This window comes from Henckelia pumila, chromosome 2 (genome assembly GCF_033568475.1).
Source record: "Henckelia pumila isolate YLH828 chromosome 2, ASM3356847v2, whole genome shotgun sequence".
In the NCBI taxonomy this organism is placed as follows: Eukaryota; Viridiplantae; Streptophyta; class Magnoliopsida; order Lamiales; family Gesneriaceae; genus Henckelia; species Henckelia pumila.
Genome location: NC_133121.1, coordinates 130,684,024 through 130,756,112, shown reverse-complemented (window position 1 = coordinate 130,756,112; position 72,089 = coordinate 130,684,024). Strand labels below are relative to the sequence as shown.

Genomic DNA, 72,089 nt, shown 5'->3' with positions numbered 1-72,089 from the left:
GAAACACAAACGTGCATTTGGAGGAATATTGAATTTAAAGTTAGAGATTTCAAATTCATAATAACAAATATACTAATACGAATATGATTGTCAAAGTTTAATTACACAGATAATGAATTCAAATCCTAAGTAATTAATTTTTACGGCCTAAGATTTTTTTACATAAATATCTTACTATAAAATTAATGATGACATATTTGACTACAAAAAATAAATTGTTCTCAATTAATTAGATGAAGGTGGGGGGGTTGGTCCCTTTGTTCTCTATTGTCTTAATCCCTCTTTCAAGTTGTCACATGCACATGTAAATTAAATAAAATAAAAACAAAAACTAATAGAGTCCCATGATCGCACATGTATAGTGTTCCCTTTCCCAGAATCAATTGCACCTGTCAAGTTGCTTGAATATTGTCTTCTCTTCTAAAAATGTCCACAATACACCGCAACACATTTTTGTTCTAACCCATATAATAATAATAATAATAATAATTAAAAAAAATTTACGCTCGATCATAAGAAATTATAATCGAATTCAAAAATATATAAAACCCTGCGGGGGGTTTATCAATTCGACAGTACTAAATCTTGTGGAGAAATGTATGGTATAATATTTCCATTTATGGCCACATTTCAAGAAATTAAATTAATGGTACAATTGTATAAAATTAAAATAACAATACAAGTCAAACAGGCTGTAAACAAGAAAACCAAATGTATGTACATCCCAACGCAGCTAGTACGTACTTAATTCCGAATTATAGAAATATATTCCCCACAACATTCATACCAATTTTTTTCTTAAAAAAAGACCAAGAAATTACAGCACATAACCAAACAATTTGCCCATCTATCCCGCGGAAAAAAAAAATCCTAATTCTACCCTGGCTAAAAAAAAAAAAGGTAAAAATTACAATGTGCTTAAACAGCGAGCTGCTGATGTTGCTGCTGTTGTTGTTGATGGGATGATTCATCTTCGTAGTCGAAAGTCGAAAAATATTTGGAAGACTTTGCGTCGATGTGTGGATGAAGCATCATTTCCTTTTGGAGGTAAGAATAATATGTGTGAAAAGTGGAGGGAGTCACATTCAAATGGAACCCTAGTCCAAACAAGAAATCCACCTCAAGAAAGTTCATTTCTCTTGTGCTGATTCCTCCAACTTTAGCATAGTATGCATTGTTGTAGTACCTGCAGCGCCCATATATATCATACCAATAATATAATTATTAGCATTTAGCACTATATATACATATATACTATACATAATTTCTACGAACCCACGTCTCATAAGATGATCTGTCGAGCACAAGATGTATCATAATTATCCCACGTCAAAATTTCGTAAAGAAAAGTTCATAATTAACTTTTTTATGAGTTTCAAATTTTTTGGGAATTTTCGAATTAATGATTTTCTTGGAAGCTAAGTTTAGAATTTTGAATTAATACAAAATCATGTGTATGTGAAAATGCGGCAGGATCATGTGATATGAGTGATGGTAAAAGCGAACCTTTTGTTGGAGTGTTGCTTTCAGATACGAATGTTAGATCGAGACACTTAAATACCCTCTTCCCCACATTGCATGAGTGGCCACAGTTATTTCAACGATAATTTTTTAAAATTTAAAATTTTGAAACAACAAAAAATTCTAAAAGATATTCATCAAGTGAAAGCTAGCTGGGCAAATTAAATTTAATCAAATTTATACATGGTTGCATCGATCACTGTCATATTCAAGAACATATATATATGTACTTACTACATTTAGCCTTGATTAAATATAATGTCGCTTGTTAAAATTTCATTAATTGAAATACACACTTAAGTTAAACCAAAAGCTTAATTAACTAGTATTAATTATAATTAATCATTAGTTCCATCCAATAATTAATATTAATTAAAGATGATTAACGAGTTCAAGAAAAACTAATTAACCAACTTATAAGCAATCAATCTAAAAATCTTTGAACGGAACTCGAAAATCAGTATGTATATATGTTCTTGCACAAAACTTGAAAATTAATCCAACAAGCTAGCTAGCTAGATTCTTGAAGAGATAATAATAATAATAATAATAATAATGAAATGAATGAATTAACTGACATGTCATCCATGAACTTAGCGGACACCATGACACTGGCGATAAGGAGGCGATGGAGGTTGAAGGAATTGATCTGCAAAGTGGGCTGGCGCTGCGTGAATCGATCGAGATAGACGTAGGCGACAATGTAGCAAGAAGGGCTGCAATTGGCATACTTGAAGATTCTTTCGAGGTAGCTTTGAATGGAGATCGTTGGCCTGGTGAGGCCATGGAAGACAGAGATATTCTTCTGGGGCTGGGATGGACGGCCCAGATCGTTCGACTCCGCCACTTGTTGCAGAAGAGATGAGAGGAAGGTGATGAGTCCAGGCATCCCATCTAGTTCCGCCATTCTTGTGTACTGTGGGATTTTGAATCTTGGATCGACATGTTGAAATATATTTTGTATTTGTATATATAATAATATAAGGGCCTGTTTCATTTCACTTTTATTTATTTATTTTTTACATATTATCTACCAACAACCTGTAGGAAGGTCGTTAATTTGGCAGGTAATGTGAAACTACCAAAACGTCCTTCCAAGTTTGTTTTGAAAAATTTAACTGAAAAACTTCTCAAAAAAAAAAATATTATTATTATTATTATTATTATTGAAAAGAGTAAAAAGAATAAATAAATATAGCATTAAATTTGCCTAGCTATGCTACACTACGATGCTTTTGTCGGCATCAATCATGATGATGTGTTTATGTTATACACACATATATAGTATATATATCTTTTTCAAGATTCAAATTTTAGAGCATCGATTTATTGATGACAGAAATAAATTTAATAGCTGTAATGATATGATGACTTTTCATGCATTTTTTTTTTAAAAAAAACAATAGATGTGATAATAATTCTTTAATTTGAACTTAACTTGCAAGAGAGGGAAATATTCATTAATTAGTTATCGATGAGAAGACTTTTATAAAAGTAAATTAAAGGGAAATGCAATATGGATCTTGATCATATATATGCCTTTACTTTTTTTTTTCTTTTTTTTTTTTTCTATTTTCTATTTTTGTTTTTTTTGGGAATATATAGGATAGATGAGCATGTGATTTTATGCTGGATTAATGGGTATTTTGAGTTGTGGGCAGCAGAGATATAGATGCGGTTCCAGAGTAGCTACTATTTAATTTGCCTTCTTGATATTTAAAGTTTTGCAATTTATTTAATTACCATAGAGATATTAATTTTGCCACCTTTCATATCTTTTATTTTAGAATACTACTTGTTCATTTTTTTCCACTTCTCCACGATCATAGCATTAATTAGTTCATGATTTTGATCTTTTACTAAGAATAAAACACAGTAGTGTACTCAGTAGTCATCATTTGTCTAAATGTGGTAAGTCCATATATGCTCGACTTACATAGGCAGAAAATTTAAGAAAATGGTATTGCTCGATATTGGATCTATCGTGAGATTGAACTGTCATCGGAAAAATACCAAATTTTTGGTATGATATGGCAACAATATTGAAATTTTCGATAAGCGATTTGAAAATTTCGATATATATTGGAATATCGAAATATCGAAATAATATATAAAAAATATAATTGTAAACAATAAATTTAAAATTTTTAAAACTATAAGATTTTTTTTCGCTACAAAACGATATATAAATACCGTACCGAAATCTTGATATATCGTAAAATTTCGATCGATATGTTAGTTATATGTACCGAAAATTTCGGTATGCCGAATGTTTCAGGAGTATTAATTGGTATAAAATTTTTTCGTACCATAATATTCGGTATGATATATGGTTTTTGGTACGATACCATATACTCTCCACCCACTTAAAAATGGATTAGAATTTTCTTGTAAAAAAAATGGATTAGAATATTGCCAAGAAAAATAAGAAGGGTATAATGGGTAGTTCCGAAAAGAGTCGAACAGTAGAGATGTGGATCGAGAAATTGACTTTACAACCAGATGCCAATTTGCTTGTGTCTTTTCTGAGTAATAACATGCTGGCAAAGCACAGTGGTACCTTCTGTCTGTCTACGTACAACCACAAATAATTAGATAATTAAATACTGTCATTGTATATTAATTTCTTGAATAGATTGCAATCTTTCTTGGATTATTTCTAATTGCTAGCTAATTCATGACACGCACTGCTTCTTCATTTATTTACCATCAGAGGGTTTAAATTATATGATTTATATTGTGAATTAAACTGTAATTTGATAGATTAACTAATTTATGACCAAAATTGATTGTGGTACGTACTTCGCGAGAAACTTTTAATTAGAAAATACATCAAAATCTGTATATAAGATGATAGAAATGATCACCTAAATTTGATTTTATCTGAAATTTATATATCGTGCACACCCAACATGCATTGACCTTAATTATATGAGAGAAAACATAAACTTTTGCATTTTACGCACCGAATTCCAATTCCATGTGTTAGTCCATGTGATTATCCTCATCCCACCACCTTTCCATTACATAGCTCCTCTCCCCACCACACAAAATATTACTGATATTTTGTCTCAAAAGAATTTTTATTTTTATTTTTTTTAAAAAAACAAAACAAAATGCATGTGTGTTGAATTTTTAAATTTATAATTAATTAATTTTATAAAAAAGAATACTTGTTATTTTGTTGGCATATAATCAATACACAGACACTTCATTTCAGACCTATATTTTTTTAGTGAACCTCATACAATAACAACTTAACGTATCTTTAGGACAAATGCCCCGAGAATAACACCGAATTTCCCTTTCAATCCATGCTGGAAATCATTTGACTTAAAAAATTTTAGCTGTAAATATATGCATGACACCATACGGCATACATTGTGGTGTAAAAACATGTGTTTACTCCAAGTGCTATGAGATGGTCAGTTTCAGTTTTAGGTACTTTCTATGAATATTATAAATTTTAGTCGCACTTGCACATGAATAACCCGAGCCACATAAATTAGATATCGCCAGCCAAGTGTTTATATATTATTTATCTCACGTTACATGTTATGGAACATGGTACTTGTCTGATAATTGGGTGGACCTATCACACCCTACATTTTGTGCTTCTTTTAGTGGCCAGTTTGGCTCGAAAACAATATGGTCATATACCCTGATTTGAAGGGGTCACATTCTTTCAAAAAAAAAAAAAAAGATTTGAAGGGGTCACATGGAATGGTTTTCACCTGAAAACTATAAAAAAAAATTTCGATCTTATTTTGTAATGTCTGATTAAAATTTTGAAGCTTCACTTTCGATTTCTTCTTACTTTTCATTGTCCAGTCAATATTTGTAGACTCTCAGCAAGAAAATGCATAACAAGGTAATACAGGCTCAAAAAGGTTACCTTGATGATAATAATCAATACACACAAGAGTCACTATTAACTTTGGGTAAATTATCAAGCATGTCAAGAAAGAAAATTTTGTTCACAAGCTCTCCTGGAGTTGGCCAAAGGGAAAAGCAACTTGGTCACTGTCACCGACCATATCGTCGGCTACTTCTGGGAAGTTGCCATTAACCGTCCCGCCGCCGGAAATGGGAATGTAAGACATGTAATTTACGTCATCGAGACAACCCATTTGCCCAAGGATCCCAAACAAGATGTCTTTATTTGGCTGATCAGATTCTTGCTGTAAGAACTTGAGAATGGAAGCTACATTTGCTGGTCTTGGCCTCCAGCTCTTTGAGCCTTCAGCTGATGCGGCGTTCTGTAAACAAGATAAAGCCTCCGGAATCTTGGTGTTTCTGATATGATCTTCCGCAAGAATCTCCCAAGTCATTGCATTTGGCTTTCCTCCCGCCTCTATCATTTGATCAAATAACGTCCTTGCCTTGTCAGAAAGCCCTTTCTTCACATAGAAAGTCAATAGAAGGTTCGCTATCCGAGCGTCGTAGGCTGATTTCACAGAAAGCCATTCATCGTACCTCTTCTCAGCTTCATCGATGTCCTCTAATCGGACTAGAGCAGAGATTAAAGTGTGGTGGCCCGAATTTGGAATATTGGAAAAGGTAGATTTGTAGACGTTCCACATTCGATCAACCTCATCTTTCTTGCCAGTACTGCCATATAAACTAATAAGATAATGATAAGGAATTCGATCGCGGCCGGTGATTATGCTTTCAACTTTCTTCAAACAGTTGTCGGCCTTTTCGATTTGGTTCAACTTGATATACGCCGTAGCCATTGTGCTGAAGGTTGTCCAGTTGGGATTGATGGACGAATCAAGTTGCATCTGTTCAAACACTTGTTCCATTTCCTCCAGAGACCCTTGAGACCCACGCATTGTCAACCATATATTATAGGAATAAATATCTAATGCTATTTTCCTCTCAAGCATTTCCGATACAAGAGACTCAATCTTTTCGTGATCTTTTAAGTTCATATAGAGAGTCATCATCACATTGAATGGAAGTGCATGATTCGCATAACCTCGTTTTCTCAATGTATCCATTTGTGCTTCAGCTTTTTCCTTCATCCTAGCACGTGCATAAGCATTCAAAAGCGACCCGTATATTCTTTTGTCTTTCAAGGCTTCGGGCAACTTCAAGAAATATTGTTCGGCACTTGAAATTCCATGCACTTTTGCAATCAAATCCAACTGAATAGCAGTGTCACTGGTGGTTATTCTATAGTACTCTCTTCGATTATTCATCCACTCGTATATCTGTAGCGCATATAAGAATATTTTTACTGAGGAAGCATATAAGAATATTACGGAAACTAGAATAGCAAGTTTTGAAATATGCTTCAATAAGACGGCTAAATTAGTTCAACGACATGACATCCATTCATGATGGGAGCTATATAATTCAGCATTTAAATGAAGATTTGAAATTTTGAGAAATCATGGTCGAGGACCATACAGATATTCTGTTCCCAACAAGTGAGCAAAGTTCAATACACTGCACATAAGAACAGAAACCAAAACTGAAAAATAAGTTTCCAAATTTGAGACGTGTCTGCACATAGAGGAGCATGCGAAATAAGAAACCACAACTAAAAATTATTCTGCTGTGTATCCTCCCCACAACAAGACGTAGCAGGATACTCAAATTAGATCAATTATTGTCTTTCATAAAAGAAGAGCTGATGAACCCAGTTTTAGAGGAACTGATTGAATCCTAAGTCGCATAGGTACCAAAACCTTGCAGATTGAGGAAATGGTATAGAAATGGTATAGTGTCTTGCTCGCTTCCTATTCCTGATGTAATAGAGAGAAGTGAATAATGTTAAACAAAGCTGTGACAATAGTTATTTAATTTGACATCAAGAGACTGGAAGAGGTTCCCGTATGCTCTTCTAATCCTTTCTTAAACCCCTTTAACATGGATTCTCCCAGGGTCAATTCATTTATTTCGCCCTTGGAGACCAAACAGAAAATTCACCCCTCGCCCCCTAACAAAGGGAGAAAAAGATAAAAGAAAAATTGTGTATGAAAGAGAGGAGTTGGAATTGAATAAAAACTAAAGTAAAACAATTCCTTTAACATTTTAGATAATATCCCGGTTGCATAAGAAAATTTCAAGTGTGCTACACAACTGTAGTTTGTGTGGAAAATAGCAGGGCACAAAAGGTTCTAAAAGCACCAATAGTCCAGATAATGTAAACAAAGAAGCTTAGATACATGCAAAATATAGTTATCAATTTAAAAAGACAACATTCATATGAAACCGGATCCATAGTCCATGCGTAATTTGGTGCTCCACCTTATTGGGGCCATTCATAGAATCACCAAATTTCCCTCGGGTACTAGAAAAGATACAAACTCGTTGAAACATAAATCAGTTAGGCGACTTCTCCACTTGGAACAGAAGGATTTCTAACCAGAGAAGGTACAGAATTCTCATGAACTTGTTCTTGCTTCAAAACAAGCAAATAAGTACCAGCGATAGAAAAATGAGCTTTTACCTTCCAGTTTCAATTACCTTGAAATTTAATGTCAAGAAGGCACGAATTTATAATAAGCAATGTCATAAGGCAACCCCTCTACGCATACGTAATAAGTGTTGAAACGGAACATTCCCGCATAATTTACTAACAGTCCAAGAAAATTATTCCATCCTAAAGCCCACAATGTAAGCTCAAGAATCAAGAATAATATCAACAAAGCTCCAAACAAAAAGCCCTAATCACCCTCGCAAGTCGAGTTGCAACTTTAACATTAAATCACTAGATAGCTCAAATATCAACACTGCATCAATTGCAGAAGAAAAACAGTACCACATATAAGTCATGAATAAACCAAAATTCTGAAAAACAACAAAAGAAAAGGTAAAATATCGAACAGACAAACATCCATGAAACATAGAATAACCAATATTGAGGTGAATTATAAAAAATTGAAACCCTTAAACATCAGACAAGTTCATTTTACTACTCAGACACCCATCAAATAGAATCATAATGGCATTTTAAATTCTTTTCTTCACCTGAAGAGCGAATTTAAAACGCCTAAACTTCCTGAGCTCCTTCACCATCCTGCAAAGCTCCCATTTCGAAATCCTTTTCCCCTCATTTTCCACCTGATTCAACACGGAAGCAGCGCCCAGTTCGGGATTCTCCATCATAGATATTTTCTTGTACATATCATTCCAGTTCAGCATTGGCCTCTTCTCAAAATCGACTGTTCCATAACTATGAACTTGTGACAGTGACGAACATGTTATCAAGCCTGAATTTTTATGGGTTTCGCGGATAGTTACAGTTACAACGGGTTGTTTGATAGAAAAGGTCCGATTTTGCAGGAGCCCAGATGAAAACGAAAGTGAATTGAAGTTGGTGGGGCTGTGGTTCTGGTTATGAAACTTTGGAGGTGGCACTGGGATAGTAGATTGAAGAAGCATGGCTATTGGATTTTTAGAGTCGGATTAAGAAGGGCGGGGGCGGAGGCGAAGCTGTTTGTTTCTTCACTGTGAAATTTGGGTATTTTTTTGGATTTTCGTCCCGAAGATAAGCGGGGAAAAATTAGAGAAATGGACCTCCCAAAAATAGATTTAAGGGAATAGACCTTGTATAACAAATGACTTATTTGTCCTTTACTTAAACATATTAAACTCTAATACAAAATCTCTTAATAACCATTTCTTTCTTAAAAACGTGGGTTCAATTTCAATTCTCCCCAATCCCCAATTTCCATCTTCTATTCGGTCTTCACATCTGGGTTCGGCTCCCCTGCTCTTCGCCCCCTCTTCCATCTCCATCTCCTGTTGCCACAACACCACCAAGCTTTTCTCTTCCTCCCCGCTTCCCCAGCCCCGATTCCGTTCCCTCTTCTCACCCACTCCGCTTTCCTCTTCTTCCGCGCTTCCCCAGCCTCGATTCCCTTCCATCTTTTCCCTTCCTTCTTCCTCTCCACTGCCACACCCCCCCCACCTCTTCTATTTGGATCACTTGCTACACTATACTCATATTTGAATATGAATTTTTGACACGCAGTCGGTATATATATGCAGAGGATGTGTTACTTGAAAATATGGAGTTGATTCTTGAAGCTCTTGACTAAAGATTGCTGCTTGTTCGATTGCCGCTGCCGATAAAAGAATATGTTGCTGCTTATTCTTAAACAAGGTAGATATTTAGCTCAATTCACCGATAGATTAATTTAGGGAGCTTTGTTTTATTCATAATTCAATAGAAATCATATAGTATTGTACATATTTTTTGATGCATTTGGGTATGTAGTTGTTTTGTTCGTAAGTTGTTCTTGGTTCTTCAGCATGTTTGTATGATACACATGTTGCATTTATTGCATTACTGAATAGTACGTATTTTTAGTTGAAAACAAATGAATCTGATTATTTATTCTGCAAAGAAGAGAAATATGTTGCTGGCTTTGTTGGAGGAGAATACTTGTTAAAGAAGAAGCAACATATCATTTGTGGCACAAGCACAAAGAGCTGGTTTCAAATTGTTAAGCAAATATCCTTTGGTTTTGTTCTGTTTTGTGTATGAAGTTGTAGATAGAAGAAAGAATATCAGATATGACTACACAAAAAACTTGGGTATGTTAATTTTTGTTATTAAAAATGTTTTTTTCTATATTGCTCTATAAATTTTATGAATTTCAACATAATTGAGTCTTTAATTACTTGACATTAATTGTTGACTTGATTGATTTTGTTTTCTTCAGGTTAATCTTCAATCTCAACTATCAGAGGAGAAATATTTTAGTTGCAAGTTTAGTGTACATTCCAAATATCAAAAAGTAAGTGAAATTATATTAGATTGCTTAAACGAGGAGGACATGAACTTCATGGTTGAAAAAACACAATTTGGCAATCTGATCAAGTATGCTGCAAATTATAATTTATCTAGTCAGATTTTGTGGTTTATGGTGATGAGACAAACATATGTAACTGATGACGATGAAATGTGGTTTGTTGTGAATGATAGACCAATAAGATTTTCTGGAATGGAGTTTGCATTGATTACAGGGTTGGATTGTTCTGATAATTTTCTCGAAGAAGTACCAAAGATATCTGATTTTGTGATAGATATTTTCAAGGCATAGATAAAGTTTCTGTGAATGAAGTTGAGATGAAGTTGAAAGAGTTGAAAAGTGTGGATGAGTTGTTGAGTATAGAGAGAGTTAAGATGGTTTGTTTGTACTTCGTATGTGGTATATTGTGGCCTATTGCGCCAGTTAAGAATCCTCTAGTTGATGAAAAAATTTTCAGCTTGATTGATGATTTTGATGCTTTTAATAAGCATCCTTGGGGTACAATAACTTTCAAAGGAGCTGTTTTTGATTTGAAGTGTGATTTGAAGAAAAAAGAAGTTAGTTTGAGGGAAAAAGTAGTAAACGGTAAGCGTTTGAATAGTGGAACCCATGATATGGTTGGATTCATTTATCCCCTACAGGTAAGTAAATATTTTTGTACTTTTCCATATCTTTTGAACATGATTGATTATATGTGTTTTTATATTTTTTGAATTGAATTTGAATTTAGATTCTTGCATACGAATGCGTTTCTGGAATTGGAGAGCGTTTTGCGAAACAAAAAGAAGGAGACAATACATCTCTTCCACGCATGTGCCAATGGATTTCAAATAAATGGCCAAAAAAAGGATCTCCTAGATATATTGACATTTTAAATGCATCAAAGAGTGGTGAAAAGGTTAGTGTATTTAGAATATGATTGATTTCTATTAAAACAACTTCTATTTATTTATTAACTAATTTAAAATATGTTAAATTTACAGATTATTAGAAGTATTTTGTTACCAACAGATCAAGAATCTACCAGTCCTTACATTAGAAATATTTTCATTGAAGATTCCACAGATTCTGATTTGTCATTTATCAATTCGTTATTGTTGGAGGGAAAATCCGTTTATTGCATTAGGAATCCCGCTCTTTGTGAATCTAAAGAGACTCTCCAATCCAAAGAAAAAGACAAAAAAAGTAAGTTTTGTCCCAAAATTAAGTCAACAAGGTCTTATAAAATTTATCCAGCCAAGAAAGCACCAGAAAAACAATCTCATGAAGCTGAACGAGATGATACCCTTGGTGAATCAAATATTATAAGACAAGTTACAGCTTTGCAAGAGCACATAGATAAAAATTTTGTGGAGTTAAAAAATATGATTTCTAATTTGGATAGCAAGCTTGAACGTGTAATACAAGTTGTGGACATTTCAAGTTCACCCAAAAGGCGTTCGAATGAACCAACCACTGTATCTGCACGATCTAAAAGAAAGAAGACCCACGAATGTAAGTTTTGTGTATTTTAAAATATTGGAGATAATAACGTATTTGTTTTTATTAATATGATTAATTGAATTGTAGATGAGCCGGTGACGCCTTTTTTCAATCAAGGAGTGGTTCTTGGGCAAGAGGCAACCGTTGAACCGTTAACATCTCCTTTGACATCTCTCGGTATATTTCTTTTACGTTCAAATTGTAGTTTGTTTTATAAAAAAATTATTAATTATAATTATTTAATTTTTTAAATCATAGATTACATAGTCAAAGAAACAACTTTTGTCGATCGAGACTTGAATGGAGGAGTTAGTCGTGAGCAACTGTTGGTCAATGATGAAGTGACCAATGAACTAGATGTTTTGTTTGATCCACTTCGTATGTTTTATTTTAAAATTTCAATTTAATTTTTTTTGTAGTTTTATTTAACCTGATTAATTCGTTTCATCATAGACGAGCCACCTTCCAACGAGCGACAGAGACTTGGAAAACATATTATTTTTTACACGCGTTCCAAGAAAAAAAATGGTAATGTGTGCCAATATTAATGAAATTATATATTTGAAAAATTCGTTTTTTTGTGTTTGATACATTACTTTCTTTTAGTTGTAGTTGAGTCTCAAAAGAATCTTATCTCTGGTTGTGGTGTGAATGAACAATATGTTGCTACTACGGAGATTTCATTCAAACATGATGATGCAAATGTCATCACAGTTGAATATGATGCAGCTATGAATGATCAAGCATTACCAAAGGAAATCACACCATCCATTGCAGTTAAAAAGTGTATGCATTATATTTTGTTATAATTTGTTTGAAATATAAGTTTGAAAGGTATGCATCACTATCTAAAACCCTTGCTTTCCATATGTAGATGCTCGAAGGAGTAAAAAGTCTCAATTTTGTCGCTCTCCATATGTACAACTGCCTGAGACACCTGCTTTGACTGCACTTGGATATACCGGTCCTTACAACGGTTCATTTGAACCAGTGCAGTGTGTTTCCATCAAGAAAGTATTGTCCACTGTCACCAAAGAAGTAAATAGATTACATGATGGATTTAAAGCATGTACATATGGATCATATGGCAAGTCATGGTTTACGAACCTTCTTAATCCGAGGCACTGGCTTGATGAAAGCGTGAGTAGGATATTTTTTTATAGTCGTGTTCTAATAATATTAATTTATATATAATATGATTCCATAACATGCAGCACATATACGAGTGCATGTATGGATTATCTGTCTTGCAAAAGACATACCCACATTTGGTGAAACAGGATGTTGCCATCATGAGTCCGTATTTCTCTCAAGATATATGTTTTGCATATCGAAATGCTCGTGATGATTTCAGCAATAGCTATTGGAAGAAGTTATTTGGCTACGTTGATGGATATTGTCGTCGATGGACTTCAGTACCATGGGCAAATGCATCTTCAGTATTGATTCCTTTGAATTTGCCTATACATTGGGTAGCAGTTGTAGTGAATGTGAAGGATGAAATCATCACTATATTTGATTGCAACCACGGCTGCTACACCGATGCTGAAATGATTGCTTATATTGATCCAGTAGAATATGTGGTTCAACATCTTCTACATTATTCCAAAGTCAAGATTCCTGATATGTGGACAGTTGCACGCCCCAAAGATTTCCCGCAAAATATGAGTAGGTAAGTATGTTCTTGAATTTTCTGGAATTTTTATTACAAACCATAATTTATCATTTCATTTGATCTCAACATATTTTGTGGGAGTCTAAAATAATTCATTATTACAGTTCTGATTGCGGTGCATGGATGCTGAAGACTTTTGAGGTGGAGTTGTCTCAGCAGTCTCCATACGGATTGAATGATAATATTGTGAATTCATATAGAAAATATTTAGGAACATCTGTATGGTATGGTGAATGGATTTTATAGATTTGCAGTGATGTTATATATTGGGAATAATTTTGTCGATTTATCTGTGTAGTTGAAAGATGTTAATGATGTGATGGTTTGTGGACTAATGTTGATGTGATGGTATTCAGAATGATTTATTTTGTGGAAATTGACTGATTGAATACACTATAAATATAAGCATAAGTCATTTCCTTCTGAACGACCCTTATCATTCAACCAATTGATTTAACACATTCAACCAACTGTTATATTTGAATTAACCGACTAATTTTAAATCTAACCAAATGCTACATTTGCATTTACCGACTGATTAAACACATTGAACCAACTGATATACTTTTATAAACCGACTTATTTAACACAATGTACAATTTAAATTTTTTATTCCGCCAGTAATATAAGCATTGAACCGACTGATTTAAAATATTCAACCAACTGATTTAAAACAATCAACCAACTGATTTAAAACATTAAACCAACTTCTTAAAAACATTCAACCGACTTCTTATATTTGAATTAAACAACTATATTTGAAATTTTTAAAAAAAGTTTATCTGTTTTCTTAATATTTTCTCTTATTTCGTTTAATTTTATTTTTAATTTTTTTTTGTGTGGTTTTCAATATTTTGCAGGTGCATACTATTTTTAATGCACTGCGCGCGCGAGAGAGATTTTTTCAATTTCTCTGTTCTATTCCACTGCGCGCGCGCGAGGACCCACCCTCGCACGCGCGCAATCATGCGCTCCAGAGAGATTGAAAGGAACCCGCGCGCGCGCGAGGAACCATCCTCGCACGCGCGCAAGGTTATGCTCCAGAGAAAACTAAGGGAACCCGCGCGCGCGAGCGCGAGATTATTCCTCGCACGCGCGCAAAACAAACATTCAGAAGCCCATATAAAATATTGCGCGCGCGCGAGTAATCGCTCATTTCTCTGTTATCTTACACTGCGCGCGCGCGAGGATCCATCCTCGCGCGCGCAAGGTTATGCTCCAGAGAAAACTAAGGGAACCCGCGCATCCTCGCACGCGCGCTGAACAAAGATTCAGAAAAAATTATAAAGTCTCGCGTGCGCGCGAGGCTCCTCCTCGCGCGCGCACGATAGACGCTTACAGAGAATAAGCGAAATTAGCTTTTTCTCTCCCATTCTTTTCCAATCTTCTTTTCCTCTCCTTCTTCACCATGAACCCTAAATTCCCAAATCTTTTCCCCCCATTTCTCCATTAATTCTTGACATTTTTGCTCTTCAATTGCAGATTTGTGGAGTATATCATTGACCTTCAAATTTGGGTCCGTCAATTTCTGAAGAAATCATCGATTTTTGAACTCCTCACCGTATCGCCACCGCTCACCACCGTACATCACTGCCGAACGCCGCATCTATTCTGGCCGACCACCATAATGCCAGCCAAGCGCTTCCGTTCGTCCGGCCCTATCGTCGCTAGCTCCTCGTCGTCCGCAGATTTTTCCAACAAATTCGTCTCTCGGGAAGCCCAAGACAGGTATGAACATGCTCGACTCCATTGCAATCCTATTGCCGAGCGTGGCTTATCGTTAGACTGTAATGAATCGGTTGCTTTGGGGATTATTAAGAGGAAATGGACCGTGTTTTGCCGCGTGCCCGAACCCGCTATTATTCCGGTGGTTCGGGAATTTTATGCTAATGCCCTTTCTCGAGAGGATTCAAAAGCTTTTGTCCGAGGCAAACTTGTCTCGTTTGATGCCGATACATTGAATACATTTTATGATACTCCTGCTGTGGATGATAGTGAGTTTAGGAGTTTTAAGGCTAATCCGGACTATTCTTTGATGTTGAGCGATTTATGTTATGCGGGAGTCCGTTGGCACGATCAACTCCAATTCACTCATTTTTCGGAGAGATTTCTGAAGCTTGAGCCGGCGTTGTGGTATGCTTTTATTGCCCGACGACTTCTACCCGTGTTCCACACTGTTGACGTGCAAGCCGATAGGGCTATTCTTGTTTATGCTCTCACGAGGAGGTGGCCGGTTGATGTGGGCAATCTTGTCCACGATTCCATTCTGTATTCAATGCGGACTCCGACGGTGGGCCTCTACTTCCCTCAAACCATCACAGCCTTGTGTCGCCAGGCGGGCGTTCAGATTAGTCCCGATGAGGAGTGGCTCCCGCCTTTCAAGACCGTCGATGAGAAGCTTGCTGCTTCAAAGCAAGCTAAGCGCAATCTGGAGTTCTTTAGCGGTCAACAGCATGTCGGGAGCTCTTCTAGCAGTAGACCACCGCATCAGCCCTCTCCTCTTCGCCGCACTGCTCAGGAAATGGCCGTCGAGAGCTCCGCTTTCGACCACTATGCCATGGATTACTTTCAGGCGACTTCCACTCATCTCCATAATGTGGAAGACATGATGCGGAGCATGGCGACACAGTTGGGATTTGACACTTCGGGCTTTCGAGCAGCTCCGCATTATCCACCTCCATTTCCATTCCAGTCTACAGTCCCACCACAGTATGCTCCGGTTGCACCGCAGGATCCTTCCATTCCCGACGACGATGATGTTTAGTCACCGCAGGATCCTTCCATTCCATTCCAATCTTCAGATTTTCTTATACTTTTGTTTTTTTATTTTATTATTATAAACTTGGATTATTGAATTATGTTTATTAGTGAGTAGTAGTTTGGCTTCAATCAAGGCCATATAATTATGCATCAACCGCCCGATATGTATAATAACCGACTGATTTAACACATCCAACCTACCGATATATTTGTATTAACCGACTGATTTCACACGTCCAACCAACGGACATATTTGTGTTAACCGACTGAATAAACTAATGAAATATTAGATATATCTCATTGAATTAATTGAAGTGATTAATACTAATTGACATGTAGGATTCAGCCAATTGAAGTGTGATTGTACATCATATTATCATATGTAAATCGTGTAACATACTACTATATTATATAGTTATGATATCAAGACATTGAACCAACTGAAATATGATTAACACATTGAACCAACTAAAATACTTTAAATCTAATTCTTTAATTTAGACTGATTAGTACTAAAGGTTTGTGATGGTGAATGTAATTATGCATCAACCGCCCGATATGTATAATAACCGACTGATTTAACACATCCAACCTACCGATATATTTGTATTAACCGACTGATTTCACACGTCCAACCAACGGACATATTTGTGTTAACCGACTGAATAAACTAATGAACTATTAGATATATCTCATTGAATCAATTGAAGTGATTAATACTAATTGACATGTAGGATTCAGCCAATTGAAGTGTGATTGTACATCATATTATCATATGTAAATCGTGTAACATACTACTATATTATATAGTTATGATATCAAGACATTGAACCAACTGAAATATGATTAACACATTGAACCAACTAAAATACTTTAAATCTAATTCTTTAATTTAGACTGATTAGTACTAAAGGTTTGTGATGGTGAATGTAATTATGCATCAACCGCCCGATATGTATAATAACCGACTGATTTAACACATCCAACCTACCGATATATTTGTATTAACCGACTGATTTCACACGTCCAACCAACGGACATATTTGTGTTAACCGACTGAATAAACTAATGAACTATTAGATATATCTCATTGAATCAACTGAAGTGATTAATACTAATTGACATGTAGGATTCAGCCAATTGAAGTGTGATTGTACATCATATTATCATATGTAAATCGTGTAACATACTACTATATTATATAGTTATGATATCAAGACATTGAACCAACTGAAATATGATTAACACATTGAACCAACTAAAATACTTTAAATCTAATTCTTTAATTTAGATTGATTAGTACTAAAGGTTTGTGATGGTGAATGTAATTATGCATCAACCGCCCGATATGTATAATAACCGACTGATTTAACACATCCAACCTACCGATATATTTGTATTAACCGACTGATTTCACACGTCCAACCAACGGACATATTTGTGTTAACCGACTGAATAAACTAATGAACTATTAGATATATCTCATTGAATCAACTGAAGTGATTAATACTAATTGACATGTAGGATTCAGCCAATTGAAGTGTGATTGTACATCATATTATCATATGTAAATCGTGTTACATACTACTATATTATATAGTTATGATATCAAGACATTGAACCAACTGAAATATGAAATATTTGTATTAACCGACTGATTTAACACATCCAACCAACTGATATATTTGTATTAACCGACTGAATAAACAAATGAACTATTTGATATATTTCAGGAACTGACTGATTTCACACATTCAACCAACTGATATATTTGCATTAACCGAGTGATTGTAAGAAACATTAGATCATTTATCAATACAAAGTTTGATAACATGTTTACAAAATACAACCTAATCGAAAAAAACTAATCAACATCCAAATACAACATTTTAAACAAGAAACTAAGAAAATTGTTTACATATCAGTCTGTCTACGTGGGCATTTTTTTCGATAATGACCTGATTCATGACACACACCACATTTTTTACTCCTCTTCCGACCAAACTCTCCAATAGAGGGTATTCTTTCTTTTTGTGCTCTGCCACGTTTCCTCTTGACGTCCGGGGGAAGTACATCGTATCAAAGATTATCTGGAATGCTCCATTCACTCGCAATAGGCACCGGATATATAGTACCGGCATAAGCGAGAGCCCACATTTGAGAAGAGTAGTAGGGCGAGCAAAATTCATACAAATCTAATTTTGCGCCGTAAATTGCTGCAATTGCATGAGCACATGGAAGTTTATCAACTTGAAACACTCGACAACTACAGGATTTGTCACATAAGTTAACAACTTCATTCTTCCCATCACCAAATACTTGATACTCAAATGCATTCAGCTGAGATGCTTTTAAACGTTGGGACAATGTAAAATTAGCTCTCAAGATAGCCTCTGTCGAAGGAGTAAGTGTCGTCATAGCTGAACCTGTTAATTACACACACTTAACCAACTTAAATATTTTATTTTCCGACTGAAATATAAACATAAACTTACTGAATAAACATACTTAACAAACTGTAATAAATTTAATTAATCGACTTAACCTGCTGCATTTCGATGCTTGTTGAACCACTTTGAAGTTAATTTGTGAATTGCATCCAACAACACTACAACAGGTAACTCTCTTTCTTTTTTAAGTATTGCATTTATTGACTCCACTCCATTTGTCTTCATTATATTGTATCTAGCACCGGGAGAATGAGCTCTAGACCATTTGTCAGAAGATGAATGCATTTCAAGATATGATGCAATGTTAGGATACCTTTCTCTCAAACATCTGCACAACTCTTCAAATTCGGATAGTTTGTATGCATATGCTGTTCTCATAAACAAATCAATCCCATCTTTTCCGCCAGACATTCTCTTAAGATTTTGTGAAATATGCCACGAGCAATGTACATGTGATGCATGCTCATATACAGTACGGACAACATTAATAATAGATATATGTCTGTCAGAAATGATTACCAAGTCAGGATCATCATGAATAAACTCCATCAATTTCTGCAAAAACCAAACCCACGAATCATCATTCTCAGAATCAACAATGGCCCATGCTATAGGATACTGATGAAAGTCACCATCTTGTGCAGTAGCAACAAGTAAACAACCTCTATATTTGCACTTCAAAAATGTTCCATCAACAGATATAACTTTTCTCATTTGACGAAATCCATCAATGCATGCCCCATATGCTAGAAACATATATTTAAATCTACCCGTCGAATCTGTCACCAAATCAGTTATTGAGTCTTTGTTCACTTGCTTCACCATATGCAAATACGATGACAAAATTCTATAACTCTCTTCAGGACTTCCAAGTAACTTATCCAAAGCAACTTGTCTTCCCCTCCATGCTTTGAAATAACTAATTTCAACACCTTTATTTTGCATCATCGTCATAATGGCTTTTGGTTCAGGCAAGTTGAGTTGTCCTTTAAAATTTTCAACCAAAATATTTGCTACAAAGTCTGAAGTTGCTTGCCGATGCATTTTCCTCCGATGTGAAAGGTCACAAGTATGGACGTTGCGATAAACACGTATCGAGAATCGTGATGATTTCTTTATTTGTGATGCACGTATTTTCCAACTGCAGCTCGGTGTCACACATCTAACATCATAAACTTTTTTGTTGGATTTTCGAACATCTATTTCAAAGGAGGCATTTAAACAAGTCTTGAACAACTCGGTTTGAAATTCATCCTTGCTCTCAAACTCCTGACCGACAAAAAAGTTAGACAAATCATTAAATGAATAAGTCGCATTCCCTTCAACATCTCGTATTTGTGTATTCTGTGTTGTACACAATATACGCTCATCAACATGATACTCTTCATGATAAGAAGATTCAACTCGTGTATTTCTTGGAGTACACAATGTAAGGTCATCAACACGATTCTCTTCACTCATAACAACCTCAACTATTTCGGTCACCGCATTATCAATCTCTCTTGTGTCATCCATCAAAACTTCATGTTCATTCATTCCATCGTCTAACTCATTTTCAAAAAATACCCCGTCAAAATATTCATCATATGTTCTCTTATCACCACCATATATTTTAATATCATAATTGGCAACCCTCTCATCATTAAGATCTTTACAAACTTCAACATCTCTAGCATTATCATTTGTTTCATCAATGGTTCTGAGGCCACTTGTTTCTATCAATTCAACATGAAGCAAAGGTCTAACCTTTGAAACGCCAAAAGACAGATATGTTGCCAATGCACGGGAGCTTTTTATATATATTGGTCTCGGATTGCATGCCTCAAATTTTGGCAAGTAACTTAGCTTCAACACCCTATCATGCCTATCCAATTGAACTGTCTCAAAAATTGCATCTTCAATACTCACATTACTCTCATCAATAGATATAGCATGCCATCCCGAATTACTTCCATCACACCATGAATATTTATGTTCACCGTCAGCCTTCCACTCGCCATCAAAATTAATTAAGATTTGAATCATATCTCGGTTCACAAGATCTATAACAAAAAAAAAAGAATAATAAGTAACCTATGAAAATTAATCAACTCATCGTAACCTGCTGTAATATAAATTTTAAACTACTGAAAGATAACCAACCGATTTAATGCTTGCAACCGACTGAAATATATAACTCAACCAACTGAAAATTATGTTTTAAACTAATGAAAATATAACCAACCGATTTAATTCGAAAATGTAACAAACCGATCGAATGCTATTAACAGACTGCACTATATGGTTTAACATACTGAAACGTTACCAACTGATTTAATTCTATCAACTGACTGAAATATATAACGTAACCGACTGAAATAAATGATTCAACAAACAATGACATATCAAATAACATGACAAATGGATAACCCACAAACATTAAAACATAAATGAGCAAACAACATACCTTATATATATATATCTCTAGTGATAAAATTATTTTTGTGTCAATGAGAATGCCATTTAACTTTGGTTTTTCATCAAGATTTCTTTGGATGGAATAAATGAAGAGGTCACACAACAAATTAAGTAAAGATTGAGAGAAGTTGGAAAGAAGAAGGAAGCAGAAATGGAACCGATGAACTCAAGAAGGAAGCAAAAATGGAACGAGAGAAGGGAATCCGTTTTTTTGGGTGGGGTTTTGTTCTTTCTCAACCAATTTTGTTGGGCCCCCAAACCCTTATTAACAATAACCCTTATTAACAATTAATTACTATTTATCTTAAATATTAAATTAAAACAGGTCCATTGACCAAAATAAAAATATGACAAGCCTACAAACTTAAATGAATTTTGTTGTGGGGCCATTTTTGCAAATGACCCACATAAGCGGTATGTTTCATTTTCTTGGGCCCGTCGTATTTTACAATTTACGTCCAGTTTCAACATAAAAGTTTTTTTTTCTCCATTAACTTGTTTAAATAATATGATAATTTAATTATGAATTTTTTGAAGGGCAAATTATTTTAAAATCCCCAAATCCAAACATTTCTTTTTCTTAACTCCCTACACTCCAATTTCTTTGTTTCAACTCCCTAGTGGTCCCAAATTTGTCTTAATAAAGCGTTTAGCATTTAATCCTTTGTACGTGACATTGTTTTACCTATCGAACCAGTTCAGGCTAAGCCGAACTATCGGTTACGCAAGGTTTCCAGCCGATATACTATGGATTAGAGTCCAACATGCTTCCGTAAGATGAATTAAATTCAAAAACCTCTTTGACCATAGTGTCGTCGGGTCATATCTGCCAAGTTTTACGAAGCGCTCCTCACACTCCAACCACGCAGTCGCAACAGATGGTTTCTGCACAAGCTCCTTCAACGACACCCAGCACAGCCTTAATTCGTTTTCTACCTTAAGGCGTATGGTATATGAATTTAATTATAAAATATGAGCATGAAAGAACAAGAGACTTTAGAAAAATTATTCAGACATAATATTATTACATAAATCAACTCCTTTGAAGAGGAGAAGACAACTTGTTTAGCTACTCATATCAGCCTTGTTCTTGAAATACATAAACAAAAACTTATATCAATAGAAAGAGAAATATTACAACAATTTATTTGTAAAAAAACTGAAGAGAATGATCGATATCTTCAGCTTCCTTGAACGCTTGTATTTATAGCTGAGGTTCCACTCGTTTCACCGAGAAACTTCAGGGAATCTTACAGCTGTTTGTCTTGTCCTTTTATGCCATTATTAATGGCATCTTTAGCTAGTGGATGAGTCACCCGTTATTCACCTTGTCCTGTTATGCCATTATTGATGACATCGTTTGTTGGTGAAGGAGTCACATGTCGTCCTTTTTCTTTTGGATTTATGCTCCTCACATGTCTTCTTTATTGTTGTCGGGGCATCTTCTGCTTTTGCAGTGGTCCCCTGAAAAAACGCATCTTTGGTGGTCCCTGTCCACCTTTTCTTGTCTCGGAAAAATCATTTCGATCCGTTCGGGGTTTGAATGTTTTTCCGAACTCTTGCTCCTTCTGATCAGGACATTCTGGGCAGATAACCTCAGACCATCTTCCTATGTGAGCCATGTTACAAAATTTTCGGCGAGTTTCTTTACTCCCCGGCAGCTTGTTGTTCCACAAAAAGTTTCTCTTCTTTTCGAAGAGTTCTTCCGTAAAAGCTGTAGTTTTTCCTGTCATTGTATTTAACAGGAACGATCCATTTACAGAATTCTGGTAGAATTTGAACGGAAATTTGACTTTGTCCATCTCGGTGAGACAGACCCAAATACCCCATGCCCTTCTGGTTGAGATTTTATTTTCTCCAAAAGTGGACACCAAAGGTATTTCTTCAGCTTTAGGATCCTTGATAAATTTATGGCCTGTCATATCAGGTCTCCTTAGCTTGATGAAATGAAAGGGTTCATGTGATCCTTTCCCTGTTGGCTCTGGAGCTGCACTGAAGAAATATAGTTCTAGCACATCTCCTCTGGACAAATGATCATTATTTGTCCATGTTTCTTGGACTGCTTCCTGGATCCATTTTGGTAACTGTGATATTTCCGAGAAGCTTGGTGACGTTGTATAAACTGAGGCCAAAGCCCCAAATTCATACCAGAGTTTTACATCCTTAGGATTGACATTGTTTTTTAGCCAAACCCTTGGATATATTCCTGCAACATCAACCCTGCAAGTGTTTGGGTTGATTTCACTCCTTGTCTTTAATTTCTCCCACATCTGTTGATAAACCTGGAATGAAAAAATAATAGCTGGATTAGTATCAATCTTAGATTTACCCTTGTCAGTGTTGGTCCTAAGATTGATCTCTTCCTCTTTTACCCCAGAGGCGGAGGGTTGACTTGATGAATTATTCTCATCAATTGTTGCTTCATCCAATTCATCAAAAGCTGATGATAGATTAGCACTTGTTTCTTGGGTTTTGGAATCTTCAACCCTTTGTTCTACAACCAGTGGCTGTGTTTTTTCTTCTTGTAAAACCAATGGTTTTAACTTTTCCTGTTTATGAGAAACCAATGGTTTCTCTATAGCCTTAACAATTGGCCCTTGAATAGCAGCCCATAGTTGAGTTTGAGCTTGCATACATCCAGTAATTCGATTAGATACTTTGATCCGATCAACTTGTTGTAACCTGCCAGCCATTTCAGCATTAATGACTAACTGGTTGAACTCGGTTTGAAGCAACCCAAAGTGTTCCCTGAGATGCCTCTGCATTTTCATGATGGAATCCACGTCACTGCCTTCCATCTCTTGTTAAGAAATCTGCAAGAATATTTTCATGAGATTTAATAATAACAATATCAAAAATATAATTTTGACATAATGCTTGCCATCTTAATAACCTAGCTTTCTCAGGTTTATATTTAATCTTATTTTTTAAGAAAGCTTTTACCTGGGTGTTATCAACCTTCAGCGTGAATTTTTTAGCAAGTAAAAATAATGGCCATTTTTCAAAAGCCCTTTTAACTGCATAAAATTCCTTCTCGTTGATATGCCATCTGATGGCCTCTGATTCTGAAAAAAGAACGCTACAGTATCTGCATGGTATTTCTCCATCTGGAGTGATCTTGGTAAGGACAGCTGCCCACCAATCATCACTGGCATTTGTGAATAATATCAGATCATCTTCATCTACGAGTATAGCCATTTTTGAGAGATTCTTACATATCTCCTTTAATTGGTTTACCCTTTTAGTATGGTCATCGGTCCATATAAACCTGGCATCCTTTTTTAACAAAGGACTGAACACCTTTCTGTACATTGCTAGGTTGTTTATGAACATCCCTGCAAAATTAACTACTCCTAGAAAACTCTGGAGTTGTTTTACATCTTTGAGTTTATCTGAAAAATTCTTTACCTTTTCCACAATATGGGGTTGTAGAATTATTCCAGTTTCATCAATCTCAATACCAAGGAATTCAATTTTCCTTGTTGCTATGACTGCTTTCTTTTCAGATAAAACCAGTCCTTCTTTTTTTACAAATCTTAGAGAAAATCTCTAAGTGTTTAACATGTTCGTCTATATTTTTTGATGCTATAAGAATATCATCAATATAAACAAACATTAAGTTGAAATAATCTTTAAAAAAATTATCCATCTTTCTTTGAAATATTTGGGGTGGATTGGCCAATCCCATAGGCATAACTTCCCAAATATAGTGTCCTTGTGGAGTAGAGAAGGCTGTGAATTTCTTACTGCCTTCTTCCATTCTTATCTGGTAGAATCCAGACTTACAATCAAATTTTGAGAACACTCTAGCATTTTGTATACAGCTAATTAGATGTTCTCTACTGGGTATGAAGTATCCATCAAACTCCAGGATTTTATTAATACCTTGGTAATTAATAACTAACCTGGGTTTTCCTCTTTTTATTTCACCATGATTTCTGACCAGAAATCCTGGGCTGCTATATGGTGAAACTCCTTCTTTGATTAGACCAAGGTCCAAATGTTCCTTGATAATAATTCTCATATCCCTTTGATCTGTTATGTTCATCGGGATAGGCTTATATCTGACGAATTCATACTCTTTGCCTTCCTTTAGAGTAAGACTGGCTTTGAGTTGATTTCTGTCCCACCATGCCAAAGGGTGCTCGTTGTAACTTTCTTTGAGCCTCTTTTTGACATCTTCAAGAGATACCTTATTTTCTAACTCTATATCTCTGTGATGTAGAGTTACCTTGAGAAACTCCATATCCTCTGTTTGGAGTTCTTGTTATGTTGTTATTTTCAACATGGTTTCTCCAAACCTCCTTGGATCTTTCATTTTTGGGTGAAAAAGTTGTCCTTTATCACCACGCTGGCTGCGAAATATTATCGGCAATTGTCGATAAAAAGCAACTTTGAGTCTTTGAACGATAATTTTATGATCACAAATTGTAGTGAACATAAGTCTTCTTGACTCATTGTCTTGTGTGTACTTCTTAAACATTTGTAAGAAGTTATTTCCTAACAGGATATCAGCTCCTGTATCATGGAAATAGATTGGTGGTGTCTTTACTTTGTACTCTGCCCTGCTCCTCCCATAAGGATCTCTGCTTGTTTTATTCCTTTGCAAAGAATTAAAATTCTTCGAGAGAAATCTCGTCCAGCAATTTTTGGCAAATCTTCTTCACATTCTTCAGGGAAGACTCCTCTTTTTGCTGTACAAATTCCTGCTCCCGAATCGATATAAGCTGCAAAGTATTCAGCCTTATATTGTTCATACAACATCCCTATTGGAATGTATATGGAGAAAAGACTTGTTGTCATTTTTTAAAAGGGATTACTAAATGGCCCTGCCATTTTTAACAGACTGTATTGTAACTCAGTAATCCGATTAAGAATATTTACCTTTAGTCTTCCTAAGGCTTCAGAAGGTAGAGTATGGCTACTTCTTTCTACCTCTTCAATGCATTCTAGTAAATCATGTTCATGACTTACTAATTTCAACAGTTGCTTCTTCCTCTGTTTGTAAACAGAGTTCTCGAATCTGATTAAGGGATTGTCCCTTATCCAATTCTCTTGGTTTTCCATTTCGTAGAATTCTTATTGAATCCTCCAAGTCTTTTCTTTTGCCATGAACTCTATTCCTTTTTCAAGGCGTTTTCATGGTTTATGGTCCTCCAGAAACTCTAGGCCAAGAATGAGCTGATCCACTACTTTTCCTGGAATTCCACAGATTTGAACTTCCAATTCTCCAATATTTATCAATCCTTGGTAAGTTCTTTTTTCATGTTGTTCCAAATAGTAAATCGAGTTACAAGGGAACTGGTTCCGATGACTTGTAATATCGAATACTATTTTCACTTCTTTCCATCCTTCTGGAGATCTAAGTTTTCCTATTATAGAAAACTCATTTTCTTCTGGTGGAATTTCTTGAATATGAGATTTGTCCCATCTCCTACTTGTCATTCGGTTTTCTTGAAAAGATAACCATCGAGGTTCTATTTTAAGGTCTCTGTATAGAACCGGTCTGTCTTGAATTTGAATGTCTGTTTCCTGAATTAAAGGAAAATCGATTATTTCTGGGTATATTGCATGAGCAACTTTCCCAAAGATCTCTGGAATTTCAATGAACTCATTTCTAATAAATAATTCAGAATGATGAGTATTAGAAAGAGCATATGAAATTTGATATGTAATAGAATATGGTCTATTACCTTCCTTCATCAGTCTCTTTTTCTTGAAGTTTTGATGCAACGTCAAGGCTCGACTAAAGTCCCTGTCAGCTAAATTGTAGGCTATTCTTGGATAGATAACTCCTACAATTTTTCCTGCACAAAGATTTCCTGAGATAGTACCCAGGACAACATCTTGAATATTCTCCATTCTTTTATCGCATACTACTATATCTATGGGTGAATCTATTCCTTCTTTAAAAGTTGCCTTGATCATTATTTGGATTGCTCCAATATGAATCCAAGACATCGTCCTTGCTACCGCACCTTTCAACTTTTGCAATTACTCTCTTATTTCTTCAAAAGGAATTAACTGCATCTCTATTTGATTACTTGTTAACTCCATGGAGATTGCCATTTCCCTTCTGAATACTTTGTAATTCAAATTATGTCTTCTTTGTCTAAGCCCTAGGTTGCCTAAGACTCTTTCTACTTGTCCTGCCAAAAATCCCTGGTACTTTTGTAACGTTGGATTTTCTCTCATAATCCTTTGGACCATATTATGAGATATCGTGGTTTGGCTAAAGAATCCAGCCAAACTTTCATGTGTTTCATGCCAAAACACTTCTTCTTTATTCTGATTCTGATCCATCCTCAGAATCTTCTTGACTAAACAATATCTCTTCTTCGTATATGCTTTTATCTGAGGGGATATCCTCAAATTGATATACTTGGACTAAATCTTGAAAGAAGACCGCATCATCCATATCTGGTGTTGCTTCAAAGAGTTTAACTCCTTTTTTCTCGTTTTCTGGACAATTTGTAGATATATGTCCTCTTGCTCCACATGTCCAGCAGTTGCAATCCTTGAAACTTTCACTTGCTCTTGTATGAGTTCTTCTGAAAGTTCTTTTTGATGGTGTTCTTCCCCTGCTTTGTGATGCGCTTGTTACTGGGGATGTTCTTGTAGGTCCAATTCTTCAATATTTATCAATCCTTGGTAAGTTTCTTTTTCATGTTGTTCATTCAAGTACCATAATTGAGCACAAACATTGCATAAATGGAGTACATAAATGCATAAATTGGGTACAAGAATTAAACATTGGATTTGACCAAGTTTGGTGGTCCTAGGGAGTTTTAAGAAAGAATTTTTATTGTAGGAATTTATAAAAAAGTTAGGTTTGGGTTTAGGGATTTATTCACAATTGACTCTTTTTTGAATTTATCAACTAATGTATAAATAAATTTAAAAATTATTTTTCTTATCTATAATTGTTAGTTGAGAAAAATATGAACAAATATAATTAAATTTATATATTTAGTAAAAGGTTAATTTTGAAAAAAAGGTTGGTGTATTCTATTTGAAGGTTCAGCTTATCGATCGTAATAGAATGAATAACAAAAACAAAATAAAAATAGTTTGCACTAATATAATATATATTTAATTTCTCAAAAAGTATAAACAAAAAAAAAAAGAAAACAAAAATCATACGTATATATTGATAAAATGTCATAAAATAAGTATATATAGTTGGAGCTCATATACTGTTGCTGGAGATCTGAGCAATACTAATCTACCATTAGAGCATGTACAAGGGGTGATCAAGTTGAGCGATCAAGCCCAACTTGATCGCCCCATTTAAATGTTGCCCCCTCCAAGGGGGAATGACATTGCACGAGGAAACTTCCTCGTGCAGTCAAGATTGTGGGCCCCGCGCGGACACTCTCTCCGCGGTGAAGCCCACAAATCTTGTTTTTTTTTTTTTTTTTTAATTTTTTTTCGCACGGGCCCCACCAATCTTTTGTTTTTTGTTTTTTTTAAATTTTTTTTTACACGAGCCCATCAATCTTTTGTTTTGTTTTTTTTTTAAATATGGTAGGGAGTTGATCTATTATTTTAATTTATAAAAATGATTTTAATTAAAAAAAATTGTTAAAAAAATCAAAAAATTTAAGAATAATTAATAAAAATATTTAAAAAGGTCAATGACTATATTTTTCAAGATCAATGAAATTTTATTTTTAGTGTCAAGTTTAATTCATGTGTTTTTTTTTTATTTTGGAATATTATGTATGCTTTTAATTTTTTTTTTTTAAAAAAAAATATTATTTTTTATTTCTTATATTTATGTGCATTTTTTTAATGTAGTTTTTAAATTTAATTATGTTTATTTTTAATTTGTTATATTTATGTGTATTTTTATTATGTTTGAAAAGCATTATTTAATTGATTAAAAAATTATTATTTCAACATCACCACCACAACATCAACACACCATTGTAGGAACAAACAATGAAGTTATCAACGCTGACATTATCATACGATCAAGTTATCAACTTGACCACACCAACTTCCTCACATAAGGACATGCTCTTATTAGATGTATAAGGCTGCGCTTACTTGTCTTGATAAACTAGAGATAACATTATTAATACCTACTAATCTTATGTTTAGTTGCAAAATTAAAAATTATTATAAATCCTTAAGTCCGTTAATAATGAGATTTAGAAATGATTTTTAATCCTAAATTTTAGAAGAGATTATAAATTTATACATGGTAAAAAGAAAAAAAAAATCGATATCTAATTAATCCATCAAACTAAACATATTATTATTTTTCCATAATCACTTCATATCCTATCACATTTTAATTTATCCTTTCACAATCTCATATCTTAAAGTAAACGTAGCCTTAATATATGTATTTTTACCGTTCGAAGCCAAATGTCTAAGCTTATATCTTCATTCTTTAGAGTTCACATAAACGTATGTAATATGCGTTTTTCAATTTTTTAGTCAAGAGTATCATCGTGAATTTTTGGTAAATTGATTGGTCGTAAATTGATTTATTTTGATGTATATAAATCATCATAATATAATATTTCTTAACATGTTATAAAAAATTAAAATTTTTAATCAAAATTTATTCATCTAAACAGCAACAAAATTTTTTTTTTTTTTTTCAATAATACTGATTCATTATTTAAAATTTTTAATGATAAAATATATAATTTTTTATATATCTTTTTTCTATGTTAGCGCGCGAACCTATCGAGTTAAATATAATTAATTTTATTGAAAATTATTAGCCTTATTTGAGTGTTATCTTATCTCAAACGATGTAAACATCATTTATGTAAAAATAATTTTTTAAATAATATTTTAAATTCAAATATATTTATTACAACATATCAATAATTTTAAATACAAACATTTATATTTGTGAATTCTAATAATTAAATAATTATACAAAACAACACTAATAAAAATATTGTTAATTCCCTAGCCCATGATGACACCAAACAAGGCGGCCACAACAATCAACACTCCGACGAACAGAGTCACAGACTATTCCAGCCAGCCAAAACGACCGTCGCTCCGGAGATATTCTGAATGGTGCCGGATTCCGGAGGCGATCGAGTGGTTCTCGAGGGCGGTGATGGGGTGGTTCCGGAGGGTGGCGACGTACCTCCGCTGCTTCCGCCGTCGGTGACTGTGATGGCCAATTTCATGCCTTGGGCGCAGTGGCCGGATGTGGGACAAATAAAATACCTTGCGCCGACGGTCGTCAGGGGAAATGCGGTTGGGGTCGTGTCGTTCCAATAAATGGGATTGCTGGAGTCGCAGTAATTGAAGTCAATTTGGGTTACTTCCGCAACTGAATGGAGGCTGGAATATTGGAAATATATATATATATATATATATATATATATATATATTATATTACACAAATATTGAATCATTAGAATATTATGTCATGAATTACATCATTTTTTCAGATTTTATTTTTAAAGAAACATTTTTGACATATTTGCGCCTCGTCAGTTTGTATGAATAAGAAAAATATTTCATGTATTCTTAATTTGAATTCGATAAAGAGATTTATTAAAAAAATATTAAAATAAACAAAAATAATTAGATTTTTAGACTAAAAAGAAAAAAATTATCTAAGCCTCACATAAGCGGCCGCCTAATTCCTAAACTTTTAGGTGCCAGGCATGAGTGAACATTGGTTTTATGTCCAATAAATAAGAGGTTTTTACCCAATGTTAGGTGTCACTACAAGAAAAATGGCCAAAGACAACGTTTTTTCCGCGTTGTTAATGTCCCCGAAAAAGCGTTGTCGTAGCCAGTGTTGTAAAAGACCACGCTCAAATATAACGCGGAAAAAGCGTTGTCGTTTTTGGAAAAGACAACGCTTTTGTAAACATTGTCGTATCTAAAAACGACAACGCTTTTTCCGCGTTGTCTTTGTCACAAAAAAGCGTTGTCGTAGCCAGTATTGTGAAAGGCCGCGGTCAAAGACAACGCTTAAAAAGCGTTGTCGTTTTGAGCAAAGACAACGCATAAAAAGCGTTGTGATATTTAAAAAACCAACGCTTTTTAAGCGTTGTCTTTTTTAGTAACGACAACGCTTTTTCCACCTACGACAACGTTTAAAAAGCGTTGTTTTTTCTCAAATAAAAAAAAATTTAATTCACAAATTTTCAATATTATCACTCAATATTCAAATTTTTTGAAAATTAAATCTAATATACAATATTTCAATATTATAAATAATTCAAATATAACAAAAATCATTCAAATATAACAAATAATCGAATTCTTCATGTTCATCTCGGCCATGTCAAAGTTCTTGTCTTATCACTGCAAATGATAGTTGGTGATCCCATAGTTTCACAAGTTGAAATCCTATGCACCTGTAGATCAATTTGTATCAGCAATTTCTTGAAGAATACAATATCAACACTGAACAAAGCCTGACAGAGAACCATAATTAATGACATACCAAGGCCTTGTCAGCCATCATTTTCTTCATTCAGTACGCTAGACTGTAGTGTTGGAAAACTGGTGTTCAGATCAATCACGATTGATACCCGGTGCAGCGGAAGTTTAAAAATTTTATTATGGAACAATTCCATAGTGTGAGTATCAACCGTTTAACGATTAAATTATAAGTGTGTGTAAAATTAAATAACTATTATTAAATTTTACCTTCAATCTCGAAGCGAGATTATTGGACACCACACAGATTTCTCTGCGCTTCTTGTATCTCCCTGGAACTGATGAACAAGCTTTCCTTCAATCAGGTCCACGAATAGAGGTTTAATCCCTCTGATAGATTGCACTAGAAAATCTATCAGAAGTTTTCTGCGAAGAGAATAAACGAATTTGATTCGCTATTCCAGACTGCAATTCAAAATCACATACCGGAATTTCTCAGACAGAGAGGGAGGGTGTTCGGCCACTTTGAGAGAGAGGAGGCTAGGGTTTTCGAAATTTTGCTCTCAAAATTATGACCAGTTGTGTCTAATTTCTGTACTGCAATAACTTATTTATAATGCAGGCCACTAACACCTTAGGGCCCATTAGTCATAAGTTGAGGCCCGACAAGCAAAGCCCGCATGTTCAGAAATTAATATAAAATTCATCGTGACTTCGATTGATAAACTGATTTTACCAATGTGCACAGAAACCATTTCTGCACATTTTAAAGTCAAGATAAATTTTCCTGAATCCGAATTCAGTGGTTTCCAAAAATGTACATCCCTATGTCATTTTAGGAAATCCTACTCCCTTACTCTTATTTAAGAAGTCCAACTTCTTTATTCATTAAATTTAACTCTTTAAATTTAACTATCTCAACGGGGATTAAAAAACTCCATTACACTGTGTGACCCTCAATGGTTCAGGGATACAGCTAGCCGTGGGCTCACAACTCCTTGTGACTCGGAACAACGATTTCCGACTTGCCCAACGAATCATGGTAAAGCGCCTAGCAACATCGCCCCATGATTCCCTAGGTATCACTGATAGTGCCTACAAGAACCAGTAGATTTTGGTTCGCGTACAGTACGGTCCCTTCATCCATATATCCCGATCGAATCAACAACCATTGGTATATCGAGAGTCGCTCAAGATTCGATAACTATGCAATACATCTTGAAGATCAAATTAGTGACATCGCATGTGCTACTAAGAAACCATTTCTTAAATCACATCAAGTACTCTGGCCAGAGATTCGTCACACTAATATCTCCTCAGATCGCATAGGATATCCACACTCGCAAGTATGTGGTGAATCCTTGACAACAATGCATCGACTCCTATATGTGTTGTAACTGTACCCAATCCCGACACCTGATGACCCCCATAGAGTCGGTAAACGAGTCAAAGCACAGTACTAGCATATAGAGTCTCCATGATGTTTCAAGTAGTAAGGACTAATGGTGTACAACCAAAACCGCGGACTTTATCCACTCGATAAGTGATAACCACTTGGAAAGTCCGGATAGGGTAGTTCGATTATTCATCCTATGAATATCCATTTGCATGCTTCGAACATCTCCATGTTCCCTACCAATGAAACGTGGTACTCCGCATCGCAAATGCTAGTCTCAAACTCGAGCGATCCTTATCCTTATTATCGGACGGCTCAATTGACTAGGAACAGTTTAGAATATACAGTGACTATAAGATGTATTTCATGATAGACATCCCCATGTTCTACCACATCTTACATACACTATAGTATATTCAAGGTCTTTATCAAAACAACAATAGTATATCACAATATAACAATATGAAGAAAGATAAAGTCATTGCCATTAATAAAAGTGTAAATTATATTAAACAAAAGATCGTTTGTACAAAGAGTCATCAAAGCCCATAGCCACAAGTTGGCTCACTGCTACAACTTAAATTGTAATTCACCCAAGTGTAGGTTGTCTGCAAGTAATATACTCGTGAGTACGAGATCGATCCACGGAGAGGATGTTGTAAGTTTAATTTTAGCAATAATATATTATAGATGAAAATATTATTATAAAACTTCAAATACACAAATTATAAAATTGTCAAGGTTTCAAAGGTTCATTGTTGGTTTATTTAAGATTGCTTAATAAAAATAAATAAAAGAAACTAAAATAAAAATAAACATAAAAGAACAATGAAATATTTAAACAAGTATATCATATAATATAGTTCCCACTATATTAATATCAGATTAACCGATATTTAATACATGGTACCCATAATATATATATAGATGAATAAATATAAACATAAAAAGAACAATTAAATATTTAAACAAGTATATCATATAATATAGTTCCCACTATATTAATATCAACTGATATTTAATACATGGTACCCATAATATATATATAAATGCATAAATATAAATTGACATAAAAGTAAATGTTAGATCAAATCACAATATTTTATTTAGAACAACCGGCAGAGCCACGCTATCGTCTAAATAAAATATATGACTTTATGTTAGATGCGAGAAAGTAAATGTTAGTTGCGGAAAAGTAAATGTTAGTTGCGATAAAGTAAAAGTTAGATGCGAGAAAGTAAATGTTAGTTCAAATCACAATATATTATTTCGAACAACCGACAGTGTCACGCTATCGTCTAAATAATATATATGACTTTATTATAAATAGATACATATATTTATAGTATATAATTATTGTAGTATTTATTGTATCATATTTGACAACAAATCAAGGTAACCACATTCAAGGTACCAAGCATTTGATGTAAATAGATAACAACAAATCATCCAAAATTATACCTACAAATAAAGATCAATTAGTAAAAATAAAAATAGAAAAGAAAAGAATATACAAAATATAGACAATCTTACTTGACCAACAATGAAACCTTTTCACCTTGACATAAAAAGATTTAGCTTTCCATGAACATGAAACTCAAGAATAAAGATAAAAGAAATTTCATACTTGAACTTGAGAAACTTGCACACTCAAACTTTTATTCTCACACACAAAATATTTATTTTACAAATGAAGAATTCTCTACACTCTTGCACACTACAAAGCTTATACAACACATCTATTTATAGGCCAAATGAGAGCAAGAGTCCAAGGCTCATTAAATGTGAAATAGTAAAGTTGGTGGGTGCTTGTCTCCTTGAATGTCAATACCATGACCCAACTTTAATTGGCATGTTTGATACCTTAGACCACCGATTCAGCCTTTCTTTTCAACATAAAACACGTAGGATATTTTGTGTAGATGTGTTTGGACAACTCATTCACCCTTTTGGATAAAATATGAAATACTTATGATATTTTTACTCCAAGCTGGTCATAGTAAAAGTAAATCTATCTCCATTTTGATGTTTTATTATTTTGATCATCTTAATGAAGTTTTTGGAATTTCTTGTCTTCTACAAAGTTGAAGATGCCTCTTTTGTGATTCTACAGGTTTTGAGATTACTCCATTATGACCACTGTAACTTGAGTAATTTTATTTTTACCAAACCTGCGCAAACCGTAAAATACAACATTTTAGTAAAACATTTAAATATAAAAACATAACACTAAAATAATACAACTTCATAATTTTAATTAAACTTAAATTTTAAAACACACTTTTTAACATATAAATAATTACAAATTTTAAGTTTCATCACACCCCCAAACCGGCTAATTACTAGTCCCTTAGTAATAAAATATCATAAAATATCATAAAATATCATAAAATCACAAGTTAGATTTTTATTCCTTAATATATATATTCAAATTTGCAAACTTTAAAATTTTAAAAACACACTTGTGAGGAGATCATATGTTTATTTATAAATCTCATTATCAACCAATATATTAATATGTAATTGGATGGGCTATACATATATATTTCACACAATATCAAAATATTAAATATATATAATTTTTTTTTTACATAAATATTTTCTAAAAACTTTGAGAATAATATAATTAAAAGGATAATAGAAATCATTTTCATAACATGTATATCATCAGGAATATTAATGTAAAAGTCTCAACTCCATATTCTCTCGGGTTAAAGTATTTCATATATAGCTGTTTTTCACTCGTGGAGTTGGAAGAAAATTATACACTCTTTGAAAATGGCTAGTAAAGCAGACAATCAAATAACCTAATATTGAAAATAAGATAGGATGATTTACAAAGAATAAACCCATTTTTTTTTTGTTTTTTTTTTTTTGCTTGGCTGCAAAATTGTTTTTACATAATCAAATACCTCCAATAAACTTTGAAAATGTAACATTTTTTTTTCAAAGTTTATTTATTTTTTTATTTTTTATGAGGTAAATCTATTACATTAATAATTATAGTAGAGATATTAATACTCTACATCTTTACAATCAAACTTCAAACAACTTTGCAGCCAATTTTCATTTTTCTTTTTTTTTTCTTTTTTTTTTTTTTCAAAATGGGTTTAATCTAGTAATCAACCATTTCTTAATAATCAATAAAAGCTTATAAGTTGTTTTCTCAATTTTTACCCCTCACTCACAAAATTTATGTGAGTAACTATTATACTTTTACAAATTAATTCCCTCAATTATACATGTTATTATTTATTCAATCAATATCACTTTAATTATATACTCATAAAAGTTTTAGAAAATATATATTTGAAAACACACAATTATATATTATTTATAACTTATATCCCATCAATTATATATTTTCTATTAAATTGGTAAAAAGAAGAATAAATAAACATCTATACAAAAAGACTTCATTTTCTTAGTAGTTTGCAATTTAAATATATACGGAATATTAAAATCTAATCTATTGTGATAAGATGATAAATAAAAACTAATGCGTCAGGAGTTTTTGACTCCTTACTCTGCCATTGAAAAAGAAAAATAATATTATTATAGAAATATATTTTTTTTTAAAATTTTAAATTTTTTTTTTTTTTTTTTTTTTAGAGAAAAATAAAGAGTACATGATGAAAGAGATATCACCTGGAATTATTGAAGATGAGGAACAAACACAAACCATTTCATGACATGTTGAATCAATGATCCAGTTTTCTTTTCTTACTGGTTGGTTGAGACCAATTGATCTTTGTTATAGCTGAATCAGGTTGATGAACAAAAGCTTGGAGATCATCAATTAATTGGTCTTCATTCGAAGCAGAGATGAGCATCCTTCGTGAATTTTCTGAAATAAAATTTTGTTCCACGGCTACATCGAGAAAAGTCAACAAACCATCATAATAGTTATTGATATTCAACAAGCCAACAGGTTTATTATGGATATTAAGTTGTGCCCAAGAAACAACATGAAAAATTTCTTCTAAAGTACCAAAACCACCAGGTAAGGCAATAAAAGCATCAGAATTTTCTATCATTTTAGTTATTCTCTCGTACATTGATGAAACTTTCAACTCTTCCCCAACCGTAACACCTGTAATATTTCCTTCAGCTAAATCTGTAGGAATAATACCCAAAACCTGACTACCTCCAAGATGAGCTGCTGTTGAAATAGATCCCATTAACCCTATATTGCCTCCTCCGTAAACCAAGTGAATTTTTCTCTCTGCTAACTTTTTTCCAAGATTAATTGCTGCATCAACAAATATTTCATTCTTTCCAGTATTAGAACCACAAAAGACACAAATATTTTTCAATTTTTGTGAAGAAGATCCTGTCATGTTTTTTTCTTTTCTTTTAAAAAATATAGAGAGAGTTGAGTGATTTTATAAGGAAAACAAGGAATAAGACAGAAATAGGAATACAGATGAGAACAAAATGATAAAAATAGTAAAAAAAATAATAATATATAATAATAACATGCATGCGTATAAACAGTGATGTGATTGTGGCTCACAGTGTTCCTTCAATATTTATGAGTCGAGGGTTGGCTTACCATCCAATTTTCTTATAAATTGGCAAATAGGGTCTTTTTTAGTCAGATTCCCAAGACCATCACCATGACGCTGCGCTTGGAATAGTTTCCATAAACGGAGAAGTTGACCTTTTACATCTCCACTAGAATGCGTCTCAAGAGTCAATGAGATATCATCCAATGACTCTTTACTCAGCCCATTCTTAATGAAATCAATTTTATCTTCTCTATTTGTGGAAACATATCCCAAAGATCTGCATTGTCTATTACAAGTCCATCTGGCACAATTATGACAAACATCTAACCTTTTAGCCCTTCTTTTCTTCGCATAGGTACTTTTTCCTAGTCCAGACATATTTCGAACAAGTAAGAATTTTGGAACTTCACCACCTAATCGAACCTTGGCTTCAATTATAAGACGAATATCCTCCGGGATTCCTTTTTGCATAAGCATTCTCAATCTTTCACATCTGCCTTCACAAATCATTCTCAGAACTTTTTTAGAAACAGATGGAAAATATTTACCAAGTTTTTTGATATCTTCATCCATAATATATATTTATATATATATATATATTCAATTATTTTGGGAAATTGAAATAAAACCGACTGAAAGTAGTCACGGAGTACCGTTATCCGCCACTTAACCGGGAAGTGAACTCAATTCTGCAAAAATAAAATAAAAATATAAGTAACAATTAAGTTGGATCATATAAAGGCATAAACTCTTCATTAAGAACTTCATTTTCTATAAACGGTTTAAGTCTTTGCCCATTAACTTTAAATATATTATTATTTTTAGGATTTTCAACATCAACAGCACCATGAGGATAGACAAATTTAACAATAAATGGTCCAGACCATCGCGATCTAAGTTTTCCTGGAAACAAATGCAAGCGAGAATTATAAAGTAAAACTTTTTTTCCGATTTCAAAAGATTTTCTCATAATATTTTTATCATGAAATGCTTTTGTTTTATCTTTATAAATCTTTGCATTTTCATATGCATCATTTCTTAATTCTTCTAGTTCATTTAATTGTAATTTTCTTGATTTAGATGCATCATCTAAATTAGTATTAAATGTTTTAATTGCCCAATAAGCTTTATGTTCAATTTCAACAGGTAAATGACAATGCTTTCCAAAAACTAATCTATATGGTGACATCCCCAATGATGTTTTAAATGCAGTTCTATATGCCCATAATGCATCACTTAATCTTAAAGACCAATCTTTTCGATTTGGATTGACTGTTTTTTCCAAAATTTGTTTTATTTCTTTATTTGCAAGTTCAACCTGACCATTCGTTTGAGGGTGATATGGAGTAGAAACTTTATGTGTAATACCATATTTTCTTAACAACGAAGAAAATGATTTATTTATAAAATGACTTCCCCCATCACTTATTATAGCTCTAGGTATTCCAAATCGACTAAAAATATTTTCTTTCAAAAATTTTATCACAACTTTATGATCATTAGTTCTACATGCAATTGCTTCAATCCATTTTGAAACATAATCGATAGCTACTAAAATATAAGTGAATCCAAAAGATAATGGAAATGGACCCATAAAATCTATTCCCCAACTGTCAAATATTTCAATAATCATGATTGGATTTAAAGGCATCATGTTTCGTTTTGAAATTGAACCCATTTTCTGACAATTTTCACAAGATTTGCAAAATGAATGTGTATCTTTGAATAAAGAAGGCCAATAAAATCCACATTGAAAGATTTTTGCAGCTGTTTTCTTTGACGAAAAATGACCTCCACATGCCTCAGAATGACAAAATTTAATGACACTACTTACCTCATTGTCGGGTATGCATCGTCGAAAAATTTGATCAGGACAATACTTAAACAAATAAGGATCATCCCAATAAAATTTTTTGACCTCTTTCAAGAATTTATTTTTATCTTGTGAATTCCAATGAGAAGGCATTTTATTTGTCACAAGAAAATTTACAATATTAGCAAACCAAGGCATAGTAGTAGCATAAAATAGTTGATCATCCGGAAAATTTTCATTTATTGGTATTTCATTTTGAGATGATTCAAAAATTATTCTTGATAAATGATCGGCTACTACATTTTCTTTTCCTTTTTTATCTCTTATTACAAGATCAAATTCTTGTAACAACAAAATCCATCTTATTAATCTCGGCTTAGCATCTTGTTTATTTGATAAATATTTTATGGCAGAATGATCAGTGTAAACAATAGTAGTAGAACCAATTAAATAGGATCGAAATTTATCTAATGCAAACACTACTGAAAGTAATTCTTTTTCAGTTGTTGAATAATTGATTTGAGCACTATTTAAGGTTCTACTTGCATAATAGATCACATAAGGTTTACCTTCTTTTCTTTGTCCTAACACGGCTCCTACAGCATAATCACTTGCATCACACATTAATTCAAATGGTAAAGACCAATCAGGAGGTTGTAAAATAGGTGATGTAGTTAAAAGATTAATTATTTTTTTAAAAGCAGTTTCACACTCTTGAGTCCATTCAAATTGTGCATCTTTTGTTAAAAGATTTGAAATTGGTTTCGATATTATGCTAAAATTTTTTATAAATCTTCTATAAAATCCCGCATGACCCAAAAATGATCGAATTTCTTTGATCGTGTTTGGTGATGGTAGATTAGCAATAACATCAACCTTAGCTTTATCAACTTCAATTCCTTTTTCAGATATGACATGCCCTAATACAATTCCGGATTTAACCATGTAGTGACATTTTTCCCAATTTAAAACAAGATTTTTTTCTTCACATCTTTTTAAAACTTCTTCCAAATTTTTAAGACAGTTTTCAAATGAGTTTCCAAAAACAGTTATATCATCCATAAAAACTTCCACAAATTCTTCAATCATGTCACTAAAAATACTTAGCATGCATCTTTGAAAAGTAGCCGGGGCATTACATAAACCAAATGGCATTCTTTTAAAAGCAAAAGTTCCGAACGGACAAGTGAAAGTAGTTTTTTCTTGATCTTCTAATGATATTGGTATTTGATAATACCCCGAATACCCATCAAGAAAACAATAATAAGGATTACCTGCCACTTTCTCTAAAATTTGATCTAAAAATGGTAACGGAAAGTGATCTTTTCTAGTTGCATCATTTAATTTTCTATAATCAATGCACATACGCCAACTAGATGGAATCCTAGCTTGTAATAATTCTCCCTTTTCATTTTTTATAACAGTGATGCCTGATTTTTTTGGTACTACTTGTGTTGGACTTACCCATTTACTATCCGAGATTGGATAAATAATTCCGGCATCTAATAGTTTTAAAACTTCATTTTTAACAACTTCTTTCATGTGTGGATTTAATCTTCTTTGTGGTTGTTGATATGTTTTAGCATTTTCTTCCAAGTGAATTCTATGTGTGCAGATTAAAGGATTTATACCTTTTATATCTTGCAAAGTCCATCCAATTGCATTTTTGTGTTTTTTAAGTAGTGTTATTATATCTTCTTCTTGTTTTGGTAAGAGGGTAGAAGATATTACAATAGGATATGTTTGATTTTCACCAAGAAAAGCATATTTTAGTTCTATTGGCAAGGGTTTTAATTCAAGTTTTGGATGATCATTTTCTTTTACTTCTTCAAGTTCATTAATTTCTTCAAATAACTTTGATTTAAAAACATTTTTTGAATCAAAACTTTCCACTAAACAAACTTCAGATTGTTGATTTAAGTTTTCTTGGTGTATATTTTCTTCCACAATTGTTTCTATTGCATTATCATCTTCATCTTCATTAATACTTGGTTGTTTACATAAATTGAACACATTAAGTTCTAAAGTCATATTTCCAAAAGACAATTTCATTATTCCATTTTGACAATTAATTAAAGCATTTGAAGTTGCTAGAAATGGACGTCCCAATATTACTGGAATTTCGTTATGTACTTCTATTGGTTGTGTATCCAAGACAATAAAATCCACAGGATATATGAATTTATCGACTTGAACTAACACATCTTCTACGATACCTCTAGGTATTTTGATTGACCTATCGGCTAGTAAAAGAGTAACAGATGTAGGTTTTAAATCTCCCAACTTAAGCTTTTCATAAACTGAATAAGGAATTAAATTCACACTTGCTCCCAAATCTAACAAAGCTTTTTTAATTTTATTTTTTCCAATAATACATGAAATTGTTGGACAACCGGGATCTTTATATTTCAAGGTAGAATTATTTTGAATAATAGAGCTTACTTGCTCCGTTAAGAATGCTTTCTTCTTTACATGCAATTGTCTTTTCACAGTACATAAATCTTTTAAAAACTTTGCATAAGAAGGCACTTGTTTAATAGCATCTAATAATGGAATATTTATTTTTACTTGTTTAAAAACTTCATAAATATCAGAATCATTTTTTTGTTTTTTATTATTTACTAATGCATGAGGAAAAGGAACATGTTTATTTATTTTATCATCAATTTTCTTATTTTTAGGACTCAAAGCATCATCTTTCTCAAAAGTATCAGGATTTGAATCCTTACTCTTTGAGTTTAATTGATCTTTGTTTTCATCACTATATGGATCATTAACTATTTTACCACTTCTAAGAGTAATAACAGATTTTACTTGATCAAATTTTTCTTGATTTTGATTTTTAGGATTAGGTTGTGGTTGAGATGGAAATTTTCCTTTTTCATGAATATTAAGTGCAGATGCAAATTTTGCAAGAGTTTCTTTCAAATCATTCATAGATTGAATGTTTTGAATATTGATAGACTCTTGCTTTTGAATGTATGCATGGATTTCATCTTCAAAATTTTTTCTTGGAGGTGGAATATAAGGAGCATAACCTTGATGATTTTGGTTATTTTGAAGAGGTTGTTGTGAAGGTTGTGCATTATTATCGTTCCTCCAACTAAAATTGGGATGATTTCTCCAACCAGGATTGTATGTTTGTGAAAAAGGATCTAATGTTGGTTTTTTAAAATTGTTAACATAATTGGCTTGTTCATGGAGACATTCTTTAAATGAAGGCAAAGTAGGACAATTTTTTGTAAGATGATCATGTGTGTCACATATATGACAAACAATTTCTTGAACACTTTTTAATTGATCACTCTTTTTCATTTCTAATGACTCGATTTTTCTTGCTAAAGATGCAAGTTTAGCTTGAACATCTACATCATCTTTAAGATGATAAATACCACCCCCATTTGTTGAATTATTGGTTTTACTTGGTGGTTCAATTGAGCCTATATTATCCCAATTTTGAGCATTTTCTGCTAATGACTCCAAATATTCCATAGCTTCATTTGGGTTTTTATCTTCAAAAGTTCCATTACACATGAATTCTATCATTTGCCTATCTTTAGGTATTAAACCTTCATAAAAGTGAGAAATTATTCTCCATATTTCAAAACCATGATGTGGGCATGTATTAAGTAACTCTTTATATCTATCCCAACATTGATAAAATGTTTCCCCTTGTTTTTGAGAAAAAGTTGTAATTTGTCTTTTAAAAGAGTTTGTTCTATGGGAAGGAAAAAACTTTTTTAGAAATTGTTGTTGCATTTCTTCCCATGATCTTATTGAACTTGATCTCAAATTTTGCAACCATGTTTTAGCTTTATCTTTTAAGGAAAAAGGGAAAAGCTTTAATCGAACAGTATCCATGCTACAATTTTGATCATTATAAGTGTTGCAAACCTCCTCAAATTCTCTTAAATGCAAATATGGATTTTCAGAATCTAAGCCATGAAAATTTGGTAAAAGTTGAATGACTTGTGGCTTAAAATTGAAATTAGATGCATCAGAAGGAAAAACTAAACAAGATGGTGTACTAGTTCTTATTGGATTCATATGGTGCCTAAGTGTTCTTGGTTGTTCATGTTCTTGATGATGATTATTATTATTATTATCATCTTGATTATTAGAATTATCGTCCATGTTTAAAATATTTTCAGTTACTCGAACAAGTCTACCACTTTGTTTACGACTCCAAACAATCATACAATTAAAAACAACATACTATTTACATAATAACAAAATTAAACTTAATTTATACCTCCCCGGCAACGGCGCCAAAAACTTGCTACAACTTAAATTGTAATTCACCCAAGTGTAGGTTGTCTGCAAGTAATATACTCGTGAGTACGAGATCGATCCACGGAGAGGATGTTGTAAGTTTAATTTTAGCAATAATATATTATAGATGAAAATATTATTATAAAACTTCAAATACACAAATTATAAAATTGTCAAGGTTTCAAAGGTTCATTGTTGGTTTATTTAAGATTGCTTAATAAAAATAAATAAAAGAAACTAAAATAAAAATAAACATAAAAGAACAATGAAATATTTAAACAAGTATATCATATAATATAGTTCCCACTATATTAATATCAGATTAACCGATATTTAATACATGGTACCCATAATATATATAGATGAATAAATATAAACATAAAAAGAACAATTAAATATTTAAACAAGTATATCATATAATATAGTTCCCACTATATTAATATCAACTGATATTTAATACATGGTACCCATAATATATATATAAATGCATAAATATAAATTGACATAAAAGTAAATGTTAGATCAAATCACAATATTTTATTTAGAACAACCGGCAGAGCCACGCTATCGTCTAAATAAAATATATGACTTTATGTTAGATGCGATAAAGTAAATGTTAGTTGCGGAAAAGTAAAAGTTAGATGCGAGAAAGTAAATGTTAGTTGCGGAAAAGTAAATGTTAGTTGCGATAAAGTAAAAGTTAGATGCGAGAAAGTAAATGTTAGTTCAAATCACAATATATTATTTAGAACAACCGACAGTGTCACGCTATCGTCTAAATAATATATATGACTTTATTATAAATAGATACATATATTTATAGTATATAATTATTGTAGTATTTATTGTATCATATTTGACAACAAATCAAGGTAACCACATTCAAGGTACCAAGCATTTGATGTAAATAGATAACAACAAATCATCCAAAATTATACCTACAAATAAAGATCAATTAGTAAAAATAAAAATAGAAAAGAAAAGAATATACAAAATATAGACAATCTTACTTGACCAACAATGAAACCTTTTCACCTTGACATAAAAAGATTTAGCTTTCCATGAACATGAAACTCAAGAATAAAGATAAAAGAAATTTCATACTTGAACTTGAGAAACTTGCACACTCAAACTTTTATTCTCACACACAAAATATTTATTTTACAAATGAAGAATTCTCTACACTCTTGCACACTACAAAGCTTATACAACACATCTATTTATAGGCCAAATGAGAGCAAGAGTCCAAGGCTCATTAAATGTGAAATAGTAAAGTTGGTGGGTGCTTGTCTCCTTGAATGTCAATACCATGACCCAACTTTAATTGGCATGTTTGATACCTTAGACCACCGATTCAGCCTTTCTTTTCAACATAAAACACGTAGGATATTTTGTGTAGATGTGTTTGGACAACTCATTCACCCCTTTTGGATAAAATATGAAATACTTATGATATTTTTACTCCAAGCTGGTCATAGTAAAAGTAAATCTATCTCCATTTTGATGTTTTATTATTTTGATCATCTTAATGAAGTTTTTGGAATTTCTTGTCTTCTACAAAGTTGAAGATGCCTTTTTTGTGATTCTACAGGTTTTGAGATTACTCCATTATGACCACTGTAACTTGAGTAATTTTATTTTTACCAAACCTGCGCAAACCGTAAAATACAACATTTTAGTAAAACATTTAAATATAAACACATAACACTAAAATAATACAACTTCATAATTTTAATTAAACTTAAATTTTAAAACACACTTTTTAACATATAAATAATTACAAATTTTAAGTTTCATCACTCACTGGGCACCCACTCTTTCAATCTCCCACTTGCCCTATAGCCAACTAGTCATACTACGTAGACCCATTTCTTCGCGATGTTTGTCAAACAATGGTCCTGGCAAGGGCTTAGTAAGCGGATCAGCGATATTGTCTGCAGAGGCCACTCGTTCGACAGTGATGTCTCCTCTTTCCACAATCTCCCGGATGATGTGGTATTTCCTCAGTACGTGTTTGGATCTTTGATGAGACCTTGGTTCCTTTGCTTGAGCAACGGCACCCGTGTTGTCACAGTACACCGGGACTGGACCAACAAATTCAGAAATGACGCCCAACTCTTGGACGAACTTCCTCATCCAAACGGCCTCTTTAGCAGCAGCTGATGCTGCAATGTATTCAGCCTCAGTGGTGGAATCCGCTGTGGTGTCCTGCTTGGAACTCTTCCAAGAGACAGCACCGCCATTGAGCATGAACACAAATCCAGAGGTTGACTTCGAGTCATCCACGTCACTTTGGAAGCTAGAGTCGGTATAGCCTTCCAATTTCAGATCTCGTCCTCCATATACCATGAACATATTCTTAGTCCTTCGTAAGTACTTAAGAATGTCCTTCACAGCTTTCCAATGCATTTGACCGGGATTAGCTTGATATCTGCTCGTGACACTCAGAGCAAATGCTACATCCGGTCTGGTAGATATCATCCCATACATGATACTACCTATAGCTGACGCATATGGTACATGTGTCATATTCTCTATCTCTTCATCAGTCTTGGGACACATAGACTTGGATAGAGAAACTCCATGACACATGGGTAGATGTCCTCTCTTGGACCCATCCATTGAAAACCGTTTCAATATGGTGTCGATGTAGGTTGATTGAGTGAGTCCTATCATTCTCTTAGATCTATCTCTATAGATCTGTATCCCAAGAATGTAGGATGCCTCACCCAAATCCTTCATCGAGAATCTACCTGATAACCATATCTTTGTTGACTGTAACATCCCTACATCATTCCCAATGAGTAGGATGTCATCAACATAAAGTACTAAGAATGTTACAGCATCCTTAACTACTTTCTTGTACACGCACGGTTCCTCCGGGTTCTTGATGAAACCAAAATCTTTTATTGTTTCATCAAATTTCCGGTTCCAACTTCTTGATGCTTGTTTTAGACCATAAATTGATCTCTGAAGCTTGCATACCTTATGCTCGTTTCCCATGGATGTGAACCCCTCTGGCTGCTTCATATAGATTTCTTCCTTAATGTCTCCATTAAGAAAAGCAGTCTTCACATCCATTTGCCATATCTCATAGTCATACCATGCAGCTATGGCAATAAGGATTCTTATGGACTTGAACATTGCAACTGGTGAAAAAGTTTCATCATAGTCAACTCCTTGTCTTTGAGTGTAACCTTTCGCCACCAATCGCGCCTTGTAGGTCAATACCTTACCATCAGGCCCAAGCTTTCTCTTGTAGATCCATTTACACCCTATTGGAACAATTCCATCAGGAGGATCTACTAAAGACCAAACTTGGTTTGTATGCATTGAATCCAATTCAGACTGCATAGCTTCAAGCCATAAATTTGAATCCGCATCAGAAATTGCTTCCTTGAAGTTTCTTGGATCACATCCAATGTCGGGTTCATCTTGATCCCCTTCAAGAAGAAGACCATATCGAACAGGAGGTCTAGAAGTCCTCTCGGATCTTCTAGGTTCAGGCGTGTCTAGTAATGGTTCCTGAGGCGTAGGATCGTTATTTTGTATTTCGGGTTCTTCTCGAACTTCTTCGAGTTCCATCATCTCGCCTTTCTTATCCAATAAGAACTCCTTCTCCAAGAAGGTGGCATTCCTAGAAACAAACACCTTTGTTTCAGCAGGATAATAGAAATAATATCCGATTGAATTCTTCGGATACCCTACAAAATAACATAAGCTGGATCGACTATCCAACTTATCTCCCACTGTCCGCTTCACGTAAGCAGGACATCCCCAAATCCTCAAGTACGAATACTTAGGAGCTTTGCCATTCCATAACTCGTATGGTGTTTTGTCCACTGCTTTAGTGTGGACGTTGTTCAACAACAATACCGCCGTTTCAAGCGCATAGCCCCAAAACGAAGGTGGAAGCTCAGTGAAGCTCATCATAGATCGAACCATGTCCAACAAAGTTCGATTACGACGCTCCGATACACCATTCAGCTGTGGTGTCATAGGCGGAGTCCACTGAGAGAGAATCCCATTCTCTTTTAGATAGTCCAAAAACTCGGTACTTAAGTATTCTCCACCTCGATCCGATCGAAGTGCTTTAATACTTTTACCTAGCTTGTTTTCTACTTCAGCCTTGAATTCTTTGAACTTTTCAAATGCTTCAGACTTATATTTCATTAAATATAAATACCCATACCTTGAATAATCGTCAGTAAAGGTAATGAAGTAGGTGTGGCCATATTGAGTCCCAACTCTAAATGGTCCACAAACATCTGTATGGATCAAATCCAACAGATTTTGACTACGTTCAGGCTTCCCCTTAAAAGGAGATTTAGTCATTTTCCCTTTTAGACAGGATTCACAAGTAGGTAGAGAGTTAATATCAGACATATCAAACATGCCCTCTCCCACTAGCTTGTTCATCCTCCTTGAGGAAATATGACCTAGCCTAGCATGCCAAAGGTTCGCCGTTTTTCGACTATCGATTTTCCTTTTGTTTGTTGTCGCCGGTTTATCAATATAATTTATTGGAACGTCTTTTAGTTTTAAGTTGTATAGATCGTTTTCAAGTTGTCCATTTCCAATCAAACATTCATTCTTGTAAATATTGCAAATCCCATTCACAAAATTGCAAGAATAACCATCTCTATCTAGCATAGAAACAGAAATAATGTTTTTAATTAAATCCGGAACAAATAAAACATCTCTTAAAAATAACTTAAAACCATTCTGCAAAATTAAACAAACATCTCCAATGGCTGTAGCTTCAACTCTGGAACCATTCCCGAGCCTCAGCTGGGTCTCACCCATTCTAAGCCTGCGACTTCTTGTCATCACCTGCAAATCATTGCAAATGTGAGATCCACATCCGGTATCCAATACCCAAGAAGTAGTATTAAGTGAAATGTTTATTTCAATATAGAACATACCCTTTGCAGTTCCCAACTGCTCTAGATATTCCTTGCAGTTGCGCTTCCAATGACCGGGCTTCTTGCAGTAATGGCAAACATCCTTGGATTTTCCATTGTTTGAAGCCTTTGTCTTGTGCTTCTTCTCGGGCTCGACTTTCTTGGGTGGGGCAGAACGTTTCTTGCCCTTCGTACTTGGCCCCTTCTTAGTAGAAGATGAGGAGCCCACCAAGAAAGCTGGTTTATCCTTCTTTAGTGTGGATTCATATGTCACAAGCATATTGACCATCTCTTCAAGGGTGGCCTCTATCTTGTTCATATTAAAATTTACCACAAATCCGTCAAACGAAGAAGGAAGAGACAGAAGCAGTAAATCCACGTTGAGTTCATGCTCCAACACCAAATCAAGGGTCGCTAACTTTTGTATGAGCCAAATCACTCGTACCCCATGATCACGGACCGAAGTCCCTTCACGCATGCGACACGTCATTAGCTCCTTAACAGTAGCGAACCTTTCAGCCCTCGATTGAGCCCCAAAAAGTTCCTTGAGTTGAGTGTGAATGTCAGCAGCATTCACGGTGTCCTCAAATCGCCTCTGGAGTTCATCAGACATCGAGGCTTGCATATAGCATTTGGTCTTGATGTCATGGTCCCACCATGCATCAAGTTTGGCCAATTCCTCCGGACTTACGTCAGCTGGTGCTTCCTTCGGAGGTGATTTCTCTAACACGTAGAGCATCTTCTCCGAAGTCAAGACAATCTTCAACTTCCGGAACCATTCCGTATAGTTTGCGCCAGTTAACTTGTTTTGTTCGAGGATCGAGAATAATGGATTACGCGAATTCATTGTATGAAATACTGAAAAGAAAAACAGACATATATCAATGATTGTTTAAGCAATTTACTAAGACATAAAATAGGCGAATTTAATTTTATGAATCTCACTCCCACTATTTTAACAATTTCACTACCCTCTAGTGAAAAAGGAAAACTTTTTTTCCTTAGTGAGAACATGGAGTCCAATTGACAAACTTATGGTCCCGAATAATATCAGCCAACCATAATTCTCAAAAGGTAGAGCCCAATTGCTTCCAAAGCAACCCCCATGTATTTACCTCATGTCCAATAAGGGCCCAATAATATGACGCCGTTTAAAGTGACATGTCAAGATGACCCATCAATATTAAGTTGTGATGGACGGTCGCCATGTGGATCCCCCAATAATATGAGCCGATCCCATGGGAGTTCCACCCAACTTACAACATGTGTCGATCCAATGTACAGCTTTCCGACGGACGGCCCCCCCCAATAATATGAGCCGGACCGTATCCGCGGGTAGCATCACATACATTGACCGTTGATGGAAGGTAGGAATATTTAAACAAATTTAAATTTCCTTTATTTATCTTGATATCAATTTTAAATCATATTTAAAATGAGGGATTTTTAATTATAAAAATTTGTCTCATCAATTTCAAATTATTGCATGCTTGCCGGATTCACGCAATTATGTCTAAAACATGCATACAATCATAATATCATATATTATATATAGGATGATCGATTCCATTTCTAATTGACTCGTGGTTGCCAATCACGAGTCTTAGTCCAATCCTAGGTAATATGCAGTATGCAATGCAATCCTATTACATTAGCTTCCAATTTACATTTCTTCTGTCTTTATTGTCTGCTGGGCCCACCATCTTCAAATCTTGATCTCCCACTAAATCTAATGTATTTACAATAAATAACAATGACAAGTAGGGGATACATTTTTAGGGGTGGGAACGGGCCATAAACCAAGCCCACTTTTATTACATATGACATTCATACTGGGCCATAAACCAGGCCCATTAATAAAACCAACAACAATAAAAACAAATGTAAATTCCTAACATACACCTACAAAATTGGTCATGGCAATCGATCATCCTTATCCAATAACATTTAATTCAAAATTAATTTATTGGATAACATGCAGTGGCAATTCAAATTTAAACAGGATAAAATCATATTTTATATATAAAATCTCATTTTACATATAAAATCATATTTTATCTCTTTATCAAATAAAATCATATTTTATCTACAAAATCCAATTTTATGGATAAAATCATATTTTACTCAATATATTCATAAGATCAAATCTTATCATCAATTGTACCAAAAATAATTGATTTCAAAATTCAATTTAAGGATAAAATATTAAAATTTTCCAAAAATTCAAATTTATCCAAAAATCAATTTTAAAGTTTACGGACTCGAACAATTCGATCCGAAATCTCGTGAACCAATCAAAAACAATTTTTGACCGGACCAAAAATAAAATTTTAACACATTAAAATTAATTTTAAATAAAAATTTAATTTTTCCCGCGGGCCGTCCGGGACACTCCCGGGCCGGCCCGCACCCGTGGGCGCGGGCCGGGGCAGCCCGGCTGCCCCTTTAGGGCAGCAACAGTTGCTGCCCTGGCGGCGCCTGGCGCCGCCCTGGGCAGCGTCGAGCGCTGCCCTGGCGACGCCGTGCGCCGCCGTGGGCGGCGCCGTGCGCCGCCCGGGGTAGCAACAATTGCTGCCCCACCGGGCAGCGATCCAATCGCTGCCCGGGTTTTGCCCTGAAATTTTTTTTTTATTTTTATTTAAAAATATTTATTTTGTTTCAAAAACCGAGACTCAAAAATTTTTGTACAATCGATTAATTTAATCGTTTGATCTGAGCAACCTGGCTCTGATACCACTGTTGGAAAACTGGTGTTCAGATCAATCACGATTGATACCCGGTGCAGCGGAAGTTTAAAAATTTTATTATGGAACAATTCCATAGTGTGAGTATCAACCGTTTAACGATTAAATTATAAGTGTGTGTAAAATTAAATAACTATTATTAAATTTTACCTTCAATCTCGAAGCGAGATTATTGGACACCACACAGATTTCTCTGCGCTTCTTGTATCTCCCTGGAACTGATGAACAAGCTTTCCTTCAATCAGGTCCACGAATAGAGGTTTAATCCCTCTGATAGATTGCACTAGAAAATCTATCAGAAGTTTTCTGCGAAGAGAATAAACGAATTTGATTCGCTATTCCAGACTGCAATTCAAAATCACATACCGGAATTTCTCAGACAGAGAGGGAGGGTGTTCGGCCACTTTGAGAGAGAGGAGGCTAGGGCTTTCGAAATTTTGCTCTCAAAATTATGACCAGTTGTGTCTAATTTCTGTACTGCAATAACTTATTTATAATGCAGGCCACTAACACCTTAGGGCCCATTAGTCATAAGTTGAGGCCCGACAAGCAAAGCCCGCATGTTCAGAAATTAATATAAAATTCATCGTGACTCCGATTGATAAACTGATTTTACCAATGTGCACAGAAACCATTTCTGCACATTTTAAAGTCAAGATAAATTTTCCTGAATCCGAATTCAGTGGTTTCCAAAAATGTACATCCCTATGTCATTTTAGGAAATCCTACTCCCTTACTCTTATTTAAGAAGTCCAACTTCTTTATTCATTAAATTTAACTCTTTAAATTTAACTATCTCAACGGGGATTAAAAAACTCCATTACACTGTGTGACCCTCAATGGTTCAGGGATACAGCTAGCCGTGGGCTCACAACTCCTTGTGACTCGGAACAACGATTTCCGACTTGCCCAACGAATCATGGTAAAGCGCCTAGCAACATCGCCCCATGATTCCCTAGGTATCACTGATAGTGCCTACAAGAACCAGTAGATTTTGGTTCGCGTACAGTACGGTCCCTTCATCCATATATCCCGATCGAATCAACAACCATTGGTATATCGAGAGTCGCTCAAGATTCGATAACTATGCAATACATCTTGAAGATCAAATTAGTGACATCGCATGTGCTACTAAGAAACCATTTCTTAAATCACATCAAGTACTCTGGCCAGAGATTCGTCACACTAATATCTCCTCAGATCGCATAGGATATCCACACTCGCAAGTATGTGGTGAATCCTTGACAACAATGCATCGACTCCTATATGTGTTGTAACTGTACCCAATCCCGACACCTGATGACCCCCATAGAGTCGGTAAACGAGTCAAAGCACAGTACTAGCATATAGAGTCTCCATGATGTTTCAAGTAGTAAGGACTAATGGTGTACAACCAAAACCGCGGACTTTATCCACTCGATAAGTGATAACCACTTGGAAAGTCCGGATAGGGTAGTTCGATTATTCATCCTATGAATATCCATTTGCATGCTTCGAACATCTCCATGTTCCCTACCAATGAAACGTGGTACTCCGCATCGCAAATGCTAGTCTCAAACTCGAGCGATCCTTATCCTTATTATCGGACGGCTCAATTGACTAGGAACAATTTAGAATATACAGTGACTATAAGATGTATTTCATGATAGACATCCCCATGTTCTACCACATCTTACATACACTATAGTATATTCAAGGTCTTTATCAAAACAACAATAGTATATCACAATATAACAATATGAAGAAAGATAAAGTCATTGCCATTAATAAAAGTGTAAATTATATTAAACAAAAGATCGTTTGTACAAAGAGTCATCAAAGCCCATAGCCACAAGTTGGCTCACTGGGCACCCACTCTTTCATGTAGGAAATTAAAGAGAAATCAAGCTCATGAATAACAAAATTGGAGATGGGAAAATGGTAGGTGGCTGATAACAGACAACTTAATGACACACTTACGTCAAGGTTACTGCCAATGGAAGCCCTCCAAGAACCGCAACAACAACAATCGTGACCTATACCAAAAAACTGTCAGTGGACAGAAATGGCACCAAATGAACTATTTATTCAGAAATTAAAACTCACAGCAGCAGTTATGATGTGTATAAATCTGTAAATATTAGACTCTGTTGGGAATGTAAGAAGTACAGGTGAAGAAGGTACCTGCAACAATCTGCTCGTAATGAAAGCTGTGTTGAAGCAAGCATAAAAGCCCTCCAATTAGTTTTTCATAGAAAATTATTCGAACATCTCCTCTAATGTGCTCGAATCTCAAAATGAATCAGTTTTTGTGGTGTTCAAGTGCCAAAAAAGTCGACCATTTTAAAAAATATCAGGAAATCTTACTTGTACTGGTTTATCATAATCATAACCAAGACAACTCTTTTTGTAAATTATGGACCTTTCGGTACCAAAAATCATTTTCAGAATATGTGTCAAACAAAAAATAATAATAATAAAGTAGAATATGAACTAACTTAGCGTGGAAGGTATAGACTCAACAATAAAGAGATTCAAGAAGTTAGAATGTTGATTCGGATCAGTGGAAAATATAACTCACTCCAGCTACCTGACATTCAAGGGAAAAAAAGGAGAAAAGGGGCGAAAAGAAAAACTATGCAAGGGCTCAATAACTTGATCCTTGCACGACATGTATCAAAACTATGATAAAATATAAAATAAATTAAAATAAAATGAAATTCCTCTATTTTTAAATTTAAGGGTTCAATATCTTGTTTCTTGCACGAAGACATTTTGAAATTTTAGCAAAAATTTCTCTACATCTTGGCAGAAATTTTAATTACTCTTACCTTCAATGACTAGATTTTAACATTGTTATCCATTCCACAGCTTGCAATACGATACATGTCCGAAGAGTGGAGGTCCTACAATATTCATAGCAAATGAAAGGATAGATGCTCAGAGTAAGTTCTACCTGAAGGTCCTACACGAGGGAAGACAAAAGGTTGGATAGAACATACCACACTAAGAACTTCATTACGATGTCTCCCAGCACCAGAAAATATCAAAATACATATTCCAGTATGGATGTTCCATAGCCGAAATAATTCATCCTGGCCCATGTTTTATCGTTAATCAACTTTCATGCAAGATATTGTATGATAATCTTAACTTCTTTCAATAGAACAGGAGACAGATTAATTATCATAAACATATACAATATTTTTTTCTGGAAGCCACAGACTGGCATATACAAGAACAAGTTTTTAGTAGTACACTTACTTTGCTTGCTGACACAACCAGTGATGAGTGGTGAGCATATTCAAAGATGTGAGTAAAATATTATTACATTAGCTTTAAGCAGTAATAATACTCATAATGGTAGCAAGAAAAACTCAATCAAGCACCAACAACAACAATAACTCCTTAAACCAATGCAAGAACCAACACACAAAGGAGAATACAAACACACAATCACCAAAAACACCTAAAACCAAAAGAGTTTCAAGCCAAAATACCTCTAAGCAGCAATGGAGATGTCGAGCACACTGTAAGAAGCAAAAAACCAAACACCTTGTGGGTAGAAACAAGTGATCCATGCAGCAGCAGTGTAAGTGAGAAATCTACTGCAAACAAATGTAAAAACACCACCACAACACTCTAACAGACTACCAAAACCCACGCTCAAGCAGAAAATTTCATAACCAAAGCAACAAAAATCGCCCTGCACAGATTTGTTTGCGGTAGATTTCTCCCTTCACAGATTTGTTTGCGATCTAAAAACTGATGGCACGATGAGTAGCAATTTTTTTCACCATAATACGAATGAAAAATTACAAATAATCATAAAGTATAACATGCATTTGAACCAACACTAGATTCAAGAACACGAATAAGGTGAAAGAAATCAAATAGCTATAGAGTTATTGATAAGATTAAAAGCAGAAACAAAAAGTTAAAACATGCATGCAACCACGAATAAGATTAATTTGTATATATAGTAGTACTATATTGGGTTCATGTTGGAAGCAAATACGCAATCCTCGAGCCGGAAAAACTCAAGTGTTGGTCATTGATCCATCCATATTTGTCAGTGAAAGGATTGACGAGTGTTTTGGGAGGATTGATCCATCCAGCCCTTCTCTGCCATTGTCTTCTTTTCCTTGAAGCTTCCCTTCCCTGCAGAACAACGAACCAACAGCAGCAAGCAAGCGAAAGAAAAGAACAGAAAGTAAAAAAGGAACGAGCAGAAATATAAATGGGAAGCAGCGAGCTTCGGGCTCAAATAACTAGAACCGTCTCTCCAATAAACCAGCGAGCCAAGGCAAGGCACACAAGGATTCCCACGGCCTATCCCACGCTTGAAGCTCTACACACAGTAGGCAAACCCAGAACAAAGAACGAGAGAAAACACCAACACAAGGCAAAGAGAAATGGAGAAGACACACAGTCAAAGAAGAAAGAGGCACCAGACAACTTCAATCTCCAAACTTTCAGCAGCAGCCACCTCACACAGAAGAGGCAGAGAGCAAATCGAACGCTCCTCTCAATCTCTCATTCTCTCTCGGTCGATCTGCAGATAGGGTTGGGGAAGGCTTTATACAAGGGCCTTAATAATTGGGCTGGGAAATAAGAATTAGTTGGGTCAAAGCCTAACAAATCTCCACCATTTGGCCCAACGCCGGTTCACTGGTTTTGGATAGTCACCTACAGTTATCATCATCGCCCAAAAACAAAAACAAAGTTAATACTCACATCAAAAACATGTAGCAAACACAAAGTAAGATACAACATCACACATATACATAGCCAATCAATCACGAGTATCAAAGTTTAAAATTTTCAAACACGATCTAAACTTTTCAACATATAAACACTTAGTTCCCATGTCAGCAGGATTAAATTCAGACAGAATCTTTTCAATATAGACAATACCTTTAGCAACCACATCACGAATGTAGTGGAATCTAACATCAATATGTTTAGTTCTATCATGAAAAACAGGATTCTTACACAGTTGGATGCCAGATTGACTATCAGAAAATACAACAACTTCACCTTCAAGAAAACCAATTTCAGAAATGAGTCCTTTCAACCAAATAGCTTCTTTTAACGTTTCAGTTACAACTACATACTCAGATTCGATGGTTGAAAGGGCTACAATGTGTTGTAATTGAGATTTCCAGCTAATACAAGCACCACACAATGTAAACACATAAGAAGTTGTAGATTTTCTATTGTCCCTATCATTGGCATAGTTAAAATCCACATATCCTACCAATTTAACACCAGTTTCAGATCTGAAAAATTTTAAACCATGATTAACAGAGCCATTCAAATATCTCAACAGAAATTTAAGAGCTTCCCAATGGTAAACTCCGGGATCAGACATATAGCGACTCAAACAACTCACAGAATATGCAATATCAGGCCTTGTGCTAACCATTAAATACATGACAGAACCAATAGCATTTGAATAAGGCACATTATTCATGCATTTAACATCATATTCAGTTTTAGGGGCTTGCTCTTTACTTAGAACAAAATGACTAGCTAGAGGCACATTGACAGGTTTGGCATTTGACATGGAAAATTTACTCAAAATTTTCTTAACATAAGTATCCTGATTTAATAAAATGATAGACCGCTTTCTATCCCTATAAATATTCATGCCAAGAATTCGTTTAGCATCTCCTAGGAATTTCATATCAAATTTAGCACTCAAGCAATTTTTGACATGCTCAACAGTTTTCACACAAGAACTAATCAATAGCATATAATCCACATAGATAAGCAAGAAAACTGAAACTTTAGCATTTTGTTTGAAATACAAGCAATGATCATAATTAATTCTAGTAAAACCCAAAGAGAGCATGCATTCATCAAACTTTTTATTCCATTGCCTAGGAGATTGCTTCAAGCCATACAAAAATTTTTTGAGCAAACAAACATGATCAGGATATTTATTATTAACAAAGCCTTCAGGTTGCCTCATAAAAATTTTCTCATTTAGTTCACCATGTAAAAAAAGCAGTTTTAACATCTACATGTTTCAACTCCCAATCAAACTGAGCAACAAGAGCAAGCATAATTCTAACAGTAGTAAATTTCACAACAGGAGCAAATATTTCGGTATAGTCTATCCCTTCTTTTTGAGTAAAACCCTTAGCTACTAACCTAGCTTTAAATCTGACAGATTCACACTCATTCTTGACCTTAAACAACCACTTACAGTCCACAACAAAACAATTTTCAGGTTTAGGCACAAGAATCCAAGTATTGTTAACATGCAAAGAATTAATTTCTTCTTTCATCGCATTTAACCATTTCCCAGAATTTTCAGATTTTAAAGCTTCGCCATACGACTTAGGTTCAGTATTATCAATAGATTCAAATACACTGAATTCATAAGAAGTCATGTGAAAGTTATCAAAGTGTTGTGGAGGCCTAATATTCATTCTAGATCTATCTCTAGCTAATTGATAATCATTCAAGTCATTTTCATGCACATTTTCACTAGTTTCCTCATGCATATCAGAATCATCAATAGCATTTTCAGACAGATTATCAGACACTTCATCCACAACAGGCACAGTCTGCACATTTTCAGAAACAAGACTTGGACCAGGAAAATGCTCCACCTTGTTTGGAGCAGTGACAGCTTGGGGAATGGGTAAGGGAGCAGATAAACATGGAAAATCAGATTCATTGAAAACAACATCCCTACTGATTAACACTTTTAAATCAGTTTGATCCCTTAACCATAGTCTATAACCCTTAACCCCATCAGGATAGCCTAGAAAAATACATTTTACTGATCTAGGTTCAAGTGTATCTTGTTTCTGATGCACAAAAGCAGAACAACCAAAAACTTTCAAGTTTGACAAATCAATTTGCATACCAGACCATACAAATTCTGGACACTTACCATTCAAAGGCACAGAAGGGGATCTATTTATCAAATAAGCTGCTGTACAAACAGCTTCACCCAAGAACTTTTTTGAAAGTCCAGAACATGCAAGCATACACCTCACCCTTTCAAGTAAAGTTCTATTCATACGTTCAGCAACACCATTTTGCTAAGGCGTATAAGGGACAGTCTTGTGTCTTTGAATACCAGATTCAGCACACAGGCTGTCAAACAATTTGTTACAAAATTCAAGACCATTATCGGTTCTTAGAATTTTAATTTTCTTACCAGTTTGATTTTCAATCAAGTTTTTCCAGTTTTTAAACTTCTCAAACACATCAGATTTGTTTTTCAATAAAACACCCAAACTTTCCTTGAAAAATCATCAATCACAGATAAGAAATATTGATTTCCACCATGTGTGGGCACACTAGCAGGACCCCAAACATCAGCATGCAAATATTCAAGAATTTCAGAAGTGACATATTGTTTGGGACTTGGGAAATGTGGAAACTTGACTCTAGATTGTTTGCCTAGAACACATGCATCACAAAATGGCACACAAGACAATTTTTCAGTACCAAAGTAACCATATTTATGCAAAATTTCTAAACCTTTAGAACTCATGTGACCTAGTCTTTTGTGCCACAAATCAGTTTTATCACTCAAGACAGCATTCACAAAGTTTTGCATACAAGATTCAGGTTCAGCATGACAAACATACAAGTTTCTCAATTTTTCAGCTTTGAAAATCACCAAAGAACCTTTCAAGATTTTCATTACCCCATTACCCCATCTACCCTGTAGACCGTCATCTTCCAAAGATGCACAGGAAATCAAATTATGACATAAATCAGGAACATGTCTAACATTTTTCAAAGTCAGCACATAACCTGAATCAAATTTCAAGCATACATCACCAAGAACAGCAACTTGACACATCTTTTCATTAGCCATAGAAACAGACCCATGCTTCACTTCTTTATAAGTAGAAAACAGATTTTTGAATGGAGACATGTGAAAAGTGCACGCAGAATCTACAAGCCATTCATTTTTACACAAAGCACTTGAATGCACAAAATTCACAGTAGGCACATCACATACTTCAGTCACCATAAAAACATCACCCATGTTTTCACTAGAAGAATCCATATTAGAAATATCATCATGCTGATTTTTGTAATTCTGGTTTTGTTTTTGTTTAGGCCTTGAACAATCTTTAATGTAATGACCTGTTTCACCACAATTAAAACATTTTCTATTTTTAGGCCTCGACTGAGATCTTTGCTTACTCTTACCTCTATTTTTCACAGAAGATTGGTTATGGTTGTTTGAGTGTCTTTGAAAACGAGTTTTAGACCTTCCCCTAACAAACATAGCCTAACCGGAATTATTACCACCCCTATTCGTTTTCAAATCGATCTCTTTGCTTTTAAGACCATTCACAACAGTTTCTAATGTTATATTATCTCTGCCATACTTAATAGCAGATTTAACATCACTGTAAGAAACAGGAATAACATTCAAGAGAACAATAGGTGTGTAATCATCAATGTGTTTATCTCCTGTTTGCTTAATATCTTGAATTAGTTTGGTAAACACATCAATATTTTCATCAATGTCCTTGTTCAAATCGAGTTTGAAACGGAAAATTTTTTCAAGTAAAAACAATTTACTCGGCAGTGAAGTCTCCGTATAGAGCTCTTCTAATTTTTCCCAAAGTTCTTTGGCCGATTTCAGTGATAAGTGCATTTTATGCACTTAATTTATATATGATTTGACTTGGATTTTGTGATGTATCGAGTGAATATTATGCGTATTTGTTATTGTTTTTGTGAGTTGCAAGAATTTGAAGAAAAATAGCAAGAAGAAGCGAAAAACCGAATTACGGGACAGCAAACTTTAGAAAATTACTGGGAATTTTACAGACATCCAAATCCGATCTCACCATTCAAATTGAAGTTTAGGATGTTTTAAAGTTGCTGTCAAAATTTCAGCTCGATCTGACGGCTAGAACTTAAGTTATGATTTTTACAAAAATGTTGCGCAGATGGTGAAATGGAAGAACAAGTAGCGCCCCAACTCTAGTTTTCCAGCACTCCAGCGCCCGTAAATTCATGTCCAGAGAGCCCCAGTGCCGTATTTTGAGCGCTCCAGCGCTAGACGTCCGTCATTGAAAAATTAAATACGAAACTTGAGCGCCCCAGCGCCGAATTATTAGCGCTCCAGCGCTGCGCAGTCTCCAAAAATATGAAAAGTCTTTAATCGAGTTTTAAAAGAGATTTTATGACTTATTCTGGAGGATACGAGGGTTTAGAGAGTTTTCAGAGCATAGAGACGACTATTGAGAGTTTTGAAGTGCACAAGAGCTCGAAAATTTGATACAAAAACAGAAGACGACGGCATCCGGCTACGGAAAAGCTTAATTTTACTTCGTTCTAGTTTTTCTTTAAACTCTATTTTTCTAGTTTGATGGATTATTTGAAGAACAAGTTTTGTTTGATCTTTGAATTTGTTATGAACTAAATCTTAGTCTAGAGGTAGACGGATCTTGACTGGAAACTATGATTGAGATATTTTGATTTATAAATTTGAATTTTTCGCACAGTTTATTTGTGTTTTCCTGATTTTAATGCTTTCAGTTTACTGACAATAGATTGAATGATATTTTATTTAGAATCTATCACTCAAGAGAGGAGATTTTGAATACAACATAGGAAAATACATCTTATGTGTTTATATTGTTCGAGAGGCATATAACTCCATAGAAGTTGTTAGAAGAATTCTTGTGCTATTTATCGGATTTAATAGTTAAACTTTGATAGCCATATTGAGTTTGCTATTGAATACGAATTTCTGCTTGACACTCGAGAGAGGTAGTAGAAAATAATAGGAATTCTTGGCTAATAAACTAGAAGATTTTATAATTGAATAATCATTAGAAATAAATTGTGGTGGAAAGTCAAGTGAAGTCGAACCTCTAGCATTAATAGCTTATTGATTTTTTCTCTCGTGAACTCGTGGTTATTTAATTTTATTTCTTGCAAATTTTAGTTTTATAAAAATTAAACCATTTTCGTAGCTCTACATAGGATTAGGATTTTATTAGTTGCAAATATTTGATATAATATCATTTATTAATTCTCCGTGTGATCGACTTGGACTTAATTCCTATATTATAACTTGACATCGTGCGCTTGCGAGCGAAAAACACGCAACAAGTTTTTGGCGCCGTTGCCGGGGATTGAATTTTATTTGATTTATATTAAATTGTGCTAATTAGTCTTAATTTTGATTTAGAGCATTTTATTTTATTTTGTTGGTTCTAATTTTAAAATTTTCCCTGTCTATGTAGTTTATGCAAAAAATCCAAAGTTACAACTCACTGCTCTTTGATCCGAAAATCAAGAAAACTGCTAAAGCTTTGCGAAAAGCTAGAAGAGAACAGTTGCAACAAATGGCTGAAGAAAGAGAAAGAGAACGAGTTGTCAATAATGCTCCGGTGCCGATCAGAGATCACTTTTGACCAGTGATCAATACTCATTATTCTGGGATAGAACATCACGACAAATAATTTTGAGTTGAAGCCAGCTCTGATGAATATGGTGCAGCAGAATCAGTTCAGGGGTGCAGCTACTGAAGATCCAAATCTGCATCTGCGTACTTTTTTGGAGATTGCTGACACAGTGAAGATTCATGGTGTTACTGAGGACACCATCAGACTACGATTGTTCCCGTTCTCTCTTAGGGACAATGCTCGTAGTTGGTTGCAGTCACTACCTCTTGGGAGTATTACTACATAGGAAGACATGGCATCCAAATTTCTGGTTAAGTACTTTCCTCCTGCCAAGTCTGCCTAGCTGAAAATTGAGATCACTACTTTAAAACAGCAAGATTATGAGTTACTGTATGAAGCTTGGGAGCGGTACAAGGAATTGCTTAGGAAATTCCCGAACCATAATTTTCCGGATTGGGAACAGATTGAGTTATTCTACAATGGTTTGAATGGCCCAACAAGGATTTTTGTGGATGCTGCAGCTGGAGGTTCAATATTTTCTAAATTTCCTGAACAGGCTTATGAGATGCTTGAGCAAATGAATGTTAACAGTTATCAGTAGCCGAGTGAGAGATCTGTAATAAGGAAGTCTGCTGGAATTCATGAGGTTGATGCATTCACTGCTTTGACTGCTCAGATGGCTACTATTTCTACACAGTTGGCTGCACTGACCAAAGGCAATCAAGTTTTTATTAAGACAACATCGCTGGCGACTGCCGTAAATTCTGCTGATGGATTTGAGAGTGTGGAGCAAGCTCAATATGTGAACAACAGAAATTACAACAACTATCGAGGTAATCCTATACCCAATCAATATCACCCTAGTCTGCGTAATCATGAAAATTTTTCTTATGCTAACAATAATAATGTGTTGAATCCTCCTCCGAGATACAATAAAAATAACGGTGAGGGTAAGCCTCCTTTGGAGGATGTTGTTAATACTTTTGTGCAGGAATTGAGCAAGAGGATGGCGAGGACTGAGACTCGCCTTGACAGTTTACAGACGCATATGGCCAACATGGGTGTTGTATTGCAATTCATGGAGACTAGCATTGGGCAGTTGGCGAAGGCACTGAAAGATAATAATAGATGCCAATTCCCAAGTAATATTGAGGTGAATCCCAAGGAGCAGTGTAATGCTATCACGTTGAGGAGTGGAAAGCAGGTGGATAATGAAGAGGGCAAATATGAGAGCAAGGCGTCTGAAAAAGTTGCAGTTGGCGAGAAGAAGGTCGAGGAGAAAGAGTCTGAACCTAAGCAGAAAATGATGTACAGACCTCCTCTTCCATACCCCCAAAGGTTCAAGAAGAAGACAGTGGACGAGCAGTTCTCAAAATTCTTGGAGATTTTCAAAAAGATACATATCAACATCCCTTTTGCTGATGCTTTGGCACAAATGCCGAATTATGCGAAGTTTATTAAAGAGGTGATGTCCAAGAAAAGGAGGCTGCAAGAGAATGAGGTGGTGAGCTTAACTGAAAAATATAGTGCTGTGCTCCAAAAGAAGATGCCACAAAAGCTGAAGGATCCAGGGAGTTTTACTATTCCTTGCACTATTGGTTCTTCTTATTTTAATAATGCACTTTGCGATCTAGGAGCTAGCATTAATATGATGCCTTTGTCTATTTTAGGAGCTTAGGACTTGGCGAGGTGAAGACCACAATGATCGCATTGCAGCTAGCTGATAGATCTATCACATATCCGCTTGGAATCATTGAAGATGTTTTGGTAAAAATAGATAAATTTATTTTTCCGGCGGATTTTGTTGTGCTAGATATGGAGGAGGATGAAAATATGCCACTAATATTTGGGAGACCTTTCTTGGCCACTGCTGATGCCAAGATTGAGGTGAAGAATGGTGAGTTGTTGATGGGTGTGGACGGAGAAAGAGTTATTTTTAACATATTCAAGAAATCAAGTAATCCACCCATCGAGGAATTATGCATGATTGAGCGAGTTGTGAAGCTGGATGGCCATCCCAAACTTGTTCATGAGGTAGATTCAAAGAAGAATGATCCAAAGGTGCCAAAGAAGAAGAAGAAAACGAAGAAGAAATCAAAGTTTAAAAAGTTTGTTGAATATATTTGGAGAGTGAAAGCGAAAGGGAAGACCCTCAACAAAGCGGAACCGGGCTAGAATTGTAATAAAGTTGGGCTATGGACTATAAACTAAGCGCTTCTTGGGAGGCAACCCAAGCTAGTTTTTTTTTGCGTTTTTTTATTTTCTTTTAGTTGTTTTTGTTTTTATTTTTATCATGAGGAAACTAGACATTAATAATGATTTTGAATTCTATAGGTTAAAAAGTATGGAGCTGAAAGAGTTTAGGAGCCACCCCTGATGAAGAGTTTTGAGTGATTAAGATGGTTCCGAGTACTGACGCTTGGTGCCTAAAGTATGTGTCCCTTGTTTTTAATGAATACTGTACATTGAGGACAATGCACAATTTAATTTTGGGGGGTGTTTAAAAATTGTGAAAATTTGAAATTTTTTATGAGTTAGTTGGAGTTGAAGGCATGATGTTGTAATTGTGTTGGCCTATGATGAAAATAAATTTTGTGTGCTGAAAAAGTTTATGTTAGCTATATTTAATCTTGATTTCTCACATTTATGCAAGAATGCCATGATTTTCGATACTCCTATCAATTAGAAAAAAATTATGTGGATTTGTGATGTGGATTAGAGGATTTGATTCTTAACTCTTGTGATTTTTATTTGAAACTGAGGTAGATTTTTAAGATCACAGAAGTGATTTAGGCATTTTTTTTTTCCGAATCTATTGAGTTTTTTTTAGCCATTCTATATTCATGAAAAATCCAAAACAAATTGAGTAGCTAAAAAGTTCAAAGAAAAGTAATGGCGGAGAAAGTAAGGTGAGGGGAGGCCTTGAAAAAAAAAAGGATTGAAATTCTAGTCCAAATACAAGGCATAAAGATGGAGATGTATGGAGTAGAAAAAAGCCAAGACTAATGTCTGGCAATGCAAATAAAATTTTTTTAGCTACTCATAATCCTGCACAAATTGAAAATATTCAATTCCCTTTGATTTGCATCATGAGTCCTTGTTTAAATTGATATATATATGGATGCTTATCTCCTGCTGATTATACTTGAGCCTAATGTTAACCGAAAAAGTCCTGTTGATTTGTGTGAGTAAAAGTTGAACTTGGTTGAGAGTATTTTGAAACTTGAGGGCGGAGTTAATGATTTTATGAAGCTTACGGATTGCATGATTTAACCGAAAGTTAGGTGGGTAGATGAGATTGGCAAATCACTCACTCACGAAAACTCTTGAGAAAATTAGCCGACATGTGTATTGAATCTTGGAATGTATAAATTCGGAGGTCGACTATATTGCTCATTACTGTTTTGCTCGAGACTAGCAAAAGTCTAAGTTTGGGGGGATTTGATAAGTGCATTTTATGCACTTAATTTATATATGATTTGACTTGGATTTTGTGATGTATCGAGTGAAATTATGCGTATTTGTTGTTGTTTTTGTGAGTTGCAAGGATTTGAAGAAAAATAGCAAGAAGAAGCGGAAAGCCGAATTACGGGACAGCAAACTTCAGAAAATTACTGGGAATGTTACAGCAAACTTCAGAAAATTTCAGTTCGATCCGACGGCTAAAACTTAAGTTATGATTTTTACAAAAATGCTGCGCATATGGTAAAATGGAAGAACAAGTAGCGCCCCAGCTCTAGTTTTTCAGCGCTCCAGCACCCGTAAATTCATGTCTAGAGCGCCCCAGCGCCGTATTTTGAGCGCTCCAGCGCTAGACGTCCATCATTGAAAAATTAAATACGAAACTTGAGCGCCCCAGCTCCGACTTATTAGCGCTCCAGCGCTGCGCAGTCTCCAAAAATATGGAAAGTCTTTAATCGAGTTTTAAAAGGGATTTTATGACTTATTCTGGAGGATACGAGGATTTAGAGAGTTTTCAGAGCATAGAGACGGCTATTGTGAGTTTTGAAGTGCACAGGAGCTCGAGAATTTGATACGAAGACAGAAGACGGCGGCATCTGGCTACGGAAAAGCTTAATTTTACTTCGTTCTAGTTTTTCTTTAAACTCTATTTTTCTAGTTTGATGGATTATTTGAAGAACAAGTTTTGTTTGATCTTTGAATTTGTTATGAATTAATTTCTTAGTCTAGAGGTAGACGGATCTTGACTGAAAACCATGATTGAGATATTTTGATTTATAAATTTGAATTCTTCGCACAGTTTATTTGTGTTTTCCTGATTTTAATGCTTTCAATTTACTGGCAATAGATTGAATGATATTTTATTTAGAATCTATCACTCAGGAGACGAGATTTTGAATACGACATAGGAAAATACATCTTTGGTGTTTATATTGTTCGAGAGACATATAAATCCATAGAAGTTGTTAGAAGAATTCTTGTGCTATTTACCGGATTTAATAGTTAAACTTAGATAGACATATTGAGTTTGCTATTGAATACGAATTTCTGCTTGACACTCGAGAGAGGTAGTAGAAAATAATAAGAATTCTTGGCTAATAAACTAGAAGATTTTATAATTGAATAATCATTAGAAATAAATTGTGGTGGAAAGTCAAGTGAATTCGAACCTCTAGCATTCATCGCTTATTGATTTTTTCTCTCGTGAACTCGTGGTTATTTAATTTTATTTCTTGCAAATTTTAGTTTTATAAAAATCAAACCATTTTCGTAGTTCTACATAGGATTAGGATTTTATTAGTTGCAAATATTTGATATAATATCATTTATTCATTCTCCGTGGGATCGAATTGGACTTAATTCCTATATTATAACTTGACATCGTGCGCTTGCGAGCGAAAAACACGCAACATTCAGTTTACCCACTTTTCTTAGCACATAATCAGATAAATTCAAGATAATAGAGGAGTAAGCAAAACCATCCATTTCAGCTTTTTTCTCTGCCATTTCGGCAGCAGGATACGACAAATCTATTGCTTTGAAAACTTTTTGTTGTATTAAAATTCCTTTCATTTTCTGTTGCCAAATTGAGAAATCAGTTTTCTCATTAAAAGGTTCAAGATTAAAACCAGTGAACGACATTTTTTTACACAAAAAATCACAGAAACTTTTTCACAGAGAAAAACAGTAAACTCACTAATTTCAGCAAACACAGCGGAAGCAACAAGTAAGCACGAAATTCCTAGGTTTCTACCAGCACGAAATCCCAGTGCCTAAACCGCGGCCAGCGACTACTACAAATGCGATAAAAGAGGTTCAAGACAATTTACCAGAGCGAAATCTAAGTAAGAGTTTCGATCCCACGAACCAGAAAGACACGCAAAGGTGACGAAGGGAAACGGGTAGTCCAAGGCGGTGCGGCTGCTGTCCAACGAACACAGCTACTGTCCAACGATGGTGGCGACTGTCCAGTTGGCTCGGTTTCTGTCCAGGAGGCGCGGCTGTCCAGAGAAGCAGAAATCAGCGGCACGAATAGCCTTAGTGTCCAGCGACGATATCCAGCGGCGACGGTGGCTGCTGGCGGCTCGGCGATTGAACAGTGGCTCTGATACCACTGTTAGGTATCCACTGTCCAGCCCTTCTCTGCCATTGTCTTCTTTTCCTTGAAGCTTCCCTTCCCTGCAGAACAACGAACCAACAACAACAAGCAAGCGAAAGAAAAGAACAGAAAGTAAAAAAGGAACGAGCAGAAATATAAATGGGAAGCAGCGAGCTTCGGGCTCAGATAACTAGAACCGTCTCTCCAATAAACCAGCGAGCCAAGGCAAGGCACACAAGGATTCCCACGGCCTATCCCACGCTTGAAGCTCTACACACAGTAGGCAAACCCAGAACGAAGAACGAGAGAGAACGCCAACACAAGGCAAAGAGAAATTGAGAAGACACACAATCAAAGAAGAAAGAGGCACCGGGCAACTTCAATCTCCAAACTCTCAGCAGCAACCACCTCACACAGAAGAGGCAGAGAGCAAATCGAATGCTCCTCTCAATCTCTCATTCTCTCTCGGTCGATCTGCAGATAGGGTTGGGGAAGGCTTTATACAAGGGCCTTAATAATTGGGCTGAGAAATAAGAATTAGTTGGGTCAAAGCCCAACACCCAAGGTGTATTCATGATCTAACCTAAAGAGAGTATAATGCTTCTAGGGTGTGTTTCATTTCAATATTTTTTTCCCCTTCTTAAAATAGTATATTTCTAACTTAGTTTTTAAAAGGTTTTTTTTTAAATAGAAATTTGTTAATTTTGATTTTGGATAAATAGATAAAATTCATTTTTTAATTAATAAATGTAATGGATGTATATCATTAAAGTCTTCTGTATATATATATATATATATATTTACAAAAGCTATCCGAAAGCTCTAATTCTAACTTAAATAAGTTTATTTTTTAAACACCAAAAAGCACATCCAAGCACATTCAAAATTATAAAAAAACTTTAAAAAAAATGATTTTCTTGGTTTAGAATTTGAAACAAAACGCACTCCTAGTATCTATCTACATTCTACATCAAACACGCCATGGTCCCTAGATAACTATTTTTTTTTTCTTCTCAAAATACCCTTCAAAATATATATATAAATATATATGTATGTATAAATACTAGTACTAATGTTTACGTGCTTAATTCATATATGTGAAGAAATTAATAATAGGTATAAAATTTTGATCAAGTAAATTGACAAACCAAGTAGGTCGTTGGTGGTAAATGTCTAAACTTTAGCCCAAGCCTCATAATCGGTGAAGTCGTTCCATCCGATGCCGCTGTTGTCGCCGACATAGATGTTGGCACCGTATATCACTGCCAGAAAAATGAGGAGGAGAGCAAGAGAAGCGACAGCTTTGGCCATCTGAATTATATATATATGCATGCGACAATATGAAACGAAAATGAAAATAATTAAGCTGTGGAAATTATTAATAGACAAATAGTGGTGACACCTTGTATGTTATATAGACATGAAATTAAGCGTGGGAACTAAAAAAAGTTGAAATTTTCTTTCATAATATATGATGCGAACATCATAAAATAAATAATCAGGCGTAGGTTCTTTTTCGAGTTGTTGTTTTTTCTTTCTATTTTTTCTCATGCCTGTTTGTAGTAAGGGGCCTCCCTTTTATACGCATTGACTCGGCCTCTTCCATGATTGCCCAGCATGGCTCAACTGACAACTGTTTTTGTGATGGGATAGTTGTCACGTAGGATTGACCCCCCCGTATTACTAGGAAGAGCCCATACCGAGCCCATACTGTTACACCATGCTGCCTAATGATTTGATTTGCAGTAAGAGTCTGCCACACGTAAAGGAGGTATGAGCTTCCTTTTATATGAAATGACCCTGGGCCCACCAAGTATTACGGGCCCCTGGTTTTCGGGTATTTATCCTTGATACCTGGGCCCCTGAAGGAGCTCCTAGGTTCCCGGTTTATGAGATGACACCGGGCCCATCACCCGGGACTTATCGGGATGACGCCGGGCTCCCGTCTTGCAAGCCGACCCCGGGCTCACCGTCCGGGCCTATCAGGATAACACCACACCTTCGGCAAATAGTCGGGCTAGAACCTGTTTCGCTATCCCGAGAGATTAATATGGCCTTTCCCCGGTGGTCCTGTGTGGTACACTGAGCTCCACGTCAGCCCTAAATGCTTCGTAGTACGCGTTGTCAGAGATCTTGTCAGAGGTCGCTTTAACTTCCCAAGCACGTTTTGCGCATCTCTTCCGTTCAATTCAAAATAGACGGCTTAGATTGCCCAGACCTTTTATTAATACTCCAACACTTGTGTTTTCTCTTCACCTCCTCATTGCCTCCCCCCCTGCGCGATTGCCTCTGATTATCCGTCCTTCGCTTCCACTTCCGTCATTCGTCTCCCGCACACTTTCACTCGCCTCGTAATTACGTAAGTATTCTTTTTTCCTTCATGTCTACTGGTACGTCCTCTACCTCTGGGGTGAATTGTTGGAAAACCGTGTTCAGATAAATTGAATCGATACCCGGTGCAGCGGAAGTTTAAAAATTTTATTTTTCTTTGATATGAAACTATTTCATATCATGGGTATCAAAACGTTTAACGATTAAATCACACAAGTAAAATAAATAATAATTAATTAAATATTTTACCTCCAATCTCGAAGCGATATTATGGACACCAACAGAATTTAATCTGCTCTTCTTGTATATCCCGGGAACCGATGGCGCCACGATCAATCACCGGAATAAGGTCCACGAACAAAAAATAGAAACCCTCTGATTGACTGCACTAGAAATCAATCAGAAGTTTTGCGTAGAGAATAAACAGATATGATCTGTTAATTCAGAATTGTAATTTTTCACAAAAATCACAAGTCTGAATTTTCTCCGGGAGGGACAAGGATTTCGAAAAACCCTTAGAATATTTAGAGTGTAATTTCGAAAATTATAAGACACACAGTTTTTGATTTTCGAACCCAACATCTCTATTTATAGATAATTTCTAGTTATAATTGTATGAGGACTCTAACTCCTTAAAGCCTACAATCCATAACTTAAGCCCAACAAGCCAAGCCCGTTATTATAGAAATTAATATAAAATTCATCGTGACTCCGATTGATAAACTGATTTCACCAATGTGCACAGAAACCATTTTTGCATCTTTTAGAGTCAAGATAATTTTTCTGAATCCGAATTCAGTGATTTCCAAAAATGCCCATCACTATGTCATTTTAGGAAATTCCACTCCCTTTAGTTGAGAAATCCAATTTCTCTTTCATTAAATTTAACTCTTTAAATTTAACTATCTCTACGGGGTTTTAGTAATCCATTACTTGTGTAACCCTCAATGGTTCAGGAATACAGCTAGCCGTGGGCTCACAACTCATTGTGACTCGAAACAACAATTTCCGACTTACCCAACGAATCATGGTAAGAGCGTCTAGCAACATCACCCCATGATTTCCTAGGTATTACTGATAGTGCCTGCAAGAACCAGTAGATTTTGGTTAGCGTACAGTACGGTCCCTTCAACCAAATATCCCGATCGAATCAACAACCATTGGTGCATCGAGAGTCGTTCGAGATTCGATAACTATGCACAACATCTTGGAGATCTATTAGTGACATCGCATGTGTTACTAGGATAACCATTAACCTAAAACACATCATGTACTCTGGCCAGAGATTCGTCACACTAATATCTTCTCAGATCGCATAGGATATCCACACTCGCAAGTATGTGGTGAATCCTTGACAACAAAGCATTGACTCCTATATGCGTCGTAACTGTACCCAATCCCGACACCTGATGACCCCCATAGAGTCGGTAAACGAGTCAAAGCACAGTACTAGCATATAGAGTCTCAATGATGTTTCAAGTAATAAGGACTAATGGTGTACAACCAAAACCGCGGACTTTATCCACTCGATAAGTGATAACCACTTGGAAAGTCCGAATAGGGTAGTTCGATCATTCATCATATGAATATCCATTTGCATGCTTCGAACATCTCTATGTTCCCTACCAATGAAACATGGTACTCTGCATCGCAAATGCTAGTCTCAAACTCGAGCGATCCTTATCCTTATTTTTGGACGGCTCAATCGACTAGGAACTGTTTAGAATATACAGTGACTATAAGATGTGTTTCATGATAGTCATCTCCATGTACTACCACATCTTACATACACTATAGTATATTCAAGGTCTTTATCAAAACAACAATAGTATATCACAATATAACAATATGAAGAAAGATAAAGTCATTGCCATTAATAAAATGTAAATTATATTAAACAAAGATTATTTACACAAAGAGTCATAAAAGCCCTTAGCCACAAGTTGGCTATCCGGGCACCCACTCTTTCAATCTCCCACTTGCCCTAAAGCCAACTAGTCATATTACGTAATCCCATTGCTTCGCGATGTTTGTCAAACAATGGTCCTGGCAAGGGCTTCGTAAGCGGATCAGCGATATTGTCTGCAGAGGCCACTCTCTCGACTGTAATGTCTCCTCTTTCCACGATCTCCTGGATGATGTGGTATTTCCTCAGTATATGTTTGGATCTTTGATGAGACCTTGGTTCCTTTGCCTGAGCAACGGCACCAGTGTTGTCGCAGTACACCGGGACTGGACCAACAGATTCTGGAATCACACCCAACTCTTGGATGAATTTCCTCATCCAAACCGCCTCTTTAGCAGCAGCTGATGCTGCAATGTATTCTGCCTCAGTGGTGGAATCCGCTGTGGTGTCTTGCTTGGAACTCTTCCAAGAGACAGCACCGCCATTGAGCACGAATACAAATCCAGAGGTTGATTTCGAGTCATCCACGTCACTTTGGAAGCTAGAGTCGGTGTAGCCTTCCAACTTCAATTCTCTTCCACCATAAACCATGAATATATTCTTAGTTCTTATCAAGTACTTAAGAATATCCTTCATGGATTTCCAATGCATTTGACCTGGATTGGCTTGATATCTGCTCGTGACGCTCAGAGCATAGGCCACATCCGGTCTAGTAGATATCATCTCATACATGATACTACCTATGGCTGACGCATATGGTATATGTGTCAT

At 34.9% G+C, this 72,089-nt stretch overlaps 3 protein-coding genes, 1 long non-coding RNA gene and 2 other non-coding genes across 7 annotated transcripts; 2 read left to right on the top strand and 4 right to left on the bottom strand.

Moving 5' to 3' along the window:
• Nucleotides 1-711: 711 nt before the first annotated feature.
• LOC140884732 (cyclin-U4-1) lies at nucleotides 712-2,445 on the bottom strand. Its single transcript, XM_073291579.1, has 2 exons — nucleotides 2,100-2,445; nucleotides 712-1,186 (listed from the first exon to the last, which is right to left on the bottom strand). Exons 1-2 carry the CDS (start codon nucleotides 2,426-2,428, stop codon nucleotides 919-921), a joined length of 597 nt encoding a protein of 198 aa, XP_073147680.1. The 5' UTR covers nucleotides 2,429-2,445; the 3' UTR covers nucleotides 712-918.
• Nucleotides 2,446-5,370: 2,925 nt separating this feature from the next.
• On the bottom strand, nucleotides 5,371-9,010 carry LOC140883155 (pentatricopeptide repeat-containing protein At1g02150). Its single transcript, XM_073289516.1, has 2 exons — nucleotides 8,503-9,010; nucleotides 5,371-6,737 (listed from the first exon to the last, which is right to left on the bottom strand). The coding sequence occupies exons 1-2, from the start codon at nucleotides 8,914-8,916 to the stop codon at nucleotides 5,499-5,501; spliced, it is 1,653 nt and encodes a 550-aa protein (XP_073145617.1). The 5' UTR covers nucleotides 8,917-9,010; the 3' UTR covers nucleotides 5,371-5,498.
• A 222-nt stretch (nucleotides 9,011-9,232) lies between these two features.
• LOC140884834 (uncharacterized) lies at nucleotides 9,233-13,723 on the top strand. Its single transcript, XM_073291706.1, has 12 exons — nucleotides 9,233-9,640; nucleotides 9,885-10,074; nucleotides 10,203-10,933; nucleotides 11,023-11,190; nucleotides 11,276-11,786; nucleotides 11,862-11,951; nucleotides 12,033-12,152; nucleotides 12,228-12,302; nucleotides 12,381-12,560; nucleotides 12,649-12,914; nucleotides 12,989-13,446; nucleotides 13,554-13,723. Exons 3-12 carry the CDS (start codon nucleotides 10,610-10,612, stop codon nucleotides 13,693-13,695), a joined length of 2,334 nt encoding a protein of 777 aa, XP_073147807.1. The 5' UTR covers nucleotides 9,233-9,640; nucleotides 9,885-10,074; nucleotides 10,203-10,609; the 3' UTR covers nucleotides 13,696-13,723.
• A 17,516-nt stretch (nucleotides 13,724-31,239) lies between these two features.
• LOC140880388 (uncharacterized) lies at nucleotides 31,240-67,540 on the bottom strand. Of its 2 annotated transcripts, none has more exons than XR_012149643.1 (8): nucleotides 66,813-67,540; nucleotides 54,613-55,801; nucleotides 54,115-54,207; nucleotides 53,944-54,018; nucleotides 53,297-53,322; nucleotides 53,093-53,148; nucleotides 31,558-31,600; nucleotides 31,240-31,468 (listed from the first exon to the last, which is right to left on the bottom strand). It is a non-coding gene; the product is annotated as an uncharacterized lncRNA (long non-coding RNA). The 2 variants fall into 2 exon arrangements; XR_012149644.1 differs by having other exon boundaries at nucleotides 66,851-67,540.
• LOC140885798 (small nucleolar RNA R71) lies at nucleotides 42,818-42,928 on the top strand. Its single transcript, XR_012151214.1, has one exon. It is a non-coding gene; the product is annotated as a small nucleolar RNA R71 (small nucleolar RNA).
• LOC140885681 (small nucleolar RNA R71) lies at nucleotides 61,863-61,968 on the bottom strand. Its single transcript, XR_012151099.1, has one exon. It is a non-coding gene; the product is annotated as a small nucleolar RNA R71 (small nucleolar RNA).
• Nucleotides 67,541-72,089: the final 4,549 nt, after the last annotated feature.

Coding starts and splice junctions, on each gene's coding strand:
- LOC140884732 (XM_073291579.1), bottom strand. CDS start 2,428: ATGGCGGAACTAGATGGGATGCCTGGACTCATCACCTTCCTCTCATCT. Junction 1,187..2,099: donor GCTAAGTTCATGGATGACAT/GTCAGTTAATTC, acceptor TGGGCGCTGCAG/GTACTACAACAATGCATACT.
- LOC140883155 (XM_073289516.1), bottom strand. CDS start 8,916: ATGCTTCTTCAATCTACTATCCCAGTGCCACCTCCAAAGTTTCATAAC. Junction 6,738..8,502: donor GTTTTAAATTCGCTCTTCAG/GTGAAGAAAAGA, acceptor TATGCGCTACAG/ATATACGAGTGGATGAATAA.
- LOC140884834 (XM_073291706.1), top strand. CDS start 10,610: ATGAAGTTGAAAGAGTTGAAAAGTGTGGATGAGTTGTTGAGTATAGAG. Junction 12,303..12,380: donor GCGTTCCAAGAAAAAAAATG/GTAATGTGTGCC, acceptor ACTTTCTTTTAG/TTGTAGTTGAGTCTCAAAAG. Junction 13,447..13,553: donor TTCCCGCAAAATATGAGTAG/GTAAGTATGTTC, acceptor TCATTATTACAG/TTCTGATTGCGGTGCATGGA.